We start from the raw sequence: 72089 nt of genomic DNA, 5'->3' as shown, positions 1-72089 counted from the left end.
GCTGACCTTTATGAGCAGAGCAGTGTCTTAGTTCCAGTTTCCAGCCCCAACTATGGAGGAATGACCAAGGCAAGAATTCCAGGCCAAGGGGGAATCTACAGTTCCATCCCCCTGAACCAGCAGAGCTTTCTAGTTGGCTGATAAGGGCTGTATCCAGTAGTGTCTACATGGGACCAAATCCCATGTCAGGAGACTGTAGAGTCCAAACCAAGGAGGCAACAATCAGACATTACTCTGGATCATACCCCTTTGGGAGCACTAAAAGCTTGCAGGCCCCCAGCCTTTCCCTGAGATCCAGAATAACACAACACTTGATATTCCAAGGAAGCAGCACCAGGACCAGCCTAGAACTTCCTTCCAGAAGTGAGGCAGAGCCCAGGCTTAACACGAAGGCCTAAGTCAGGAAGTAAGCTAGAAGAATGGGCAAACAAAAATAGAATCCCCCCAGAGAGAGCTATTACAGTAGCAGAGAAGCTCAAGACACCAACCCAGGAGAAGAAAATGACTCTAAAGCAATCATAGATATTGCCTCAAAGAAAAACAGAGCTTGGGCACAAACTCAACTAGAATTCCTTGAAAAGCAAGAGTTAAAAATGTTTTTTATCAATAAAATAAAAGCACTTGAGGAAATGATGGGAAAAGAAATGAGAGCTAGAGAAGACAGAATTAGAAAGTGAATTAACCATTTGACACAAGAGGTCCAAAACCTTCCCCAAGCAACAAATTCCCTGAAAATTAGAATGGACCAAATAGAAGCCAAGACAACAAAAATATTAACAAATTCAAAAGACTGAAAATATAGAATAGAAGAAAATGTAAGTTATCTTACATTTCAAAAAAATTGAGCAGAAAAAAAATCAAGAATTAAAATTTAAAAAATTAAGAGCTATCTGAACACCATGAACCCCCCTGCCAAAATAAGCCTAAATGTTATATTTCAAGAACTCTTAAAAGAAAACTGCCCAGATCTCTTAGAATCAGAGAACAAGGTGGAAATTATATAAATCCACCAGCCACCTCCTGAAAGAAACCTCCAAACAAAAACTCCTAGGGATATCCTAACCAAAATCCAGAGTTTCTAGTTCAAAGAAAAAAACATTGCAAGTAGCCAGAAAGATAGAAAAACGATCACCTGGAATACTGAATGGAGGGTATACTAGAGTAGGGAGAGACATGTCAAAAAAACAAAAAAACAAAAAACGATCAACTGTAACAGTTAGGAACAAGGAAATGAGGGCTTGTACCAGGGCAGTGGCTGTGTTTGTTCAGAGATGGGAACATATATGAGAGGTGTTGTAAAGCTTGAGATGAAAAGAATTGGCACTAGATTGACTGTGAGGGAAATGTGTGAATGAGGAGCCAAGAATTGTACCGAAGGTGGGATCCTGGGTGGCTTAGAGGATGGGGGCACTTTTGAGAGTGATAGGGAGCTTCAGAAGCTGGGAGGGCTTGGACGGGGGAATAGGGGTTCTGTTCAACCAAAAAAGTGATTGTAGGGTACGCACTCTCTTCCAGCCATTTCCCTACTGATTAGTGCCCCAGCAAAGAGACCCAGAGGATATCCACACCCACATTAGTAAAATTTCTTCTCTGGAAAAACCAGACCATGCAGTAGCTGTTCTCACGCCTTGGGGGATGTCCCTTGGGCTGGTTTTTACTCCAAAAAAGAATTCAAACCACAAAAAGGCAGCTCACTATTCTACTCTGCGCTTTGCCTCTCCCAAACCTTTTCATCCCCCCTCAATTCTCCCACAGAGACTCCTTACTCCTACATTACCTGTAACTGAAGAGGACAACACTATCCTCCCTGCCTCTCAGGCTCACAACCTAGAAGTCATCCTGGTGTCCCCACTGTCTCTCACCGACCCCCCCAACACCCCAATATCCAAGCTATTATCAAGCCTGTCAATCTCATCTTTGCAACATCTCTCTAAAATAAACCCCCTTGTCTCCTCTGACCCTGCCACTCACTACTCTGGTTCACCCCATGCCTGGACCATTATAATAGCCTGCTATGGGTCTGCCTGCCTCAAGTTTCTCTCTACCCCAGTCCATCCTCCATTTGGCCACTTAAGTGATTTTCCTAAAGCACAGGTCTGAGCATAAAGTCAATGAAATTCAGTGGCTTCCTACTATCTCTAGGGAACAAATACAAAGTGCTCTGTTTGGCATTCAAAGCCCTTCATAACCCAACCCCCTTCTACCTTTCCAGTCTTCTTTTACCCTACCCCCCTCCACATACTCTTTAATCCAGTGACACTAGCTTCTTTACTGTTCTACTTATTTCCATTTTCAAAACTCATTTTATAGAGTTTAAAAGTATTCCACCAAGTAGAAGACAGTAAATCTATCACCTTCCCCAATTCAACAAACATCTATCAAGTGCCTATTATTAGCTAGATATTACAGATATGAAGGAAAAAGTGAAGCAGGTCCCAGTCTACTACAGTGGATTGGGGGAGACTTACATACATTGCTTATTAATTTGCAGGGAGGTGGTTGTGAACCATATCTAGAAAGACAGTACCCTCACCAGTGAAATCACAAGTCCTTGAAATGGTATGTTATTAATAAGAGAACATTTACATATAAATATTATGTTATATATTATACATAATAATGATGCTGCTGATGAAAATGATGATGATGATGATGATGATGATGATGATGATGATGATGATGATGAAGTTTAGGTCCTGGGATGTTGCATTTGCTTTGTTCTAGAAAGTCTTCATGTCATGGGTCTCTGGGCCTCTCCCTGACAGTCTGCCAGATCCTACGGCAAGGAAAGTCAAAGGTAGAGCAAAACCAGTGAATCAAATGGTGGAAATCTAAGGGCTCATCATAATAGAATCCCAAAGAGGGGATCAAGGACCAGGAGTCAAATGAGATCAGTCATATAAGGGTTGATGACTTCTCTGGGCCCTTTATCTCCCTCTCAAACTGTCCAATCTCAGAGCTTAGGATAGGGCCAAAGTAGGAGACTGCAAAAACAAGCACCTCCAGCGCTAAGCAGAGCTAAGGGCAAGAAACCACATCAGGCCCACATCTGGATAATATCTTCAGCGTCAGTTCCCTTTTCCGTTGCCATTATCAACACAGTAGTAGAGGTGCTCATTACCACTGGACTAGATTAGTATGACAGTGTCCTTATAGGCCTTCTCACACCCATCCTTTCCCTGCCCCAATACTTTGTCCATACCAATGGCAGAATAATCTTCTTTATACATAAAGACAGTCATTTCATTCCTCTACTCAAAAACGAAAGGTGCTAAATTGTTGGCTACAGCATATTCAAATGCAATGTACTCAAAATGCAGCATGTCTGGAGCAATGCCAGTGTGCTTACTGCTTACTAAATACTGCTTTAAAGAGATGATGCATTGGAATCAATTGATTTTTTTTATTTTAATTTTCTCTGGGTTCCTAATGGACATAGCATTTCCTAGGCATTCCATTCAAAAGGCCATCATAGTCTATCTAGGTCTTTGGTTTCATTGTCTATTTTTTATGACAGTAACTTTAATGATAGCTAGGCCACTGAAAGTCTTTAACTCTGCAGGACCAAGGTCATCTTCAAGAAGATAGAGCTCTGAGCCTATAGATTTTAGAATTCTTTTCTGTCAGTTTTTTTCTCCCTCTTCTTCCTCCCCCTGCACTGTCCTTTAGATTTAGGGTACTTCTTATTTGGAATGCTGCTTCATCTGGAACAATTAAACAGTGATGATCTGGTAACAATAATTTTATTTTATTTTTTCATTGTTATCGATTCCTTCCAAGAAGCTGTAGAATGCACAGCAGCAACACCCTGGTAAAAACCCTCTCCGCCAAGGGGCTAAACTAGGCTGAGGGCAACCAACAGGCCTCAAACTTGTGGGTGAGGCCAACAACTTTGTGCAACTCTGCCTCACTTAAATCCAACTCATATGCAAGTCAAGACAAGCACGTAAAGACTTCTGGTGGGATGGGTAGATGAGAACAATTTGTTCCAAAAATCTCGAGGGCAGCTGAAGCAAATGCTGTGGAGCACTTAGAGCTTGGTCAGATATCGAAGATGCCGAGGTCTAAGTGCTTCACAGCATTTACACTGGCAGTTTGGGTCCCCAAAGGGGCAATTGCCACATCAGGTTTTAGGGGTAACCCAATGGGTTACTGCTTTAACACAGTAGCTCTCACATCCCCACCAGTGTGTTTTCCATTAATAATCAGCTAGTAGACTAAATTTTCTCTTAGAAAAGACATTTATTCAAATGACATAGCAATAATATTAACTAACAAAACATTCCCCCCCCAAAAAAAAAAACCCCAGCTCTGGGACACATTCTCCTAAAAATACACACTGTTTGGGGTGGAGTCATGGAAACAAACTTAAAGTACAATGGTAGACAACATGTGTGACCAAAGCAACTCACAACTCAGAAACAGCCATTTATCAATGACCTTTCTCCTTCTGGAAAGCGCTAATGAAGTTACTGCAGCAAGGAAATCAGTGTTGATGGTAAACAAGCTGTTCAGCCTAGCATCTCTATTAGATGGATCAATTTGCTGCCAGACTGGGCCAGAAGGTTGTGAGGCTTCTGTGCTGGCACCTTACAGGGCATGTTTTCTCTACTAGACATGTTGGACTGGGCAGGCAGCTAGATTGCTGGACAAGACCCTCTCAAGGTTTACCTTCTGTCTTTTGTTTGACTATACCTATTTGTTACAAAGAAGGGCTTTTATTTCTAGTGGCAGGGAAGGTAAAGTGAAAGTTGTGATGGTTACATAAAAGAAAGTATATCAGGGCATCTAGGTGGCAGAGTGCATAGAGCACTGGCCCTGAAGTCAGGAGTACCTGAGTTCAAATCTGTCCTCACACCAAACACTGGACACTTACTAACTGTGTGACCCTGGGCAAGTCACTTAACCCCAATTGCCAAAAAAAAAAAAAAGAATGTCAATGAAACATTTCAATATATGCAAAGAGAGTCAAAGGAAGTTCAGAAGGGCACACAGACAATGAGGGTAATGTAAGTACCTACAGGGTTAAATTTAATATATACTTTAAAAATAATCTATAATATTGATTTCTGGTTTTATAGGCAATCCTTTTTTTTCTGTTCTTTGTCTATGAAAGTGTTCAACATTTGTTGATATTTGTCAAGTTTATAATAAAATAATTTGTGGGGGAAAGGAGACATACTGCACTTGAACTGTCCATCTGTTATCCTTCTTTCACACCCACATCATTAACCCATCTCCTTTTCTAATCATGTTTTTTCCTGGATGGTTTTTGTTTGCTTGTTTGTTTGTTTTGCTATTTCTTGCATGCAGGACATCATTAATCATGGAGGCAACTACAAGGTAGTCCAGTGGATAGAATGCTGGACCAAGAGTCAAGAACATCTGGGTTCAAATCTAGACTTAAATTACTTAGCTAGCAATGTGGCCCTCAGCTAGTCATTTAACCTTTGTTTCAGTTTCCTCATCTGTAAAATGGGGACAATAGTAGCACCTACCACCCAGAGTTGTTATGAGGATCAAATATATGTAAATCACTTTGCGAATCTTAAAATCCCTATGTAAATACTAGTAATTATTATGTAGAGCCTACTTACACCCACCATATTTCACTCCATTGTCTTTTGGGAGAATTTTGAGTCTTTGGTAATATAATGATTAGATAATTTTCAGTCATAGATCGTCACAGGAAAATAGGCTTTTGTTTCAGGGAGAAGCTTAGAGTAATTGAAAGCAATGGACAATTTCCCAAATGCAATCCAGCACACTTTTCCCTCCTATCCAGTTGTCCCAGGTTATTGTTCATTTCTAATTCCTGCTCAGGATATGTGTGTTGATTAACTAACTAATTGGGCTTCCCATCCAACTATATATTATAGTCTAGGCAATAGAATTCTTCATCTACTTTTTTGTTCTCTATGAATTGTTTGGATGTTACGACGAATTCTTTTGAGTTGCCATGCATCTCACTTCGGAGGCACTATGTATAAGGGACAAGGTATCATGCTCCCACAATTTAAGATAATCTTTGACATCTTACAACATCAGCAAAGACTTTAGTAAACACAAGTTCTTTTGAAATGGACTCCAAAGTTCCTACAGGGCAGAACGGGGATTTTAACCAGCTGTAAGTAGGACAAATGGCAGGGGCTTTTGGAAAAACTGCATACATGATTAATTAGCTGATATAATATTAACTGACACACCTGGCATAGAATTAGAGCCTCATTAACTGATCATGCCTCGTATGATGAGGGAGGACCAGGAAGATTGTAACCTGGAAACAAACAGACCAATCCAGATCTGGAAGGGAGGAGTCACAGAGTTCTAACACTATAAAGCTTTCCCTCACTTCTGTATTCGGCACACTCTCTTCCAGGAGTTGTGCCTGCTTCTTGCGAGAACCATAATAAACGATTCTTCATTCACTCCGAGCTTAGTTTCGTCTGTGACTAAAAGGCTTGATTTCCCAGAGTCATACAACAGAGGGGCAATTGGCTGCAGCAGAGCTCGCCAGGGCTTAAGCCTCCACTCTGCTCTGGGAGTCTCTAAGGCCTCATAATCCTCATAGGTGAGTAACTGTTTGTGCCCCCTATAAAGAAGATCATCTGGATAGCCTCACCATTTGGAAAAGGGGAGCCTTCTTCTACTTGGATTCTGTGATGGACATACTCTGTGTTCAGAGAAGCAAGTAGAGTTATTAGAAGCTGTTTTGTGGGAAAAGAATTAAAAACAAATTTATATTAAAACCTAAGTTTAAAGATGCATCTTGAGCGAATGGACTCTCACTATGGTTTAAAATATCACCTATTCACCACTATCTCTAAGATGGCAAAACATTATAAGAATTTTCCTGGCCCTAGGCAATGTTGGAATGAGAATTCTGATAACTGCTATGAGTACACAGTGCTCTATCAGGTTCCACTATTGCCCTTCCACAGACGGAAAACAGATACCATTCTGGAAAAGCAAATATCTGTGCTAGGATATGTAGTGATTTCATGGGCAAAAGAATCCTATTGCTAGTGGAAACAAATTTCACTTTTTCAAGGATCTATCTTATACTTTGTTATAACAACTTCCAAACGCAAAAAGAAAAAAAAAATTAACCCCAGCAAATCACCAAAAGAAACCTTTCCTTCTGCACTGGTGTTCATATTTATTTATAAACTTTCTTCAATAAGTTATAGATCCCTGAGTTTCATTTTCTTTTATAATTACACCATGAATTCTTAATCTTTGTTGTGTCATGGACCCCTTTGGTAGTTTAATGAAGCCAAGCATCCCTTCTCAGTATAACATTTTTAAATGCATATAATACAATACACAGAAATACAAAATAAATCAATTATAGTAAAATACAGTTCTCAAAAATTTTTTAAAAACAAGTTCAAAAACCCCAGATTAAGAATCCCTACATTTTACCAAGTTTGGAAGATTTCCACCCATTCAGGGGCCAAATTTACTCCTTTTTTAGATATTTTTCCATTTTCTCATAGAGAAAAACTTTAATTCAATATTAATCAAGGTTTAATGATATAATCCCCATATATTTCCCAGTTACTTTCCCTTCCACAATGGCAGCTAGGTGGTGCAGTGGATAAAGTGACAGGCCTGGAGTCAGGAAGACTCATCTTTATGAGTTCAAATCTGACCTCAGGATTTGACACTGGAAAAGTCATTTTACCCTGTTTGACTCAGTTTCCTTATCTGCAAAATGATCTGGAGAAGGAAATGACAAACTACTCCAGTTATCTTTGCCAAGAAAACCCCAAATGAGGTCACAAAAACGAGTGAACAACAAATTCCTGCCACAAAAGAGTAGAGATTAAATTTGTTGCATCATCTTAATTTCTAAAGCATAGAGAAGGAAATAACAGCAAGAATCTCTAAAATGATCATGTGGAAAGTCTTACAGGCAGTGTTTTCCCCTCTACAATGATGTCTTATCTTTGGTCCCCTGCCTTACTTAATTTCATTTTCTAATGTAAATTACTCTCTAGTTCTTCCCGAATATTGTTTGGCAGCTGTTGTACTTTTTATTTCCTATAAGATAATACAGCCTCTCCATCATGAAGCTGGAAAATTTCCCACTGAATATTGTCTCGTAGTTTCTTTATGCCATTAAATCCTGCTTTCTAGTCTTTCATGTGTCATTCACAAGCTTGTAGGTTCATAGATTTAGAACAGGAAAGGGCCTGAAAGGTCATCTAATCCAACCCCCTCATTTGACAGATAAGGCAATTGAGGCCCGAGGTGGTAAAGCGGCTTGCTTGATGTTTCACAGGTAGTTTCACAGGTGGAGTCAGGATTTGAATCCAGGTCCTCCGTCTCTAAATCCAACAACCTTCTTTCCCCTGCTTTCCCTTTCTAAGGCTCCTTCCTGACTCAGTAGTAATCTTCATTGTTGTTGTTGTTTTATGAAAAGGCATTTATTGGATACTTAGGTGCCAAGCAAAATGCTAAGCACTAAGCATAGAAATAGAGAAAGTAAAACAGCTCCTGTTCAAGCTCACACTCTGTAGACAGTTCAGTTTTAGGGCAGAGAGAGAGCTCAAAAGTCCTAGGAGTGTATCAGAAAGGCCAATGGCAAGGCCCGGGCACCCCAGGAACTGCAGGGCATAGAGGCAGGGCAGGTGGGAAGGGCTGGCTGGCCCTCCACGTCTAACTAGAACTAGAATTTGGTGACTCATTAACCTAAGCACATGAGCAGCCTGGCGGGGCTGTGAGTATCAAGAGGAAGAGAGCAGCAGTCAGAGTTTAGTTGGACTTGACAGACATGGGTGAGATGATATTTAATAATAATAATAGCTAACATTTATATAGTACTTACTATGTGCTAAGCAATGGGATACAAATACAAGAAAGAACAGCCCCTGCCCTCAAGGAGCTTGCAATCTAATGGGGGAAGAAAACACATAAAAAGGGGCTAAAAGGCTTAGGGGAAGGAGGTGGTATGGTGGTAAAGTCAAAAGCACAGGTGGATGGAGAATAAAGCTTGGGCCTCTGGAGGCCCCTAGAAGGGATTCACCAGTGGGAGAAGGGAGCCGCCACGCACATGGCAGAGAGTTCCTGGGAGAGAAGGTTCCAGGGACCAAGAAAAGTCCTTGGATGATAAGAAAACTGATTCAAAGTGTCTAAGTTCAGAGAGGACTGATAAAAAACATAATAATAATAATAGCATTCAAAAAGCACTTCAAGTTTTACAATGCACTTTACAAATATCTAATTTGACCCTCACAACAACCCTGGGAGGTTAGGTGCTATTATTATCCCCATTTTACTGATGAGGAAATTGAGGCACACAGAAGTTAAGTGATTTGCCCAGGGTCACACAGCTCGCAAGAGTCTGAGGTCAGAGATGAATGCAGTTCTTGAGTCCAGGCCCATTGCTCCACCCACTGAGCCATCCAGTTGCCTCTTTAAGACCACAGTAGCACTATTCCTTGCAGGGGCTGCTGAATTATAAGATCACAGGATCCCAGATTTAGAAGGAACCTGATAGGTCACCTAGAGTCTGAAGAATCCAATCATAAACCCCTCCATTTTTGTAAACTGTCTTCCATCAGGCCTGAAGCAAGAGAGCCCAAACCTCTCTGTTCTTCCACACCTCATCTTCTGCCAATTCTCTGGTCTCATGTGATTCCCACTGTATGCCATGTACCTTTTTTACTCCCACCTTTTGGGGAGGCCCCAGACAAGAGCCTTAATAGATAAAATCTTCCCAGGGATTCACTGGGTATGGGACTTAATGAACCAATGAGTTTGCAAAGAGGTACTCACTAGGAACGCTCTGATCTCACTTATGATAGTTACTCATTCTTTTCATATCATTATGAATTTGGGGGCCTTTTCCACGTACCATCATCCTCCCTTCCCCCACCTTTCCATGGAGCATGCTTAGTTTCCATTTCTGGCTCCAGTGATCATGGGGGTGCTTTAGGATGCCATTTCTTAGGCTTAGGGTGGTCATCGGGTTACTTAGGGCTCAAAGGACTCTGAGTTTTACTATGAGATGATAAACCCTGAGGAATTCCCTTGGTTGTCTCTCCACCTCATGACAGAGGCAGGTGTCAGGGGCTGAGTGGGTCAGCTAAAAGAAGACTTTTGTAGATCCACACTCTTATTTAATGACTTTCTGTTTTACATGTAGGATACTCTTTCCTTTGATTCTTCCATGCAGGAGGGATGGGGGCATCAGTGACACTTGGTAGTGGGACAGAATACTCATGGAACTTGGGAGACATGAGTTAAACTCCCATAACACCATCTGAGGCTGTCATGTGAAAGGAAGCTATGAGGCTGACCTCAGGGAGTTTGTTAATTTTGCCCCCAGGTGGGTTGATCTGGCATCCAACTGAGGGCCCTTTGGCCAAGAAGAATATTAAAGTGGTTTTTGAGAACTTTGGCTGGGAGCTGCTGAGGCTTGAAGGAACCTCCAGGCCAACTGCTTTTAATCTACTTGCTGGTGGCTTTTATCTGCTTTTATCTTCCTGAACTGCTTTTACTCTGGGGGATTTGAGAGAGTTTTTGTTAAAAGGATTGTTTGTTTGAGCCTTGGGACTGTAAGTAAGCCATCACACCAAGTGCAGAATACTGATTTGGATATACTCTTCCTCCCTCCTCGTTCCCTCCACTCCTGCCTCTACTAGTGGAGCAGGTTTTTCCCAATTCCAGGTCCAGGGCTCTATCCACTTTGCCACCCAACTACTACCAAAAAAAGAGATTAAACGAATAAGGAAAAAGTTGCCAAAGAGATGAGCCGTGTCCCCTTTCCTTTCCAAGCTTCTTCTCCATATCTGTCTTCCAACTTTTGACACCACCTGTCCCCCACATCTCAGGCACCCAGTATCTTTATATTGCCCATCTTGACACCAAACCAACCCCCCTCCATGCCTAAAGTAACCTAGCTTCAGAAATCATCCTCCCTCTGGTCATCCAAGCCAATGTTCACTCCCTCAGGCCAGAGCCTTGCAATTGGCAGGAGGGTATTTCAGTGCTCTTCTGGTAAATTATTACCATGATGTCTGAGAAATGTAACTCTTCCTCTCAATATTTGCATTTCAAAAGAGGAGATTTGGTTAGCCTAGATTAAGCTAAAAATATTTTAAGCGAGGCAGAGCAGAAGAAAAAGAAATCAGCCACTTGCCCCCTCATGAACTAACCCTGCCCCCTGGTTACCCTATACAGAGAAAGCAAAGGTCAGCACTATGACACCTTATTTTTGACAGAATACTTTGTTGCTTGGGAGTTTGCCAATTTTTCTTCATAGAGGCAACACTGGATTGATTCCTGCCCAGAGAGCTTTGACATAAGAATGCTATCCTTTCTCATCTCCACCTTCTGACCTTCCCAGCTTCCTTCAAGTCCCAGCTAAAGTCCTACCTCTACAGAAAACCTTTCCCAATCCCTCTTAATTCTAATGCCTTCCTTCTGTTGATTACTTGCAATTAATCCTCTATATAGCTTCTTTGTACGTAGTTGTTTGCATTTTGGATTTCCCGCAAGCAAGCAAAAGAGATACAGTCATCATATACCTAGACAAACACAATTTTTTCATAGAAAGGAGAACATATAAACAGATACCATGATTTATACATAACCCACGGGAAATGGGAAATGGGAAATGGGGGGCAGCTATGTGACACCATGGATAGAGTCTGGAGGCAGGAAGACTCCTCTTCCTGAGTTCAAATCTGGTCTCAGATGCTTACTAGTGAGGTGAGCCTGGGCAAGTCACTTAACACCACCATTCCTTTCAGTTTCCTCATCTACAAAGGAAATGGCAAATCAATCTGGTATCTTTGCCAAGAAAACCCCAAAAGGGATCATGAAGAGTCAAGCACAACTGAGCAACACCAAAGACATGGGGAAGGACTTCAACGCCCAACTCTCTCCAGGACAGAAGCTGGAACAGTCTTATTTACCTCCCTCCAATCCTCATTGACAAATTGGGGCAGTTGCCTAGAGAGGGCCATGCTGCTACACCACACTCCCACGGTCCTAGGGGCAACCATGGTATATGGGAGGAGACACCCATCTAATACTCACTGATACAATTTCTGAGCCCCAGCTGGTATGCTTCCTATTTAAATCAATCAATAAAAATGATCCCCTTAACTCTTAATTATGAAACATTTACCAAATATAATACAAAACAATAATAATTGCAATATAAGTCTACCCCATAAATATGACTTATATTCTCCCACAATGCACACAATGTCTGTGGGGAAAAGTGGGCACAAACTTATAGAAAACTAGTTGTGAGGCACAAGTTTGTATTTCGAGTTCCTTACTGGACTAGATCATTCCTTCTTGATAGATGAAATTATTTTTCTGCAATTTTTATGCTGTTAATGCAACATTAAACTCTTTTTAGCAAATAGCAGCCTTAAGCTCCTGATCCTCAGAGCTTTGCAGGTCTGTTTCCTTGCCTGGACACCCAGGCAGCTTTACACTTTTCAATGCAAATCAGTTCCTTTAAACCTGGGATATTTTGTAAAGCTGTTCAACTCTGTTTTCAGACTTTGAGGGTATTCTCCCTCTCTAACCTTTCTCAAGCAACATATGAGTCGTGAGAGCAAAGAGGCCTTTCCCCAGTCAGCTCTTCAAAAAAGCAGGGTATTCTACTTTCTCCAGTAAGCTTCCAGCATCAGAGCTTTCCTTCAATCAGATCAGCTCTCCATGTCAGTTATAATACCTGTCTGTCTCTGGTGAGCTAGGCTCAGTTGGGCTATGGTTCTGTCAGTGTCTCAGGTCCTATCAGTTTCTGTGTTCTGTGTTTGGTTGTCTGATGTCTTAGCTTTTGTAAACAGTTTCTCTGGTTGGCTTCCACCTCCTAATTCCCTGGCTTAGCATCTGGCTTCACAGTAGCTCTCCAGCCTCAAATTAAGGCCTCCTTGTATATAATGATCCACTTCTGACTTAGATTAAGCAACCAAAATCTATACATCTGCCAGAAATGACACAAATGCTCAACGTGCAATTTTCCCATAGTCCCTAAACAGTTTCTTTGACTTATAGTTTCCCAGCAATAAAATTTACCACTCCTAAAGACAGTTATATGTCAGTTAGCTTCTGGAAAACAGCAGACATCATTCAGGACATTTTTTTTAATCTCAGAAAGAGACTGTTTCCACTCAGGTCCTCTCAGAACTATCTGCATATCTCCACAAGCTGCTTTTCTCTGTATCTTTGCTGTCCTTTTCAGTAACACACACACACACACACACACACACACACACAAGTTCACATAACAAAGGAGAAGGTGGGCAGGTAGTACCATACAGGTATGTGTGTCTATGTGTATATGTATACTTGCATATATACATACATGCAAATGTGCATATACCTATGTGAACATAATGTAAATCAATGATAATCATTCTGTGTGTATGTATTTGTTCAGTTGTGTTTGATGCTTTGTGACCCTATTTTGGGGGGTTTTCTTGACAAAGATACTGGTGTGGTTTGCCATTTCCTTCTCATTTTACAGGTGAGGAACTGAGGCAGGCAGACTTAAGTGACTTGCCAGGGTCACATGGCTAGCAAGCGTCTGAGGGCCAGATTTGAACTCAGGAAGATGAGTCTTCCTGATTCCAAGACCAGTGCTTTATCTACTGTGCCACCACATACACACATAGAAAAATAGATACAGATATAGACATATACATACAAGAATTCCAAGAACCATATCTATTACAAATAGGGTTGTTGCCTATTAAAAGAACATTGTGGAGGGCTCATACTTCATACTCCCCACTACATGTTCTCTTTGTATAACATGTTCATTCTTAAGAGTCAATCCTCCCTTATTATGAAGATTCATGTTTCATGATTTTTTGAAATGTTATTTGTTCATTTCTTGTGATCGGGATGTTTTTAATGATTTTTTGAATGTTAAACTGATTCCTGGATTAGCTTCTGTTGTTGTGGCTGAAAGAAATTTTCTCATCTATTTTTCTTGTACTTTTGTATCTGAACTGTTCAGTTTTAAGTGTCGATGTTTGTTCAGTGATTTTTTTCCAGTGTTATATTTTACATTCTGTTTTAATTCTTGCCTGTATTTTTCTTTTCTTTTCTTTTTCCTTCCATAGAATTTCTACCCTACTTCTACTTTGGAAATTTTATTTGATTTTGTCTTTTCGTTTCTCTATTGTTAGCAAGCTATTACTCCAGCTCTTTTTGAAGAAGTAGTTTCCCCTTTTTTTGGATGCATATTTTATTCTATACATTCGATTACTGATTGTTACTGATTCTATTATTATTGATATGTTATTACTGATAATTACTGATTATACACTGCCATTTTTTACAGTTTTTATTCTAGGAAAGTCCTATTTCCAACTTTATTTTTCACTTTGGTTGAGAAAATTCTCAAATTCAAAGGGACAACCCTTTCTCCCAGAATCAATCTATTATTTAGATGGAAGTACTATGATGCACAATGTATTGATGCTATTAATTGATGCATTATGTTGATGTGGCTATGACCTTGAGCGTGCGTTTTTGACTGGTTGCATGCTGTTTGCTTTGTTACTTGCTACATCTTGGTATATGGGAAAAAAATGATTGATACTATTTTTCATTATCTTGAGTTTATTTCTATCGCATTGATATAAATTTTTACGTCTGTCTATTGCTTATGTGCCATATGTTAATTGCATATAGCCTTGCTTATTATGTTACATCTTTGTATAGTTACTGCTTAAATTAGCACTATTGGTTTTTCTGAATATTTTGAAATCACAGCAGTCTCTTAAAATAAGGGGTACTGAAGTGGTCAAAATGCATTATTGTGTAATAAACACTGAAATTTATAGAGGCTTCCTAATATTAGGAATAGATGCAGAATATAAGACTAAAGGAATTAGAAAATACTAGAAAGGAATATAAAAACAACAGCTGTGTGCTAAGCATTTTATAATTATCTCATTCGAGCATCACAATAACCTTGGGAGGTGGGTGCTATTATAGTGTCCATTTTATGGATGTGGAAACTGAGGCAAATAGCAGTTAAGTGACTTTTTTAAAAATAACATGTTAGGGGCAGCTAGGTGGCACAGTGGATAGAGCACCGGCCCTGAAGTCAGGAGGAGCTGAGTTCAAATCCAGCCTCAGACACACAACACTCACTAGCTGTGTGACTCTAGGCAAGTCACTTAACCCCAATTGCCTCACTAAAAAAAATAACATTTTAATTTATTGGAACTCTTGCTTACACACAAAGTCATGGGAAATATCACTTAAATAGTAATTCCACCAAGCTTATGTTATGAAATGACTGAACAACAACAGACTCTGGGCCTGCTGCCCTAATCACTGTGCAACCTAGCTATTTTAGCTACTGTCTGGGTCTGCTGCCCCAACCACTACCTACTAGCTACTGTCCTGCTGCTACTTTAAAAATTAGAAGCCCTTCTAAGCTAAGGAGGCATCCCCACAAGGAAATTTAGATTCCCATTCAAATCTGGAAATGACATTTTTTGCCTATAAGGATGACCAAAGCCAGACTTCTTGTGCCAGAGATACTATTGGCCCTAATTAGAGATCTTTTCGGGGCAGAAGCCATGCCCCTCAAGAGAAACGTTCAATAAACTGATAAGGAGTCTCAAAGGAATGGTTCTTGCCTTGGTGAAGGGAAGCCTGGAATCACATGACAAGTATGTTTGTAAAACCTCGAGACCCAATATAGTGTTGGTGAGACTACTCTTCACTGAAAAGGAGAAAAGCCTTCTGATTTCATAGATTCGTGAATGCACAGATTAATCAGAAAGGCTCAATGGCCCCAGAGAAAGTGGTTCAAGTCAAATGCCAGCAAAATGCAGAACTCTGATGTACAAACCTGAACTGTACCTGTGCATCATTAATCTTAAATCCCAGCTCCTGTCCCCGTGATTAACAAAGGTGAGGCAAATACTGACCGAAATGGAGGACTGCAGTATCTTTGTAAAGAAAGGCTCAACCGAAACTCACTTAGCAACATCTTCTTGGGTGTGGGCCATAAAAGCAAAGCAGGAGAATCATGAAAATATGGATTGGAAGTCAGATACCCACAAAGGAGATGAGAAATAGAAGAGTACACATAGCTGTTCTCTGTGGAAAGGTTAAAAAAAAAGGCATCAGAAAATCAGCATCAAGAAAAGGAAATGGGGCCAGGAGAGGTCACTTGAGACTCCAAGAACAGTGAAAAGTCTATTACATATGGACTCATGGGACCCTGCTCAAAGGTGGCAGGGAAGACTGAGGATTGGTTTCACCACTGCCCTTGACAGCAGATCTCAAGTGATTGTTTTATCCCAATCATTTCATCAGAGGCATCAAAGGGAAAGAGCATTACTGACTGTGAAGAGGCAGAGATTTGATGATTCACAATATGTGAACTGAGAGTTACCAGAAGAGCAGGCTGATTTTTGAAGAACTAGAGACCAAATTGCCAACATTCACCAGATTATGGAGAAAACGAGGGAGTTCCAGAAAAAAACATCTATTTCTGTTTAATCGACTACACTAAACCCTTTGGCTATGTGGATCACAACAAAATGTGGCAAGTCCTCAAAGAGATGGGAGTATGTGTCCTTGAGGACCCTGTATGCAGGCCAAGAAGCAACAGTTAGAACCAAACATGGAACAACTGATTGGTTTAAGATTGGGAAAGGAGTATGACAAGGCTGTATATTGTCACCTTATTTACTTAACTTATATGTAGAGTACATCATGCAATGCCAGGCTGGATGAATCAAGAGCCAGAATTAAAGTTGTTAGGAGAAATATCAACAATTTCAGATATGCAGACAATGCCACTCTGAAAGTGAAGAATTAAGAAGCCTCTTGATGAGAATGAGAGAGGAGAATGCAGAAGCTGGCCAGGGTGGAGGTTCAGGAAAATGCAAAGTTTGCTCTGCCTTGGGCAGCCACGTGGCAGCAACATGGCTGTGCTACAGCGGTGTCTGGCCAGAAAGCTAAGGAACAGAGGGAACTGGGGCATGACTCCAAGGAGAGAGAAAATGGATGAAAAGAGAATATAATGGGGAAGGGGGAAAGAGAGAAATGACCAAAGATCTCAGGAGGAAGAAAAATCAGTTAAAAATCTTGAGCGTGCACAATGAAGAGAGAAGATAAGCATAATAGAAGGAATATGGCCTCTAGATCAGCTAAACTAGTTGAAACATCTCTGAACAAATATTGCAAGACAAAGGACAACAAATCAATGTCTGATAAGGCAGAGAACCCTGTGGATTGCCTAGAGAGCATGGAACCATAGTATTTCCAAATGGTTCAAGAGAGACATGAGACTCATGAATAAATTTATTGAAGCCTACAAAACAGAAATAAATCACTGGCAAAATAGAAAAACTTGAATACATTTTGGTAAACCTTACCAAAGAAACAAAATAGAGAACAATTTATTGAAAATGCAAACACACAGACATGAATGACAATCTTGAAGAAGAAAAACAAAAAGCAATGAGATTAAAAGAAAACATAATCTTCCACAAGCAATGCATATTGCTCTTGAAGACAAGTTCTATAGAGACAATTTAAGGATTATAAGTCTCCTAGAAGAAGATAAATAATTTTTTTTAAAAAAACCTGAACATTATAGTACAAGAAAACTACCCAGAACTTCTGAACACAGAAAAAAAAAAGTTAATCAAAACAATCCACAGACAGCCTCCAGAAAAACTCCAAGCTGCAGACTCCAAGACACATAGTGCTCAAGTTGAACAATTTCAATGACAAATAACGATTTCTGCAAGTGACCAGGAGAAAGTCTTTGAAATGTGAAGGAAAGGAAAATCGAACAACAGAAGATTATTCTGCACCTAAAACTGCAGAAAGGAATGGAATACTATGTTCCAAAGAGCTCAAGATGCAACTCAAGGTGACAGACCTACCCTGTAAAACTGAGCCTAATTATCTATGAAAAAAAGATGGATATCCAATAAAAGAAAGGCATTTGAAGCATTCCTACAAAGAAGGCCAGATGTGAGCAGATCACTTGTTTTGCAAACACCCATGACAACAGAAATATAAGAAAGGTAAGTAAATGTAGCAAATATAGCAACCAAGGAAGGCAGCATGAGTAATGAAATAAATTATCCCAGAAAAAGGAGGAAGGAAAAAAGCTATGAAGAGAAAGACACCAACGACAGCAATGAAATAACAATAGAAGGACCTTTAAGGAATTTCTTTCTAAAAGGACACAAGGAGACAAGAGTGAAAGCAGATCTTGAATAGAAGAAGTAATGGTGGAAGAACAGGCCTGAATCCACATGGACTAAAGCTTACAACATCCCCCTTTACAGGTGAATCAATATTTTATATAGAAGTAAACAGCAGACTAGGAAGGTGCACAAAAGGGAAGAAAAAAACCTAGAGGGGAATGTATGATATATCCTAATCACATCAACGATAAACAATGCAGGGAAAATAACTCCTATCCTCAAGAAGACAAGGTCTGATAGGAGAATATATGATGTGGCAAAAGAAAAAGGTGCAAAGAAACAGGGAAATCTCAATTTAGTGGTGAGAGCAGGTCCCTCTGAAGTATGCTCCCATAAGGAGAGACAGATATGCTACAATGAGATATGAGGATTTTATAATGGATATAATCTGTAGGGATTTGGTACTTAGAGAGATCACTACTTCTAAGAGATGTTTTGCCTCCACGAACAGCATCCCACATCAGAAGAAGAGGAAGAAATTAATATTGAGAAGGATAAAATGATGTGGAATCAGAGAGATTTCATGGCAAATGGAAAAAAAAAAATTACCATGGGGAGGAAAGGGAATAGTAATGAACTGCACAATCAGGGACATAACAAAATTTCTACCATGGGGTAATATATCTGGCTTCTCTATTTCTTCCAGCAAGTGATATCTATAAGAGAGAGACACAAAAGGGGAAAAAAAGGAGTAGGAGGAAAGATTTACAAAACGATAACATAGACAATATTTAGAAGAGGGAACTCAAAATAGGTACCTTGGAAATTTAATTCCATGAGGAACAAGAAGACTAAAGGAGGAATGAATAAATATAAAGGCCACAAATCAAAGAACAAAATTCTTGAATAGAAAGGGAAGATAATTAATGAGTAAACAAGGAAAATATTTTTTTTTTGCTTTTTTGGTGAGACAGTTGGGGTTAAGTGACTTGTCTAGGGTCACACAGCTAAAAAGATATTTTTAGAAAAAGGTACAGCAAATGAAAAAACCTACAAACAAAACAAACTGAAGGTCATGAGAGAAAGAGGGATTTTACTTGACTACTTAATTGGGAGGGAAAAAAGAGGGGAAGAATTGGATAGCTAGACAAAAAGAAGAAAGAAAAGAGAATCAATGGGTTAGGCAAAACTTCAAAACCAGGGAAAGGAGTGACAAACAGGAAAGTGAAAGGCTTGATGATGAAGGGAAGAGATCCTATGGAAATAAGGTTTCCTTAAAGTTTGAGTGGAAATAACTGGAGACAGAGTTCTGTCTTTACAGAAGAAGGGGGGAATCTTAATTTGGGGAGGGGGGAATAAGGCAAATGGAGGAAAATATAAATGTAGCTCTCATAAATTCAAATGTAAATAGGTTAAACAATTTAATAAAATGAAAAAGAATCACCGATTGGAGAAGATAACCAAACTCCATAAGCAAAGGCATCCAGGGATGGGGAAGCTGCAGCCTCCAGGACACAGATGGCCCTCTAGGTCCTCAGATGGGGCCCTTTGACTGAATCCAAATTTCACAGAACAAATCCCCTTAATAAAAGGATTTGTTGTGTACAAGTTGGACTCGGGCAAAAGGCCTCACCTAAGGACCTAGAGAAGGCCACATGCACAGGTTCCCCACCCCTGCCTCAGCCTCAGACAAAATAAAAGAGGGGCTTGAATAAAATTTACTGTGCATTAGGTTATTCCAAAAAAGCAGGTGTTGCAATCATGCTAGAAGACAAAGCATAAGCAAAAATCCAAAACACAAAAATAAATAAACAAGGAAACCACATTATGTTTAAAGGTACCATAAATAACAAGCTAATATAATATTAAACTTACTTGCTCCAAATGTTTTAGTATTTAAAATCATACAGGAAAATGTAATTGAATTACAAGAAGACACAAATAGTAATACAATAATAGTAGGAAACTTTAATGTCCCTCTCTCAGGTTTATACAAATCTAACAGAATGCTAAATAGTCTAAAATGTTGTAGGAGAAATGGTTCTATTCTCAGTGTATGCCTTCCCTTCCAAGATCTGATCTGACAAAGGCAGAGTGCAAGCTACTCAATGAAATTCTGGTTTTCTCAGGTATCAAGAAGTCTAGTACTACCGTGACCCAGGACAACTCTGAAGGACTTATGATGAAAAATGCCATCCATCCCCAGAGAAAGAACTAAATGGTGTCTGATTACAGATTGACACACACTTTTTAAAAAACTTTTTATTTTTCTTGAGGTTTTTTTGTCTATGTTTTCTTTTGCAACATTACTATTATGGATATGTTTTACATGACTACACGTGTATAAATTATATCAAATCTCTTGCCTTCTTTGGGGGGGGGAGAAAAGGAAGGGGGCAAGAAAAAAATATGGAACTTAAAGTTTTAAAAAACAGATGTTAAAAATTGTTTTTACATGTAACTGGGGGAAAATAAAATACTAAACAAAAAATTAAAAACAAAAAATGAAGTCTAGTACAAGACCTTGCTATCCATAAGGAGACCCACAGTCTGAGCATTTCAACCACATATGCTGTTGAACACGTTAGGAACTCTGAGACCAGAACAAAAATCTCAGTGGACTCAATTGGTGATATTTCTACTACACTGGTATAACTCTACCTGGTCTGATGCCATGGGCTTTGCATCATACTTGCTTGTGTTTGGGTGAGAACTGTTTGTATCTCTTGACTTGTGCTTCAGTTTCAGAGGATGAAGATGACACATGTACTCACAAACAATACATCTTGAAACTGAGAGAAAATCTGAAAGAAGCCTATCAATTAGCCATCACTTTGACTCAGAAGAGCTCAGACAGAAACAAATGATTATATGGGGCCCAAGTGTGTTGTCAAGACCTTCAATAGGGAAACAAAGTTCTGGTGGGAAAGCTAGGAATTCAAGGGACACAAAAGTTAGAAGATCAGTGAAAAATTAACCCACACGAAGCTGTTGAAAAACTAGGCAACTTGCCTGTTCTCAGAAAGTGGAAAGGGCCCTAGAAAGACAATTCACTACAACCATTTATTTCCCATAGGAGAGTTAGCTGGACTTTGTGATAGCAAGAGACACTACCACCAATTATACAAAGGCTTTCTGAATAAGACATTGGCTCAGAAAGTTATGTTTCCAATAAAGGAGATATTATGTACTATTACCTAGAACCTTGGTGGTAGAGACTAGTAGGGCACAGAAACAACCCAGAGAACATGGAGGGGAAGGGGAAAAAAGCAACAAGATTCATTAAATCTCAGACCTGAAAGTCACCTTTGTGCTCAGCCAATTCTATCAAACAGGGAATGAAAAAGTAATAGCCATTCACATTTAATACTATGCTTTAAGGTTCACAAAGAACTTTCTTCACAACACCCCGCTAAGGTTAATTATGCAAAGTTTTTAACACCATTTTCTAGATAGGGCAGTTAGAGGATTTAGTCATGGACACAAAATTAGTAAGTGTCTGAGGGGGGATTCAAATCCCTTGCCTTCCAAGTCCAATACGCTTCCCACTATACTACACTGACTTTCTGGGAAGAGAAAAGTGGTGGGGGGGAAGGAACTTAAAGAAAAAATGAGAAGAGAATGGTATACATGGGGAGACGCAATAGGGTTTTACCAAAAATTGATTGAGGAGCCCTTCAGAGAGCTGGCAGCAATAGGGATGTTTGCTCCTTGAAGGCAGAGAGGGTTTTATTTTTGTTTTTCCATTTCTGGTGCCTTGCACATGGCAGTTTGTTGAATTGAATGGAATGGAATTGGTACTCAAGCCCATCATAGACAGGGTGAGTCAGAGTAGTCTATATATTTCCATGCTCTTTGGATGCCATCAGCTGGTCAGACTTGGAGACACAGTTAAGTTTGCCTCCAATCCCAGCTTTGCAAGCGTCTAAGGTTTTTAAGTCTAAGGTTCGTTAGAATGGTTCTGTGGGGAGAAAGCTGGTTTTTTGCAAAGACTTGAGTTTCACATCCTACCTCTGCCACTAGTTGGGTGATCTTAGATATCTTACTTTACTTTTCTGGTCCTCGGTTCCTATAAAATGAGGGGATTGAGACTGGCAAAGTGGATACAGTGTTGGGCTTAGCACCAGAAGACCTTAGTTCAAATGCTGCCTCTGAAACTTAGTAGCAAGGTGACCCTGGGCAAGTCACTTCTTATCCTCAGTTTCCTCACCTGAAAAATGAAGGAATTTGATTAGATGGCCCTTAAATTCTTTTCCAGCTCTTGATCTATGTTCCTGTGTTCTCTTGGCTTCTTTTTATCTATCATACTCAGCTCTAATGAGGAAACTGAGGTCTGAAGAGATTAAGTTACTTGCCTGGCACATCACACGGCTACTAAGCATTATAGTCAAGATTCAAACACGGATTTCTTTTGACTTCAACATGCTGCTTGAAGGGGGGGGGGGGGCAGATCTGCCAGGCAGCAGCCAGAAGAAATGAGAAAAAGTCAGGAGGAAAGTAAGGGAAAGACAAATTAAATACCCACCAAGGGGCGAGATGAGGAAGCATGTACTAGTGAGGCAAACAGTCTAAAACTTAACAAAAGAATTTGGGGGAGGGAGTGAGCAGAGGAGAAATACCAAAGTACTAGAGAAAGGGATTGTTGAAGGGGTGGGGCAGCTGTAGTTGTAGCTAGATGAGTCTATTATTTAGGCTTGGCATTTTAAGATCCAAAATGGAAGAGAGAGGAAATGTAAGTCAGAGACCTGAAACAGTTGCAGCTTGATTAACTGAATATATTGGTTTGGGAATGACATCTGGGATAAATTCAATTGGCACTGCCTCAGGAAATGAGAACTGGGGAAAGTCATGGTTTAGCCAAAGAGTCTAGTTAGTAGAATGTGAGGCTCATGGACAAACTTTGGGCAGGTCATTTGACTTTCCTGGACCTCACTTTCTTCATCTGTTAAATGATTGACTTGGACTAGATATTCAATGGGGTCCCTTCCAGTTAGATCCTATGAAAGAAAGAGAATGAATTAATGGAAAGCATTTAAGTTCCTGCTATGGACCAAGCTGTGTGCTAAGCACGAGGGCTACCAATACAAAAATGATATGATCTTTGCCCTCAAGGAATTTCCCTTCTAATATGGGGAGACAACATGTGTAGGGGGTGCAGGGTTTGGGAGTGGAGCCATCAAACAACCAATCGTTTTTCCTTTCCACAGAATCACAGAATTCGAGGGTTGGAAGGGACCTTAGCAGTCATCTAATCCAATCCATATACTTGATAAGTGATCCCTCAATTTCTGCTTGAATACCTCCAATGAGGAAGAGCCCTTTCACCCCCAAACACCTCTCAAGGAAGATCATTACAGCTAATAGTCACAAAGTGTTTCCTAAAATCAAGCCCAAATTTGACTTTTTGCAAATTCCATCCGTTACTGCTGGTTCAGCTCCCTAATCCCTTTTGCATGTGACAGCTCATATTTGAATACTTAAATACTTAAAGAGAGCTGTTGTGTGCACCCACCCCCATCCCAGTCTTCTCTTCTCCATACTAAATACATATGCCCATTTCCTTCAGCTGATTCTCATATGTCATAGGACTAAAGTATTTCATCATGCTGTCTGACTTCCTCTGGTCACTGTCCAGTTCATCAATGACCTTAAACAGTGGTGCCCAGAACTGAACAAAATACTTCAGTTAAGTTCTAATAAGGCCAGAGCACAATGGAACCATTGCCTACTTCCCTATGCTGGAAGCTTTGATCTTCGTAATGCACCCAAGATGACACTCGCTTTTTTTGGCTCTCATTATCACATTGCTGATTCAAATGAGCTTGCAGTCCACTGAAACCACCAGATCTTTTTCAGACAAGCTGCTATTTAACCATGATTTCCCCATATTATACCTATGAAATTGATTTTTTTCACCCAAATACATCACTTTACATTTATTCCTATTGGATTTCATCCTATTAGACTCAGTCTAATGCCCTAGACTGTCAAAATCCTTTCTGATCTTGACTATCATCCAGTGTGTTAACTATCTTTCCTAGTTTTATATTATCTGAAAAGTTGATAAATACAGCTTATAAGCTTTTATCCAAGTCACTGATAATGACGTTAAGCAGTGTGAGGCCCAGCGCAGATCCTTGGGTACTCCACTAGAGACTTGTTGCCATATTGACATTGAACCATTAAAAACTACTTGAGTCCAGTCATCCAACCAATTATGAATCTGATTGTATTACCACCTAGTATATTTCTTTCCATCTTTTCTTTGAGAATAGTATGAGAAGCTTTATAAAACTGCTAAAATCTAGACAAGCAATATATCTATCAGGCCCCTCATCTACCAGTTTTGCACCCTATCAAAAAAAAAAAGGAAATAAAGTTAGTTCGACATGGACTCATTCATGATGAAACCATGGTGGTTCTTTCTAATCATCACTGACCTTTCTAGTTGTTTGGCAACCATCTCTTTACTGGTCCTCTCCAGAATTTTCCAAGGAATCCACTATTAAGGTATTGATGTTGATTATTGTTCCTAGCAAGAAGTGGAAACAGGAATGATGGAGTACATTGCAAGGCATTAGGACAGATGGCAAGATGCCCAGGCAGTTCTAGGTTTTCTGGAGATTGACTGGATAGATTGTGATGCAGTAAAATAGATAAATTGATACTCATTCATGTATAGCCAAGACTGCTCAGATCCAGGGTTCAGGAAACAGTGATTTCCAAAGTGGGACTATGCTCTGAGGGCAGCCACAAATAACATTTTTTCTTGCAAGGTTACCCACAGTTTCTTTTGAGATGTAAACAAATCTTACTAGAGCCTTAGTGGACCCAATTGGCCACTGTTTAATATCAATCGTCATACTTGGGGTGGATTTTTAATTCCCTAGGGAAAATAATCAGTGAGAAATTTAGAAATTAAAAAAAAGTCAAAAGCACTTCACTTGCCCCAAGAATAGGGAAATACAGACAGTTGAAGCTGGGCTGACTCCCAAGAAGAAGCAAGAAATGAGTCAGTGAAGGCGGATAAGAGTGAAGAAATATTAGGCTTAGCTCCATTCACATTCAGTTGAGACCAACCCTATTCATTTGTAGATATTCTGATACATATATAATCTCATTAACCTGGATAATTCCTTGGTAGGTAGTTTTCCCACACCTTCTCATCCTGTATATTTCTTGCCCATGACCAATTGCTAGAGGCAATTCCTCTGCTTTGAAAAATTCAAATACAAAACAGTCTGATTGGCATTCAAAGGCCTTCATAACCTGGCCCTGTCTTAACTTTCCAGTCCTCTTGCACCTTATTCCCTGCCTCGCATTCTTCAGTTCAAGGACACAGGCCTTCTTTGCTCTTCCACAAACAAGACATTTTTGCTGAATGTTCCCTGGAACACTCTTCCTCTTCTACCTACTGACTTCCCTGGCTTCCTCTAAATGCCAACTAAAATCCCATTTTTTTTTACTGTAAACCTTTTCCAACCCCTCCTAATTACAATGCTTTCTCTCTGCTAATTATTTCCTATTTATCTTGTGTGTAGCTGGCTTTGTATATTTTTGTTTGCTTGTTGTCTCCCCCATTAGATTGTAAGCTCCTTGACAGCAGGCACCTTGAGGGCCTCTTTTTGTATCCTTAAAGCTTAGCACAGTGCCTGGAAGATAATAGGAGTTTAATAAATGTTTATTGATTGATTGATTCAGGGATACAAGTACAAGTATCTGTTACTTCCTATTCTTACGATAGGACTGGCCCACTTCCATCGTTGACCATATATGCTTGATAATGTCTTGGGTTAAATTCTCCCACTTGTCATGAAGGGGTTAGGTAGACTTTGCATACCTCTGATTTATCTGGCCTACTGCCCTCCAGCCAGGTGGAACCTAGGAATATCAGTATATGACATCCTTTAAGTGTGGCCCCTGGCTCCCTTAATAACACAAGGCATTGGACCTTAAAATAGTTTTATTTAGCAAAATGAAATGCAGGCCTGAAGACTGGCTTTTAAAATATAGAGTTTCAGGGGCAGTTCAGTGGCACAGTAGATAGAGCTCCAGCACTGCAGCCAGGAGGCCCTGAGTTCAAATCTGGCCTCAGACACTTGAAACTTACTAGCTGTGTGACCCTGGGCAAGTCACTTAACCCTGATTGCCTCACCAAAAAAAATAAAATGAAATAAAATATAGAGTTTCATCATCAAAAGGTCCATCAGGGAGCTGTAGAATCCCCAATTTATAGTGCTATTCTGTGTGAGGCCACAACAAGGGAGGACTCAGGATTTGCTCTTCCATGCTGACACCCTGCTCTGCATCACTCTTCATTAATATCTCTCCTCTAATGCTGCCGCTCCCTGTCAGTGCTGCATACCCCATTATTCCCTTTAGGGCAGCTCCCCTTTGATCAGTGCATTGCCACTTGTGCTTAAGCCATTCCCCATTTCTGATGGCGGATGTGGGCTCCTCTCATTTTGCTCTCACTGTCTTCCTCTGCTCTGCTTTGCGCTCCCTCCTGTCCAGATCCCCTTCAGGGGTTGGTGCCAGACCTGGAGCAGTTGGACTATTGAAGAATTATAATGAAACCTCAGTTGATCATGCAACAGCTCTTCAAATATCAGAAATCAAGTGCCTCCAGCCCATTATTTCACACTCTGTTTCCATAGCCCCATTCTCTAAACAAGGAGTCTCCTTACATGGCTGTGGGATTACTGCCTCCCACTACACACCAACAAAACAAGCCCACAACGTTTTCCTCCTCTTTCTCCCACTGTTTAGGTGGTATGCCCTTCATCCATGTCAACCCAGTCTTAGAAATTCAAAGGAATGCTACCCCTTCCCACACATCCTCTCTGTCTCTGTCTTTCTCTGTCTTTGTCTCCTCCTCTCCCTCTCTGTCTCTGTCTCTGTCTCTCCATATCTCTGTCTCTGTCCCTCTGCCTCTATCTCTTTATGTCTCTCTCTCATTGTCTTTCTGCATCCTATATTCCTACAGAATAAGGCCATGTAAATTACCTCAAGACTATGTCACAAAGAAGCCACCTGCTCCAAACACCCTATAAGTAACAAGGAGGAAGCAACCCCTCTTCACATCTTTTGTGCTATTTCCAAAGAGCAAGTCATTACATTGTTGGAAAATTAGTGGGTTTATTTTTTGTTTCATTGCTATCTTTTACTTTTGTATCACTTTCATTTTCAAATTTCCTTCCTTTCTCAAGGAGTCATTCTTTGTAACCAAAAAAGAAAATTAAAAAAAAACAACAATTCAATAATGCATCAACTGAGGCAAATGGTATATGCATCGTCATAGACTCTCACTTATGCAAAGCAGGAGGAACATGCATTTCGCCCCCTCTTCTCTAGGGCCGAGCTTTGTCATTACAGTTACACAGTGTTCAGGGTTAGTTTCTTTGGGGTAGAAGGTGTTGTTGCTGTTCTTTGCATTTATAGTTTTTCTCATTCTGATTACTTTATTCTGAATCAGTGCATGCAAGTTTTCCCAAACTTCTCTGTATTCTCCACATTCATCATTTCTAAAGGCACAATAATATTCCACTACATTCATATCTCACAATTGGTTTAGCCATTCCCTGATCAAAGATAATCAACTTTGTCTATAATTCTTTGCTACTACAAAAAGTGGTGCTATGTATATTTTGATTCCTATGGTACCATTCTTTCTTTGCCTACTTCAAGGAATATATCTAGCCATGTGTCAAAGTATTTTGGTCACTTTCTTCACGTAATTCCAAATTACTTTCCAGAATGGTTGTACCAATTAGTCTAATTCTACCCATAGTTCATTAGTATACCTAACTTTCTGCAACCCCACCAACATTGACTATTCCCATCTTTTTTTGTCTTTGTCAGTTTTCTGGGTATGAGGTAAAGCTATAGGGTTGTTTTGCTTTGTATTTCTCTTGTATTATTAGTGATTTGGGACAATCTTTCATAAGACTGTTGATAATTTGCAATTCTTCTTAGAACTGTTTATCTCCTTTCACCACTTGCAATGCGGAAATGGCTCTTGGTCAATGTGTTAATTACACACACAAACACATACTCATATGTATAAATGTATATGTATATGTATATATGTATATGTGTGTATAGGATATTAGATACCTATCAGAGATGCTTGGTGCAAAGAATTTTTCCCCAGTTTATTACTTCCCTTTTGATCCTTGTAACCCTAATTTTTTCTCATATTTTCTAGTTTCATATAATTGAAATTGTTGTTAATCTTTTGTGATCTCTATTCCATGTTTGTTTAAAAATTTTTCCCTGACCTTCTACCCCGGCCACAGTCATAAAAGGTACCAGATCTCATTTTCTTCTCATTTTTAAATGGTGTGACCTTTAATGTTCAGGTCATGTTTGCAATAACATCGCAAAAATGAATAACTTTGAAAGACTTGAGAACTCTGATCAACACAATGACCAACTATGATTCCAGAGTACCAGTGATGAAGAATACTACCCATCTGCTGAGAGAGGCAATATGCTAAATGTGCAGAATGAGAAAAACATTTTTAGATAGCTGATATGGCTATTTGTTTTGTTTTACTATGTCTTTTGTTAAAAGAATTTTGTTTTCTCTTTCTTTCCTTTTTTTCAGCGACGGGATATGAAAGGGAGAAAAAATAAGTGGTTTTTAATTTTTAAAAGTTTAATAAAAAATTCAGATCACACATCCACTATGAACTTACTGTAGTATATATTGTAGGATGTTTGTGTAAACCTAATTTCGGCCAAACTGCTTTCTAGTGTTCCCAGTTTTTCTAGTTTACTTGTCAAATGGTAAGTTCTTCCTAATGTAATTTATACTCTTGAATTTACTGAACACTGAATTATTGAGTTCAATTATTTCTAATTCTTCCTTATCTCATTGTTTCCATGGATTTATTCTTTTTTTTAACTCATACCAAATAGTTTTGGTGATTGCTGCTTTATAAGATCTGGAAGTATCACTGGGGATAGAAGTCTTAGAAAACCTATGATAATCATTGTCAATCAGAGGAGATGACAATAATTATTAGGTGTTTAAGATTTCTTTTTTCTTTGGGGGGGTTCAGAGGTGGGGTGAGATATTTTAAGCCCCTGTTTCCTTGTAGTTACATAGCAGCCAGAACATTTAGAAAACCTTGAAAATAGTTATGTGGTTGTTTTACAGGTAGCAGGAAAGAGAAAAAGTGGGAAATTGATTCACATCCCACAGTTAGCTTAAGAGGAGGGGAGCCCAGGTCAAAAAGCTGGACCAGACAACCATGCAGACAGGTAAATCAAGCCATGGGGCTCACAAGAGAGAATAAAGTGGAGCATGGGCAACTGACCTGGAATGGAGGAGTAATTATAAGGTTTTCATTCTGGCAACATCATAGAAGGATCAGATTTAAAGTTGGGAGCAATCTTGGAAATCTTCAAAGAGGCAGCTAGGTGGTACAATGGATAGAGAGAGTTGGCCATGGAGTCAGGAAGATCTGAGGTCAAATCTGACCCCAGAGAATATCTCAGTAGTTCAGATCAGGTCTCACCAGCTGTGTGATATAGTACCTGAGCAAGGCATTGATGCTCCATCTGTCTCATCTGAAAAATGGGAATAGTAGTAGCATCTAACACAGCTGTTGTTAGAATTAAATGAAATCACATTTGTAAAGCATTTTGCAAATCCTGAAAGTGCTTTGTAAATGCTATTTTTAAAAATAATTTTATAGATGAAGGAAGGAAGACCCAGAGATGAGAAGTTATTTGTTCCATGTCATGTAGGTTTGCAATTGTTCAGTTGTGTTTGACTCCTGGTGACCCCATGTGGGGTTTTCTTGGCAAAGATACTGGAGTGGTTTATCATTTCCTTCTCCAGCTCATTTTGCAGTTGAGGAAATTAAGGCAAATAAGGTTAAGTGACTTGCCCAGGGTCTGGGATTCAAACCCAAGTCTTTTGATGGCAATGTTAGTGCTGCCTGCTGTGCCCCAAACCAGACCACTGGGAAGTTTCCAGGGACAGTAGGCTCTCCTGACCCTCCCAAAGTGGTTAAAGAACTAACTGGTGACCACATAGACTGCCTGGTAAATATCCAATGGCCCTTTATAAGTGGCCCTAAGTCCTAACACAACCTGGTCATTCAACAGCAATTTTAAAATAATAACCTGCTTGAGGAATTAATGGGGAAAGTATTTTCTTTTAACTATTCTTATTCTTACTTCCATGAAGGAGATTGAAATATGAGATGCATTTTTCTCTTGACACATGCTAAAGTTCATACAAATCTCATAGTCTTCAAAGAGGAAGTAATGAGAATGTCCATCTGGAGTCTGGACAAATAGGGAACCACCTAGAGACTTCCGGATTGGTACTACTAGGAAGTGAATAATAGCATACCATATTTGGAGATGAGTATCAGTGCCACCTCCTTCTCCTGCTATATAGTTGTTGAGTTGCAACTGATAATGAACCAGTTCTGTGGGGAGAATTTTACTTCTTCTGGCTCCCAAGGCAACCTGTTACAACAACAAATAAAAGGTAAGTGGTAACAAACCTAGAGATTGGCAACAGGACTACCTGGTATCCCAAAAGGCTAAGGCAATCTCAGGCTCTGTTGCCAGATGGAGGGATGGTATCCAGAATGAAGATCATAGTTGCACTGTTTTCTGTTCTGGTCAAACCATAGTCAGAAGATTATATGTAGCTCTGGCAATGTTTGAGTAAGGGTATTAACAAATTGAAATATAGGTAAAGCTGTTTGAGGAGGAATTTGAGGTGACATAAAACTACGTTATTCAAAAATCCTTTGAAGAAGTAGGGATGTTTAGTGTAAAAGGAGAAGGTTCTAGAGAGACAGGCTAGCCATCATCAACCATTTCTAGGGCTGTGATATGGAAAAATAAATCAGTTTGTTTTGCTTGGCCCCAAAGGGAAGGGCAAGCAACAAGGTAGAAGTTTGCTGATTTTGGTTCTATATGTAGAAAAATTTCCTAACTTGTCCTAAAGCACTCTGGATTGCCTTGGAAGGTAAAGAATTCCCTTTCTCTGGAGATCTTTAAGGAGAGGTTAGATGATCTCCCATCAGGGATCTCAGAGAAAGGATTCCTGTGCAGGGATGGGTTGGACTAGAGGGTTGCTGAGGTTCCTATAAGCTCTGAGGTTCTATCAATCTATCCTATATGCTCCAGAGGCTTATTGCTTGTTTCAAATGGATTCTCTCCCTTTGGAGAAAACCACAGAGTGCTTCAGTTTCAGTTCTTACTACCCATAACTGACAACTAGGTTGGTGAGAGCCTTTTGTTCTCTTCTGAAAAAGTGCAATAATCCTCTGGGAAGTGGATCTGTATTTGTGTTTTCAGCTATTGGGGGAAAAAATGGTCCTTTGGCTGTTTTTCTTTTTTTTTTTCCCCAAGTCCTTGTACTTGAAAAAGGCTTACTTTTAAATTCTCCTGGAAGTTTTTTATGCAAATGGTTGTATAATGGGTCAATTATCTCATTATTAATATTTATCCTGCCGAGTGGGTGCAGAATCATTATGTGGGGTGTGACCGCCTATTTCATCTTTTCTGAGGTACATGAAAGTAATTTTCATGTCTTGGTCTATAGACATCCAGTCAGTTTTCACCTTGATTAGAGGTTTGAAGCCCCTTGGTAAATACTTCAAGAGAACTGACATTTATGTGTATTCTCATGAGTCAAACGGATTGGAATGGAAATGAATGCAATGAACCAAGGCAAAACCAAGGCGGGGAGGCTGAATGCTGTTGATAAACTCTAGCTTCTCCCTCCATTAGTAAACACAGGGAAGAACTTAGAGAGAAAACACTTTCTCAAATGTCTACTGACTTATCTGAGGTCAATCCTCACTAGCCATCATTAACCCTGGGTACATCAACTAGATATCTCCAGTCCAACACAGATAAATCAAGCCCAACTTTGGAGTTCTGTGATGCAGTTTGCTAAATATCAGCCATGTTTCCATTTTGCCAGAATACAAAATACTGGCCCAGGAAGAAACACACAGGCATTCCACAAAAGGAAGAATCACCAAACACAGTAGCGGACTTCCACCCTCCAGGACCTCAGCATTTTATAAGAAACATGACTCTGCTATAACCTTATGTTCAATGGATTGTGGTCCTGGTTTCTAATAAGTAGCACGAAAATCTTGTATGTTCTTAATGAAGGGAAGGTAGGTAGCTCTGTGGACAGGACACTGGGCTTGGAATCAGGATGATATGTTCGTGAGTTCAAATCTGTTACCCTTGGCAAGTCACTTAACCCTGTTTAGCTCCATTTTCTCATCTATAAAATGAGCTGGAGAAGAAAATGGCAAACTACTGCAGTATCTTTGCTAAGAAAATCCAGATGGACTGAAACAACTGAACAACATATTCTTTAATGGTGGCTATAGCTGGCTAAAAATAAAGCTAGAGGTATGGGGGGAAATGGCCCATTCACGAGGTGGCAGCTGAATTCTGATGCTCTGTAGCTATTCTCAGGAAGGATTTACCTTCTCCTTGCCCACACATATCAGTGGTATCCATTTTAAGAAGGACATTGACAAGTTGGGACTCAACAAGAGGAATGAGAACAAGATGGTAGAAAGAATGTAGTCCATGCCATGAGGAAATCAGTTGAAAGAAAAGAGGATAATAGCATGGCAAAGAGAAGACTTAGGGGGCAGGAGAGATCATAAGAGCTGTGTACAAATATTCAAAGATTATTATGTGGAAGAGAGAAGTAATGAGTAGAAGTTGCAGAGAGAGATTTCAGCTCAATTAAATTAAACAATTACTCAATATGTGCCATGTATAAGGCTAGATGTTAGGAACACAAGACAAAAATGAAACAGTCCTTGCCCTCAAGGAGCTTAAATTCTATTTTCTAGTAAGTAAGGCTATCTGAAAGTGGAAGGAGCCATAGTGAGAGACAGTTAATTCCCCTGCTAATGGATGTCTTTTTTTCCTGGGTATTTAATAATCAATTTATTAATTATGGCTAGCAAATAATCAGTAAATTGAGATCAGCGGTTCTCTCAGAAACTGAAGACCACACTCCACACAGAACATTGAATGCTTAAAAGCCTCTTGGAAAAGGGGGTTTCCCTGAGGGTAGAAATCAACTCTAATTGGTTAATAATCAATGAGGGGGTGGACGTAATAATGAGGAGGTGGGCAAAAAGTCTTCAATTTCTAATGGAGGTTTTTACCCAGAATCTGGAGGCCCCCTTGCTGGAGATCATAGTATCATACAGATAGAGCTCAAAAAGACCTCAGGGGTCATCTAGTTCAAACCTCTCATTTTACAGATGAGGAAATTCAGGCCTAGGGAGGTTAAGTGACTTGCCTGAGGTCATACATGTCAAGGTACATGTCAGAGGCAGGATTTGAACCCCACATTCTTTGACTCCAAGGTCAGTCTCTTTCCACTGTATTACCCTATTGTATTGTAGACAGGTTTCCTGTTCAGATGAAGCTTAGACTAAATGACTTCTAAGGTCCCTTTCAACTCTGAGATTCTGTGATTCTAAGTATTCCTTAAAATTAGTCCACTGGTGTTTCCTTCTCAATGTTCACATGTGCTTACTTTATTTTTTATCTTGAGAACCAGCTGCACATTTTGCCATAGAACTTAGGCTGCAAAGTGATTCCAGTGGATAGCGTATGTTGGTATTTATTCCCTATTTATTCAAAAAATAGAAGTGGGCCATCCTATGGAATAACCTGCCTGGGGTATGTATTACCTCCCCTAAAGTCCTCTTTCAATGCCTGACAGTGATGCAGAGATGACCCTTGTGTTCTTGAGGGCTATGCCAGTGGAGGACATATTCCGGCAGGTCCTAATAACCTGGGAATTATTGGTATTACTGCAGAAGGCAAAACGACCCTTCCAGTCCCTCAGGCTCACAACCTAAGAGTCATCCTGGACTCCTCATCATCTCTCACCCCCCACATCCAAGCTGTTACCAAGCCTGGTGATTTCACCTTTGCAACATCTCTCCAATAAGCCCCCTTCTCTCCTCTGACCCTGTCACCACTCCGGTGCAGGCCTTCACTACCTCATACCTGGACTATTGCAATAACTGGCTGGGTCTGCCTGCCTCAAGTCTCCCACTGCTTCAATCCGTCCTCCATTCAGCCACTTGAGTGATTTTCCTAATGTGCAGGTCCAACCACGTCAACTCCCAACCTCAGTCACTCACACATTCAGTAAACTCGAGTGGCTTCCTGTTGTCTCTAGGATTAAATACAACAATCCATGAGCAGTAGGAGCTGTTCCACTGGGGACCCAACTGTCTAGTTCTAGTTGGGCAATGCAGCTCCTTCCTTCCTTCCTTCCTTCACTCCTTCCCTTCTCTCCCTCCCTGCTTTCTTCTCTCCCTCTGTCCACATAGGGTAGCATACACTTACCTGCAAGTGCTCTGCTCAAAGAAATATAAATTTTGAGTGAAGAAACCTTGCAAGATATCTTGGAGTTTAGGGGCTAGATTTCTTTTTTTAAGGACCGTGACTTAAACCTAAATCACTCTAACTCTCACTGATGGGCCAACAATAGGTCCCAGCCCAAGCCTACCTTGCTTAGAGTTTGGGTTCTGATGGCTCAGAGTGAATGTAAATAGCAGTTGTTTCTGTTTTGGCCAGAAACCCTAAGGGTCTTCCTCTCCTAGATTGATTTTTTTTTTTGACTAGGTAAAAGAGGCCATTTTTTGCCTCTTTTCTTACCAAGACTTAATCACTGAATGGGTGTTGCCTCAGACAAACTGAGATCTGGGAAAGACCTTATCTTAAAAAGGCCAAGGTCTCTGCTGCATCAAGGCATCTCCAGTCATCCTGGCCACTGGACCCAGATGGCTCTGGAGGAGAAAGTGATTCTGGTGACTTTGCACAGCCCTGCCTCACTTAAATCCGATTCACTGGCATCACCTCCCTGATGTCATGGGGTCCTCCTTGAGAACGAAGGACAAACAATAACCACCCTAGTTGCTATTCCATAGTTACACAATGTTTCAGAATAGCATTTTTATCTACCTTTGTCTTCCACTCAGGCCATGAAGAATGCCCTTTAGAAAGAGGAAAACAGCGGCCAAGCTTCAGCAGAGCCTCCGCCTAACTCATTTCTCACTCCATCCACATTAGCCAGCACAGACAGGATCGTTCACATTTTGAGATCAGTTTAAGCCCGCCAAAGCTCTCCTCTCACAACAACCAGGCAAGGCAGGTGTTCTACTCCCCATTTTACAAATGAGGAAGTTGATGCTCTGGTTTGAAGTGATTTGCCCGTGATCGCATTCAGTTCTAGTCAACAAATGTTTATTAAGCACCTACTATGTGCAAGGCCCTGCATACAACTCTAGGGACACAAAGTCAAAAATGAAAAAGAAGCTGCCCTTAAGGAGTTTATATCATACTGGTGATAGCGGGGTAGCCCAACCTGGAGTCAGGAAGACCTGAGTTCAAATCCAGCCTCTGTGTGAGTCACCTGGACAAGTCATGTCACTTCTGTCAGCCTTTGTTACTTCTGCCAGCCTTTGTTTCCTCATCTGTAAAATGGACATAATAATAGTACCTAGGTCAAAAGATTGTTGTGAGGATCAAAGGAGATAATAATTATAAAGCACTTAGCACAGTGCCTGGCACACAGCAATCACTATACAAATGACAGCTATTATTATTTGCACAAATAAGTTCAATACAGTATAGGAATTCAAGTAGGCAAGGGGAGAGATCAGAGGTGGCTAGAAGCAGCAGAGCCCATACTTGAATCTAAGTCTTTTTTTTTTTCCCGAGGCAACCCAGGTTGAGGGACTTGCCCAGGGTCACACAAGTAGTAAGCATTTGAGACTGGACTGGAACTCAGGTCTTCCTGACTCCAGGTATGGCTCTTCATCCGCTGTGCCACCCAGAAGTTCCACCTAAGTCTTTTAACTCTGTGAGGGATGAGCGAAGTCTACTCAAGGGTTAAGGAAGAGGGGGGACAAACGACTTGAAATCTACATTAACATTTGCTTGTTGAGCAAAAGTTTTTGCCTTTGCCCCCGGTGGCATCCCAGCACATCCTGCTATCTAAGTTGCAGGCATCCTTCTCTGCTTGACCTTTTTCCCCTTTAGCACCCTGACTTTGTAAGTGGTTGTTAAAAGAATGTTGTAAAACTCTGTATCTGGATAAAGCAGGCAGAATTCTGTTGCTCCTAGACAGATCCTTTAGAATAGATTGTGCACCCTACTTACTGACCAATCAGGAGTAGGGGAAGTGTAGGTAAGGGAAGAGGTGCAGGGTCTCAAAACTGTATATAGTCTTTGTTCTTGTCCACCCTCCTCCACTTGCTATTCTGAGTGACGTGGAGGCTGAGTCCTTTCTCGCGAGAAAGCAAATAAAACTTTTCTCTGCTTTTCTAAAACAGTCTCCGATCTCAACTACAGTGGTGTTGCACATGACTCCAAGTTTTGGAAACTTTCCATTAAATCATACTCATTATAGTACAATCAATTAATATTTTAATAACATAAAAATATTTATTAAGTGCCTACATCCAGGGCCCTATGCTATGTTCTGAAATTACTAATCTAGCTCTTTCCACTGCTGGGAGGGAATATCTCATAGTTTACAAGATTAAGGAAAATTAACTATGACTTTTTTGTACTTTCAGGTTTTTATACAATGAGGAGACCTCTGGGGAGTTGGTGGACAGCCATTTTCTTTGCCTTACTCATTAGTGATCTCTCCTTGGTCAAGGCCAAAGGTACAAGGCAGAGGAACAAGTCAAATAGAAAAAGCCTGCAAACCAATCGGGCTAACCCAACCACAGCCCAGCCACCCAAGAGACTTCAGGGGGCTTTCATCAGGCAAGGCAGAAAGCTTTCCATTGACTTTGGGGAGGAGGGCAATAGCTACTATGAGGCCCATTACCAACTGTTCCCTGACGAAATCCATTATGTCGGGTGTGCTGAGTCCAATGTAACAAAGGCTATCTTCATCAGCAACTGTGTGAATGCCACCCACACAGCCAACAAGCTGGAGCCTCTAGAGGAAAAAGACGCAACTGATATTCACTTGAGGGTGATGGAGCAATTAATAATGGAATTATGTGCCCTCAAGCATTGTGAATTTGGGACAGAGACAGGAGCTGGCCTTAAGGTCTCTTTAGACCAATCTGTTATGATCTACCTGGTGATTCTGGCTTGCTTTATAGTGAAATAAGCAAGCTCAAAGCCTGACAAGGAAAGATAATAAGCAAGGCAGCCACAAAGACCAAGTTATCCTGGACCCCCTTCCTGCTCTCACAAACCTATCCCTCCCTTAAAAAAACAAAACAAAACAAAAACAAAACAACCAAAAAAAACAAAAACAAAAACAAAAAATAAAAAACTACCAAAATAGTAGTGAGTGTTGGCATGTCATAGGCAATATTCATTCCATCCTTAACATATTCCATCCTCTCCACTCTAATGTCCTTCAGGATGCTTTCCTACTACAGAGGTGATTCTGGGTCCTCAAAGGCTAGGCCAGCAGAATCCAAGATCCGTCAGGTTTTACCAAGATGAAAAGAATTCAAGCATTGACTCAGTAACAGGTTGTGTCCATATCCAAGGACCAGCCTGGCTTAGTCTAAAGAGTCTCATTGCCAGAAGGCTGGCCACCACATGATAACTCCTTTTGGTCACAGAAACTATTGAAGGCTGCCAGCATGGTCTCGAGGTGCTGCAGTCTGCCTCAGAAGGAGATTCAATAAAAGCGTAGGTCTATTGTAATATCAAATATACGCCTAACTCCAAAATGATGGCTTGGGAGCCCTTTTAGAGAGACTTTGTTCTATCTGCCCTGGACCAATCCCATTTACCACTGGAGAAGGATGTTCGTGAGAATGACTGGGAAGAAACCGCAGTGCTTTTAAAGAGACACTAATAAGTACTACTTTTATTTAATCTGGAATAAGATCATAGACAGTGCCATAGTTTAAAAATGTCAGTACCACAAGAGACTACCCCACGGACTCTTAGTGGTTCACAAACCACATATTGAGGAAATCCAAAATATCAATTGTGCTTTAAAGTAAGTCTATTATAAAGAGCATGCATAGGTACACAGCCATGGTTATTTTTCTGGTATGATTTGCCCACTGTTTGCAGTGTTCTTACCAGGGACAAACCGGAGAAGCACTTAACGGTGGTGGCAGCTCACTCTTCCATACCCCTCACTCTTTCTCATGTTTTTATAGCATCTAGAGTGACATCTGACTAAGAGGATATGAGGACAGGTAGCCACACAAAAAGACAATCTCCAGTCTCCTGTATGCTTGGTGCACTGACGAAAGTGATTGTGTTCACTATTAACAGCCTAATCACACAGTTCATCACCAGAAACAGATTGCATAGTCACTACATTCTGCGTCCAATGCTTCTGTCTAATCCAAGGGTGCAGCTGACCGCTAAGTCTGATGGCAAAAGAGCCTCCGTGCACCGACAGCCACTAGCAGACAGCATCTAAGTTCTCTTGACTCATTTTGGTGCTCCAATTTATCATTATATTTCTGACAAAGAAATGAGCATTCATGGTCTGTGGCTGGGATTTCGAGTTCTGGATGTCTCAGTCTAGTGCTCACCACTGGGAGAACTGGTCTTTGGAGAAGAAATAATGACTTTTAAAAAAATTATCTCTAAGTGGTTGTGACAGTGAATAGTTTCAAGAACCCTTGTACAGTATATTTTCTGAACTTGCTGCCTACTCTCATTCTAAAAACAGTAGCTTAGAAACCAGACCTTAGAAGGGCAACAGATTTAACTTGCATATCATGCATTTTATGGCAGAAGATAGTTATTTCTTCAACTTTGGGCCAGTTGTTTACAATGGTTTCTCCACATGTTCTATGTACTTCACATTCTATGAAGATTAGATTCCAATAAAGATCTCAAGACTCTTTCCTGTAGAGTTCCTGGAGTCATTCTTTGTGGATTTATTGTTGAAAGTGACTAACTTCAGCTTTCCTGGCCTTCTTGTCTCCTTGTTGTGTTGACTGTTTACACAACCCTCCATCAAAGTCCTCCTCTGATGCCTCCCTCTTCCTGAGGCAGAGGTGACCCTGGATTCTCAAAGGCTCTTTCAGTGGAATCTAAATTCAGCAGATCCCCTGAAGCTAGAAACTCTTCCAGTACAGGCCGGGTGGCAGACTGTGTCTGTCATGAGAGGCCCAGTGTAGCTGAGTTCAGGGAAGTTCACTGGAAAGGGCTGACCATTAACTGGTGAAATGTGATGAGTTTTGTACCTGTGGGGGTAGTGAGATCACTTGGTAAAACTTGAAGGGCTATCAAAATGAGAATTATTGTTTTCAGGAATAGCCCTGAAGGGGGAAAGGATGGGAGAAGATGTTAAAATATGTCAAGTACAGTTGAAGGAATGATACTTTATGGGTGAAGGGAAGGGCAATCCCACTACTTTTGCCTTATTAAGGTGTGTGGAAAGTTATGGGTTGGTTGTGTGTATGAGAGTCTCAGTTCTTCTCCTCCTTCTCCTTCTCTTTCTTCTTCCCAGCTGGGAAAGTCACCTTGTTTCTCTGACCCACTAACCAGATACAACTTCCTTGGAAGAGTGTGGGAATGGGAGTGGAAGCCAATCTCTTTGATTCAATGTGCCTTTAAGATAACCCTGAACACTGTATGATAATAAATTTCAAGCTGGAAAAAACCTTAAACATCACTGACACCTTTATTTTATAGATGAGGAAACAGACCCAGGTTCAATAAGTAACTTACTTAGGGTCACATAGGGACTTAAATACTAGGATATGAACCCAAACATCTTCTACTCTACAATCCCTCCTTGCCACTCTACTACATCTTGGACTCTCATTTTCAATTAAATACAGAAGTCAGCGTTACTATACCCATAGCCCAGCTTTTGATCATTGTTTTTCTCAAATCCTGTAGTGGAAAGAGGACTACACTTGGAGTAGAAGACTGGATTCATACCCTTGCTTTCTCACTTACTGTGTGACCAGGGCCAAATACATCACTTCCTTTAGTCTCAGACTCCACATCTGTGAAATGGGGGCATGAATATTTGGCTATCTTGCAGAATAATTGTGAATAAAGTACTTGTAAACTATAAAGTACCCTAGAAGTGTAAACCATTGTTTGCAACATATCCGAGATACAGGTAAGGCCCTGTAATAATTACAAAGTGTTTATCTTGACTCTGTTACCATTACCACCACCTCCATACCTGTAAGCAGACAGTGGTTAACTCTGTTCATTCCTTTCAGCCCCTGAACTTTTATGGTTGACTTAAATACTTAAATGGATCCATAATGCTATTGATTTGGAAGTTCCTTCCAAAGATGCAGACCATAACCATGACATAAGACTCTTGTCAACTCTGTTTACACTCTTGCCTATAAATCAACTGTAAGCTGGCTAATGAATATAATCACAGAATGCTCTCAGAAGTTTGTTATCATTACTCTGCCATCTGCCCACATGCAGGCCTCTCAGGAGAGGCTGGACGCATCTCCCTCTTTTCACAGATTGACCAGACTCCGCAATCTCTACCCATGGTATTAGCGTTGATGAAGAAACAAGGGTTTGTGGCCACTGATTTCTTTTAAATAAAAGGAAACAGATAACCCATTAACAGGAGGGAAAGCAAAAGGGCAAATGGGCACAGTTTGTTGGCTACAACAGTGGCCAGTGCCAAGTGCTTTTGACTACAGAAGCAGAAAATTACTTTTTCTGCTTGGATTCCTTCTCTCTTGTGGGAAGAATGGAGAGATAAGCCTCAGAGGAATTGCTCCCTTAAAAGCACAGCATCTTTCCTCACCTCAGATGAAGAGGAGGAGGGTAATGTCTCTGAGGGGTGCTTGGATTATTTCACCAACCATTGTCCTTAATCAATGCAACAAACACCTTCATCGGCCTCAGCCCCTGCAGTTCAGCTGTTTGTTATCATCTTTCTAAAGGGAAAAGCTACATCTGAGCATTTGCCGTCTCCTTACATGGTGCCAAGGTGGAGAACACCATATAATCATCTTTACTTCTCTCTTTCCAGTCTTTCTCCCAGAATTCTCCAAGCAAACTCTCTCAGTCTCCCAGTTCTACATCAGTGATGATGCATTCTGGGAAAGTATCACATACCTCCTTGGCAATTCCAATGCAAATTTATACATGTTACATATTAACATTTGTATTACTACAGGAATGGCTTAGAGATGTCTATGGTGAACATTACGAATGGGGAATACAATTTTCCAAACTTGACTTGTTCCAGTGTTGCTCAAAGCCAAATATTGTCGAGTCTTGCCTCACAGTCCCATGTAAATAGGAGTTTCCCAGTGGGCAGTTTATGTGCTCAATTTTTATAGGCAATTAATGCCAAGAACCACAGTTCATTTAACAACATGTTCTGTAAGATTCAGAAACGTGCTTTCAATTAATGGAGAACTGACTTGTGGTCTCTTCCCCTACATTAGCTTGCACATGCACATCCAGGGAGAACATTCTCATGGGTGCTTCTCCTTTCCTTCAGGGTGAGAGCCAGTGGAAATGCTACCCAAGGTATGCCTGCATACCTGCCCAAACATGTGTATCTGTGGTCCCCTAAAACCTTGCCCAAATAAAAGGCCTAATTTACTCCTCACCCCACTGGGAATGAGGCCATAAATGTTGAATTCCCTCCTAACCACCAACAAGTTTTCCCTTCAGATGGCTAAACCTCAGTAAAGATGGAAGCTCCCAGTTAGGAGGGGGAAAAAACCCACAAGGCTTTCTAGTCCTTATCTGGTTGTTTGGGGCTTTAGGACTTTTCTGCCATGCCCCAGAAAGCTCATTATTGGGAAAACTTCATCATCCTGCAAGATTCCATCACCACTGGTACTCCATCTTATCAATACCCCTCTGATTGGAGGTTGGGGCTATAAACTCCAAACCTTCCATTTAAAAAAGGAATTGAGCTCAGATCTCATTTCTTACCTGACCGCACTACTTTGGGACTTCTCTACTATGCTCCCACTTCCCTTTCCAACTTTCTTTTCTGCGTTGTCTTCCCCAATTTGATTGTAAGCTCCCTGAGGGCAGGGACTGGTTTTTATTTCTAAATTTCTATCCCCAGCACTTAGTGCAGGACTTAATAAATATTTATTGATGGAGTGAATGAATTCATCTTCAAAATATAAAGTCCATCTATCTCTCCCTGAATTGCTACCCTTTTTGTTCCCCTGAAGCAGAAAGGACTTTTGATATCACCTAGTCCTATCTCCTTATTCCACAGATGAGGCCCCAAAAGGCAACATGCCCTGCCCAAAGTCACAATAGTAGTCAGTAGCAGAGTCACAGATTCAAACCTAGGTATCTATACTCCACATTCAATATGCATTCTACTGCACCACGTGAAAGCAGTCTCAGGCCTCCAGGAGCATTACCTGACATAAGCTCAGCAGTGTGTTTCCTAAATAAAGCTATCAGAGTAGGAGGTTGTGAGCTTGAGGCTGATGCCATGAATCCACTTAAAATTCCAGCTCTGTAGTATCTTTACTGTGCAGCAGGACCCATAGAAGCATAGCCCTTGATATCTCTCTATTCAATAGACCAAAAAAACCTGAGTTATAGATTCAGAGCTATAGCTAGGAATTCTATACACCCAAGGTCTTAGAAATAGTGAGGGAGCGATGTTCAACTGAAGCTCCAAATAGAGTGCAGATGCCCCAAATTGAGCAAAGATCGTAAACACCTGAGTGATAAAACCCTGCTGTAGTGTGCTCATAAATGTTTAACAACTGGCTCTCTGGCGGAAAAAAAGTATCCACAATATACTTTTAAGTTTAATTTGCATTATTAACATTTTCTCCAGTACTTTCTTAAGTCTAGACAATCAACAAAACAATAATAAAGCAAGCCCTGGTTTGTTGTCTTTGCCAATTTCCGGGGCAATTCCTAGTATGCTCATACAGATAATCTAACAATTAGCTCTCAAGAGCTGGTTCCAGCGTAGCTCTGGCCCTGTCCAAATGGAAACATACCCATAAGCTGGAGACCAACAGAAGAGTCTAGATTCCTATCCTCCTGCCCTAACAGTCCACACCAATGATGTTTTCAATGAACCTTCTAGTTGCAACTTTAGCATTTAAAGAAAATATCACTACTAATAGGGCATTTCCAAATGGCAACCTAAGATTCAAAGAAACATAGAAGCTCTAAGTGTGAAGGAACCTCAGTGTCATCCATGCCCTCATACTCGCTCACACTCTGGCTTTGGGTTCACACCTTATACCCCACACTCCAGGTGCTCTCTTTTCCCAGCCTTGAATACTGAGGGCTCAAAACTGTGTCATTCACTTATATCATCAGGGCTTTGTTGTTGCTGATCTGAGATACTGGAATATCCCATGAGGAGGTCACTGAATCTAACCAGCAAGAGGAAGAGAGAACTAGGATTAAAGGCTGTAAGATCCTATTGTGTCTTGTACAATAACAGCCGAATCATGAGCTTCTGAGCTCCTCCCTGTTTCTATTTCACAGGGAAAGGGAGCGCTAGGGTAATGTGAATTATTCATGGGCCATCGGGACAGTTATCCTCCTCTAAGTACACTCCAGTTCATCACTGGAGTTCCCTAACTGAATAGGATATTCTCGATGTAGGTTGACCAGCCATGCGATCCATCCCTCTCTCATTCTTCCTCTTAATTCTTCCTCTCTTAATTCAGCCCAGGTTTTTTTCATATGAACTTTAGACACAACATCTGGGAAAGTTCCCCTCAAACAAAATCATGTGAAATAAATATATTCTTGCCATCAGTTTACTTCCCATTGATACAACATAATAACTCCTTACGTTTCTCTTATTTTTCATAATTTACAAAGCAAGTTCATGTACATTGTTTCACTGAATGCTCGTAACAACCTTAGGAAGCATTTCTAAATTTATTTTATTTCAACCTTAAGAAATAAAGCAAATATTTCCATAACATAGTAGAATAGAAAAAAAAATGATTGTACATGAAATTGCAACTTTATTCCATACAACTTGCTATTCCTTTTAAATATATAATAAAGTTATCATGTAACTTTCTTCTTTTTCCTTTTTTTTATCCCTCTCCTCCCCTTGCCCTACAGATGGCTACCATTAGACACAAATATATATACATTTACATATATATGATATACATACATGATTTTACATATATATGTAAAATCATTCTACACATACTGCTATTTGTCTGTTCTTTGGATGCAGATAGCATCTTCCTTCATATGTCCTTTGTAGTTAATTTGGATATTTCTAATAGCCAAAATGACTTAGTTGGTAGGATGGGAATTTTTAGTCATTTCATAGTTGAGGAAACTGAGGCTCCAAGATAGTAGTTGACTCACTAAAGATGCCACAGAGAGCAATAGCAGAGCCAGAACTAGAACTCAGGTCTTCTGTTTGAAGTTTGGTGTTCCTTCCACTGAACATTGAACTCTGTGGCCTCTCGCCTTATGCGGCCACTTCTAGAAAGCTCCTGAATGCCCCTGACGCCACACTCCCTCACGTCATTACCCTTTGACTTTGCTGAAGTAGACCCCTGTTTCCCATGTCGGGACAGCTGCCCTCCCTGGCTTCAGACCTCTTGCCTATGCTTTGACCTTCCTTGATGCTATTGTCTGCTTTGAGGTGGTGCTCCCTTCTCCACCTCAGCAGGATTCCCATTGTTCTGTGCACTGTCTCTGGGCTGTCTCTAGTTTCTCCTCTAGCCCAGCTCACAATGGGCTAGTCCAGCCTTAGGTGAGGACACCTCCCTGACCTTCTTGCCTAGAGTTCTGCTAAGCCTCACTGCTCCAGGCTCCCCTTGGGTTAGAATAAATCAAGTGGAACTGAATTGTACAGGGGGCACCTAGGTGGTACAATGGATAGAGTGCCTGGCCTGGAGTCAGGAAGATCTGAGTTCAAATCTGGCCTCAGATACTTACTAGCTGTGTGACCCTGGGCAAGTCACTTAAGCATGTTTACCTCAGTTCCCTCATCTGTACGATGAACTGAAGGAAACAGCAAACCACTCCAACATCTTTGCCAAGAAAACCCCCAGTGGGGTGACAGAGTTGGCTAAAGCAACTGAACAACAACAGATTGTCCAGACTTAATAGCCAAGAGGGTAGTTTTACATCAAAGCAGGAAATGTCAATATCCACATTAATAAGCATTTGGTCTTGAAATGCCCATGGTGATGGCCCAGGCCAAGCACTGTAACTGTCTCATCTGACAATTCTTTACAGTGCCGGCGCAGAGTAGACACTTAATGAACACTTGCTGATTGGCTCATCAAATGCTTAAATACTACAAGGCCATGTGATTTCATCAATGTAAGCACTCTCCACCAATGCAGATTCAAAACCCCTCCATATCTCAGTAAATGGTCATCATCAGTTACTGTGGCTACAAAAATCCATCCCCTGGAGGCCAAATGTTTGGTAATAGACCTCTCCATTAAAAGAAAAATGTGACGGAGCTCAAATAACAGATGCATAGTTCATCATTGGTTCTGTACGTGAATCCTTTCCACCTAGGTAGGATGACTTGCCTCTTTGTGCTTGGCCAACATAGACCTTGAGAACCCGGAGTCACTTCTACATCACACGAGGCATCAGGGAAAGACGTTAGGAAAGGGTAATCAAATATGGGCACCAATATTCAACAAGCAGGATGGCCAACACCCTGAGGTACCAGATGAAAAAAAGCAGTTCTCCTCATCCCTACCTCCACCCACCCACCCACCATCCATACAAAAGGATTATCTACCAAGTAGCCTGGAAGATTAAAGTAACAGGAGATTGGGGAGAATGCTGCTTCGTTAGTATTTGGATAATGCCATGTGGAATCCACAGTTCCAAGAGGCTGAAAGTTCTTCCCAAAGGGGACTTCACTACTCCTAACGCCATTTTTGCAAAGAGATGAAAAGTGATATCTTGAATATTGCTAGCAGGTCCCCCTAACATCATGGAGTAAGTGACCAATGCCAATGTTATTAATCCTTTGTTCTGGATAATCATTATCATATTATTTATGAAAAACTCTTTTTCCAAGATTGAAACTATCCATTCTTACCACATGTCCTAATGGTGGGAGTTGGAAGCAGAGAAAGAATGAGGAAGTGAAGACATTGAGTCATTTGAGGGTGAACTGAACCTGACTGAGATCTTCCCATGCAGTTCTACCCATCTATTAAATACTGTATCTTCATCCCACCCACCTACACCAAGACTGAACCAGCCAGTGAAGCTCTGAACACTGAAGAACTACATGAATAAAAAGTGATGGGAGTGGCAAGAGTCTAGGAAGGTTTCGTGTAGAGCAACTGGGGGCACCTCAAAATCCAAGTCTGGTTGAAACCAAGAAACATAAGAAGTGTCTCAAAAGCTGAATTTGTTTGCTTGTTCCATTACTTAGCTCTTTCACAGATCAGTGATTTTGTCAATGTGGTTACACCTTCTATGGACACAGTTCATACCCCCTCTGTGCCTTGGTAGATGACTTTTGATCATTGCTGTGGTCAACCCTCTAGTGATGAACCCCTTCACATTTAGATAGGTTGGTCATTGGACAACAGATCAAATACTCCATCTTTCTCCTAAATACTAAGCACATTCCCATTGCTGTGGCTGAAAAGAAAAAAAAATCTGTCTCCTGATAACCAATCATTTGGGGATGAGTCTGTCTCTGAGCCTAAATTGGGATTTTAGTCAATACATATGCAGTGGCTGTCACTGGGCCTAAAAAAAAAAGGCCTAGAAGCCTTTTCATTTTGGTAAGATCTTCTAGAGGTTGGGCTCCAGTGATTCAGCCATAGAGACCCCAAGGTCATCCCCACACCGCAATGAAGAACTTCATTACTTTCTATAACACAGATTTATTTTGATATCTCATCAGGGACCAGCCAGAATTGTTTTAAACCATACAACTGGGCTTGCAGGTTGAAATGAGAGGCTGCAATTCCACCAAAGCATTTCATATCTAAGCAAAGGATCAAATAAAAAGAGTGAGAGGAACAAAAGTAACTAGTTTCTAATTATATACTGTCTTTCATTAAGGAGATGAAAGGGTTTGAAGGGTACTATTTAATTCACCTGTATCATATCACAGTATCACAGAGACATGACTATTACCTCCAAGGCCCAGACTAAAAAAATTCACCCAAAGTCATAAAGCATGCCCACACCATGGCTGGGAATAGGGTGCAGGCCTGGATCTCTAGGGATAAGACAAGTGGGGCTCACCATTGCTTCCCTATGTTGTATGGGTAATGCTGAGTCACTTACCCACATATATATTATGTATTTGTATTGTTACAATGCCTTCACTAAAGTCCTTCGGTGCCTCATCATGTCATGGAGAAAGTGACTCTGGGGTCTGGAAGTCTACATAAGAGAAGCAGGAGCTCTGCTGAAAAGGCTTCCAGTCCAGGCTGGGTGATAGGCAGTGCATATGAATCAACAAAGGCCCCAACGGGAATAGAGAGACAGACATCCCCCAAAGGTCAGCCTCTCCCTGATGATTTTTTTCCAGCCACAACAACTATGAAAGTGATTCACCTGGTCTTGGAGGGTTGGAAGAGAATGTCCTGGTTTTCAGGTGTTTGTAATTATGGCTTTTTTCATGAGCATAGGTACACTATAGGGCCTCTGTGTTTCAGCTGTCCTCATGCTCTTGGCTTCTCTCTCTTTGCTCATGCCATCCCCATCTCACCTCTCATGCTCAGGTCCTCCTCCACCCCTTCATGGAATGGCTCCAGGTTCCTCTGGACCAGCCTGGGCCCATCCCTTCCTTCAGGACCTGGCTCGGGACATGCCTTGGCTAACAAAAGGAGTATTCCCTTCCTCTGCACTTGGGCAAAAATTGTTCCATATATCATCTTCACTTGATCAAGTTCCTAAATTATTTCTTAAATGTCTGTCATCCCTCCCAAAATGAGTACAAATTCTCTGATGGCAGAGGACAAAAAAATAATAATAATAAAAGCCAAGTAGTATAGTGGAAAAGGCTCTAGGTTTGGAGCCAGATCTAGGGTTTAAGACTCAGTTCTGTTGCTTACTACCTGTGCCATCTTGGGCCACTCATTCTTCTCTTAGGTGGGCCTCTTCCTTATCTACAAAATGAGGAATTTGGACTAGACAATCTCTAGGGTTCTTTCCTGGCCCCCTCCTACCTCTCTAGTCTTCTTACACCTTACCTAGTCCCACCCTATCCTCCATACTCTATGATCTAATAACATTGATCTGTTTGCTGTTCGCCAAACATCTCCAGACTCCAGACACCTGCACTGGAATTCTCCGCCTCCTCATCTCCACCTCCTGGCTTCCCTGACGTCCTTCAAGCACCAGCTAAAATCCCACCTCCTACAGAAAGCCTTCCCCTATCCCTCTTAATTCTAGTGCCTTCTTTTTGTTCATTATCTCCAATTTATCCTATATTTATCTTGTATGTACTCGGTTGTTGCATGTCACCTCCCCCACCAGACTCTTGTTCCTCGGGAGCAGGGACTGTTTTGGGCCTTTCTTCATATCCCCAGTGCTTAGACCAGTGCCTCGCACATAGTGCAACGTGACCTTTCCTTCTTCCGCTGCCCCCAAATTCTGTAGACATCAGCATTTCAGAAACATGCCCTTTAAACCTGAGCCAGAACCACTGAGGCATGATACAACTAGATTCAAGGCAATCTGGCTCCGCTTCTTTGGTCTCCCAACCACATGAAAAGCATTCTGAGATACAGTCAAACCCCAGCTTTGGCTGAGACATGCTTCCAGGGCCAAAATATAAGCTACAATGGGTATTTACAGGTCCCTCCCTTGACTGTGTCAGAATCAACCAAAGGGAATTTGGACAATGTCAAAACCCGAAGGCCTCATGGAAGTCAAACAGCATGTTTCTGTAGCATTTCCAGGTCACAGAGCTCTTCTACCACAGTGGACAAGTAGTGTGACTCCCACCATATGGGGAAGGGGACAAGCACTGCTATGCTTACACATAGTAGCTTTACACTGTGCTGAGGGCTTTACAGATATCTCATTTGATCATCACAACAGCCCTTAGAGGCAGGGTTATTATTGTTGTCATTTTATAGTTGAGAAAACAGAGACAGACAGAGGCTCGGGAGCACACAGCTAGCAAGCATCTGAGACTAGATTTGAACCCAGCTCTGCCAGACTCCAGGATCACTCTGCCACACGGATGTCCTTGTAAGAAAACGAGTTCAGAGAGGTTGTGACTCGCCAATAATAATCACACAGCTAATAAATTCTGGAGCTGAGGTTGGACTGAGGAGGTTCCCTGATATCAAATCCAATGATGTTTACACCGTATTGTTCCTCCTATCTAAGGACAACAGCGGTTAAGTGCAGGGGCGGCAAAATGGCCCAGCAGGTAGAGTGTTGGACCTTGAGTCAGGAAGTCCAGAGTTCACATCTGGCCTCAGACACTTGCGAGTTGTGAGACCCTGTTCAAGTCATTTCACCTGTCTGACTCAGTTTCCACCTCTGTAAAATGGGCATAGAAATAGCACCTGCCTTTCAGGGTTGTCGTGAAGATAAAATGAGATAACAGTTTTTCTTTTTCTTTCTTTCTTTCTCTTAAACTTAAATATTAAAACTTAAATACACAATAAGAAAAGAAAAAAAGCATTAGCATTGCCACGTGCATAGCAGAACGTAAGAAAGGATTCAAATTATACAACAATAAATTTCCATTTCAAGAAAGCCTATATAATAAATACTATGCCTTGTGTTAAGAGCTGTCCATTTTTGCTTCTGAGATCACACTTTTAAAGTGCTTTGCAATCAGTAAACAGCATATAAGTGTTAGGCATTATTGTTGTTATTACTATGATTATCTCTTATTCAGTTGGTTTCAGCTCAAAAGACTTTGATTCTAGGATTCTGAACGTGTTCCGCATGTGCAAGGTAGATAAGTTTCTCTGACTCCTTAGAACCTACGACCAAGTCTAATAACACAGATCAACCAGTGTTCAGGACTGAGGTGGTCCAGAAACCTGGGATGGAATAATAATGCATCAACTGCTTTGCACGCTCCCTGTTCCATTCTGCATCCTGTAGCTTGATGTGGCCTACCCCTTGAATTTCTCATTACCCAAATCTGTGTAATCACAAATCCAAAATAAAGCAGATAAAGCAGAAAAGAAAAACTGCCCCCTTTTAGATAGATAAAGCATGTAAGGTTTTACTGCATGCCAGCCACTATGCTAAGTCCAGAGAAACAAATACAAGTAAACAAGAAAGTCCTCTATTCTAATAAAAGAAGACAATACATAAAGGGGAACTGGAGGAGGGGAAGAGGAGATGGCCCCCCAAAAGGGATGGGGCATGCTGAGGGGACTGTTGAAAGTCATGTAGAGGCAACCAGACAAGAAGAGGTGAAAGGTCTATTTATCAGAGAGATACGGTAGAAAATGGAGGGCAAGTTTCTAACAGGATGGAAATGGTTGGAAAATATAACCATGGCAAGGACACTGAAGGAAGTCTTTTATTCCTGTTTCTTCCAGTTCCTCTACTTCTTAAAGTTCTGGACTCTCCAAGTTGGATGGGAACTCAGAGACCATTTAGTCCAACTCAAACCTCAACAGGAATTCTTTTTATCCCTTCTCCAATACGTGGTCATCTAGCTTCTGCTCAAAGATCTCCAGTGAAGGAAAACTCACTATTTCTCGAGACAACCCATCCCACGTTAGAATGTAAGCTCCCTGAAAGCAGGAGCCATCCTATTCTTCTATTTATATCTGCAGCACTTATCACAGCGCTTTGTACACAGCGAGCTCTTAACTTCCGTAAGTGGGCACAAAGCTTTTCTCTCTTCCCTTTGAACCCTGGTTCCTAGTTCTGTCTTCTAGAAGTCTGGTCTTGGGGCAGCTAGGTGGCACAGTGGATAGATAACTGGCCCTGAAGTCAAGAGGACCTGAGTTCAAATCCGGCCTCAGACCAAACACTTCACACTTACTAGCTGTGTGACCCTGGACAAGTCACTTAACCCCAATTGCCAAAAAACAAACAAACAAACAAAAACCTTACTAGAAGTCTGGTCTTCTAGTCTGTCTTTGAATCCCCATACAGTTGCATGAGGGCTAATACATAGTAGTAGGTATTAAATAAATGCTTCTTGATTCATTGATTGATTGATGACAATTCTTCCAAAACTTGAGGATGCTATCATACACTCCCTTAGTTAAAGGGCAGGACTAAATTAGGACAGACTGTGAAGGAGGTGCAGCAATGAAAATGTCTGTCAATTCAGGGACATGGAGTGGTGGACAGAGAGCCCATCTTGGAACCAGGAAGGCCTGGGTTCTATTTCTGTCTCTGACCTCTGCTGATTGTGTGACCCCAGATGACTCACCAAATGTCTCAGTTCCCCAGATGGGTCCACCCAGATGCAGAGCAGGAGCCAGGCTATATTGGTAGAGGGAATTTTCTCATGGGAAATTTCCTAAATTGATAAAATCAAAGATCACGTTTTAAAAAAAAGATCTCATGGATTCTGGAGCTAGCTCTGACTGATTTGGGACTAGGATTAAATTTTCTGTTAAATTTTCCAGCATGATCCTTGACACCTCAGAAATATGTAAAAGCTACACAAATCAGGGCTCAATTTATTGTTTTCCAAATTGCCTAGATTTAAGTGAAGGAGAAAATGTTAATAATACAGATTAAATTTAGAAGTGTGTCTTGTATACATTAAAAGACAATTCCCATTTACCAGCACACTCCTAACGATAACTACTCACCCAACACCCATTCCACATGCTCTTTCTTAAAAAATTATTTTAATAATATTTTATTTTTCCCCAATTGCATGTTAAAGCAATTTTAATTTCTCTTAAAAGTTTTGAGTCCCAAATTCTATCCCTCTCCTCATCCCTGAGACAGTAAGCAATCTGATATAGATTATACATGTATAATCTTGTGAAACATTTCTTTTAAAGATAAAGTCAGATGGCTTCAAAAATCTGCAGAACTGTCATATGAAAGAGATTAGCTGTGTTCTGTTTGGCCCCAAAGGGCAGAATCGGGCTCTCTGGGTAGAAATTGCAGGTAGACTTTGGTTCTAATGCAAGGAAAATATTCCTAACAATTAGAGCTATCTGCAAATGGAATAGGCTACTTTAAGAAACTGTCCATGACAGCCTTAGAGTGGACACTGGCTAGCCCCTGGTGGTAGAGGGGATTACTGCCAGGGAAGGAATTAGCCTGGTTGGGCCACTTCCCGACCTCAGATTCGTGATTTTGTGACATGTTTATAGTTCCCTCTGCTGGAAAAAGCGACAAATGGCCTCCTAGCTCCTAAATTCGTCTCCTGAATTAGAAGTCACTTGAAGTCACAGACCATATCTGGAGTAGTGCTCTATGTAATACCTCGAACTTTTTTGGGCACAGATTTCTGATTTCATTGGTGTAGGGAATTTTCAGTGTGGAAACTTCCTGCACTAATGCAAATCAGCAGCTTCCGTGTACCTTATTGTTTCAGAGAATTGCCTGGGATGCTGAAAGGTTGAACGACTTGCCTGTGGTCATACGACTAGTGAGTTAGAGCAACGGTCCTTTTGGGGTCTGTGGGAATCTTTCAGAAAGTGCATGAGCTCAAAATTGTTTTCATAATAACACTGAGACTATTTGCCTCTTTTGTTTCCATTCTCTCATGAGTGTATAATGCAGTTTTCCAGAGGCTACATGAACTGTGAATGAAAGATTTAGCTGTAAACGGGAAGACGGCATGAATAGCTCATCTGCAGAACTGTACTTTTGCCTTACAAATGGGTGAACCTATAGGCGTGGCTGGACTTGTAGCTTTGCTCATCTTCATCTGGTATCAGCACTAACTAATCATTAAAGGAGATCTTTGATGTGAATGCTTGGCTACAGACACAGGAGGTGTGGAAAGACTCAAAGTGTTGAATAACTGTTTGGAATCTCATGGCTTATCCTGGAGCAACTGCTTTGACGTTTGCACTGATGGTGTAAAAGCAATGGGGGGGGGGAGGTTAGGGGGGTCATAAAACTGCTGACACCTAAGCAGGAATCAAAGCAGTGACATCGAACCATACTAGTCATCACTGTATCGTTCACTGCTGCGGTCTTGCAGCAGCAGATGGGGCAGGGGGACAGAGAGAGAGAGAGAGAGAGAGAGAAGAGGAGAGAGAGAGAGAGAGGAGGGAGAGGGGGAGACAGAGACAGACAGAGAGAGAGAGAGAGAGAGAGAGAGAGAGAGAGAGAGGAGAGAGGAGAGAGAGGGGGGAGACAGAGACAGAGAGACAGAGAGACAGAGAGACAGAGAGAGAGAGAGAGAGAGAGAGGAGAGAGAGGGGGGGAGACAGAGACAGAGAGAGAGAGAGAGAGAGAGAGAGAGAGAGAGGGGGGAGACAGAGACAGAGAGACAGAGAGAGAGGGGGGGAGACAGAGACAGAGAGAGAGAGAGAGAGAGAGAGAGAGAGAGAGAGAGAGAGAGAGAGGAGAGAGGAGGGGGGGAGACAGAGACAGAAAGAGAGAGAGAGAGAGAGAGAGAGAGAGAGAGATCAAGAAATGAATGAATAAATAAAAATGGATAAATAAATGAATGAATGATACACTTTTAAAAGTCAGTTTCACTTAAGGTTGTTCTGGATGAAGCAATAAATATGATTAATTTATTAAGTCTTGACCCTTAAGTACATCTGCTGTGTGATAAAATGAGAAGTCTACACAAAGCATATGTTGCCGAATCATTTTCAGTCACATTCAACTCTCCATGATGCCATTTGGGGTTTTCTTGGCAAGGATACCGGAGTAGTTTGCTATTTCTTTCTCTAGTGGATTAAGGTAAACAGAGGTTAAGCGGCTTGCCTAGGGTCACACAGCTAGTAAGTGTCTGAGACAAGATTTGAACTCAGGTCTTCCTGACTTCAAGGCAGGCGCTCTATCCACTGTGTCACCTAGCTGCCCCTGTATAGTACATAGTAAGTGCTTAAAGCTAGTTGATTGATTGATGATACCTGTTCTACAAACCTCACAAAGCTGTTTAGAGGAAATACCTTTTAAACCTTAAAGTTTTATATGCATAGGGCTGGGGCTAGACCTGCTAGGGAAATCCCAAAGAGGAAACTCCTTCTTCCTACACAGGTCAGCACCACTTCTGCAAGTCTTACAGGGCTGCCTAGAGCACTGAAAGGGAGGCTGCTGGGCGGCTCAGTGGATGGAGAACTGAGCCTGAAGCCAGGAAGACCCAAGTTAAAATCCAGCCTCAGACACCCACTAGCTGTGTGACCTTGGGCGAGTCACTTAACCTCCATTTGCCTTAATCCCACTGGAGAAGGAAATGGCAAACACTCCAGTATCCTTGCCAAGAAAACCCCATGGACAGTATTGGTGTGCTGTGGTCCATGGGGCCATGAAGAGTCGGACACGACTGAATGACTGAACAAGAGCACTGAAAGGATAAGTGACTTACCCAGGGCCTCACAACTGATATGTGTCAGAGGTGTGACTTGAATCCAAGTCTTCTTAGTTCTGAGGCCAGTTCTCTCTCCACTGCGCCACATTGCCTCTCATTAATGTAGGCTCTAATTATCATCATCATCATCATCATCATTGTCACTTAGAAAGAAAGGAAGGGAGGAAGGATAAATGGAGGGAAGGGAGGAAGGAAAGGGGAAGGGAAAGGAAAGGGAAGGAAAAGGGAAGGGAGGGAAGGGAAAGGAAAGGAAGGGAAGGGAAGGAAGGGAGGGAAGGAAGGGAAGGGAAGGGAAGGGAAGGGAAAGGAAAGGGAAGGGAAGGAAGGAAAGAAAGGGAAAGGGAAAGGAAAGGGAAAGGGAAGGGAAGGGAAGGGGAAGGGGGAAGGGAAGGAAGGGAAAGGGAAGAAAGGGGAAGGAAGGGAAGGGGAAGGGAAGGGAAGGAAGGGAAGGGGAAGGGAAGAAGGGAAGGGGAAAGGGAAGGGAAAAGGAAAGAAGGAAGGGAAGGAAGGAAGGAAGGGAAGGGAAGAAGGAAGGGAAGGGAAGGGAAGGGAAGGAAGGGAAGGAAGGGAAGGGAAGGAAGGGAAGGGAAGGAAGGGAAGGAAGGAAGGGAAGGAAGGAAGGGAAGGGGAAAGGGAAAGGAGAAGCAAAAGGAGAAGAGAGGGGAGGGGAGGGGAGGAGAGGATAGGAGAGGGAGGGGAAGGGAGGAGAGGAGCTGTCACTTAACCTTTGTCTCCCTCAGTTTCTTCATCTGCATTGTGCCAGGCTCTGTGCTAAGTAATGAAAATTTAAGGAAGACAAAATCCAGCCCCTGCTCTCAAGGAGATCACAGTCTAATGAGGGTGACAACATGTGAACAACCAAGCTATGTACAGGATGAAATGGATGTAATAAATCTCCAACTGATTGGATCAATCCAGTCAGCAAAGACTTCCTGTAGAAGGTGGGCTTTTGCTGGACTTGGAGGAAGCTAGAATGGAGGAAAGAGGAGGGAGAGCGTTCCAGGCATAGAGGGCAGCCAGAGAAAAGGCCTCCCCCCATCCCACTTGCATGATCCTTGGACAGCTTTGCCAGGTGTGTGAAGAAAGTAGCTAGCTTCTTCTCCAGGTGCTGCTGCTTAGAGATGGTGGCACAGCGTTTGGATTCAAATTTATCTCTACAACTTACAGCCTGTAGGACTGCCTCAGACTTCCTCTCTCTGGCTCCCCGCTTCCTCCTTCAAAATAAGGGGGTCTGATCAGATGATCTATAGATTCCCATCAGTTCTAAATCCCGTGGTCCATCCTTGATTCTACAGTGAAATCGTCACACACTAGAATTTTCTACAGGCACTTGCAATATGCTGTCATCACCACTAGGTGGTGCTTGTATCTTTGGTAGCTGTTGGGGGTTCGGGTCCGGCGGAACAGCCCTTTGGCTCTTTTAGAGACATCTTTGCAAGAGAAGCTCTGAAACTCATCTTCCCAATTGAAACTGTGGAAATTACGGAATTCTTCCTCAGTTCTTCAAGGATCCCTGTGGCAAGGTGCTCCTACTGTTGAATTCATCGTGGGTATCACTAGTGGATTCAATGCCCAAGTCATAACCTAGCAGGTAGCTGGTAAATGCTCAATTGATCTGGGAAATAGAGGGTTTGAAGAAATGAAAAGAGCACAGACTGGGAAAGCTGGCTTACCTAATGGTCTCAGAGCCTGCTGAGAAAGAAGAGAGGGATAAAAACCAGAAGCAGAGGCTCAATTAGTCATTTCTGCACCTGGGCTAAGGGGAGGTAGGTCATAATGCAGCTTCTCCTGCTGCTGAAGACAGCAACATTGACTTGCCCAGAGTCTCGGTTAGAAAGTAGCAGGGGTAGAATTAAAAATTATGCATGTCAGAATTTAAAAACCTGAGTCATCTTCATTGTGTCATTCTTACAGGGCTCACAGGATCTTTAAATCTCAGATGTGGAGAGGACCTAAAAGGTCATGGAACCTTAGATTTAGAACTATAAGAGACCTTGGAGGAAATCAAATCTAAGTCTCTCGTTTTAGAGTTGAAGAAACTGAGGCACGGACAGTTTAAGTGACTTCATCATTGTCACACAGTTAATGTCTGTCTCCAAGCCCAGTGTTCTCTCATCTACACTATGCTGCCTTTCTAGTTCATCTGCCTCCTCATCAGAGGGAGCCGGGTAGTACAGTAGATAGAACACCAAGCCTGGAGTCAGGAAAATCTGAGTTCAAATTTGGCTTCAGACCCTTACTAGCTGTGTGACCCTGGGCAAATCGCTTAACCTCTATTTGTTCCAGTTTCTCCAACAGTAAAATGGGGATAGCAATAGTAGCTACCTCCCAGGATTATTGTGCCAATCAAATGGGATAGTATTTGCTTGTTTCCTCCCTGTGCCAGATGCATGAAGTTCCTCTGTAACATCCCAGCAAATGATAATTATTATCCAGCTTTCCCTTAAACAGCACCAGTAATGGGAAACTTGCATCTCCTAACATAAGATCCTTTACAAATCTAGCTCCTACAGTTCTGGGAACTTCAACCAATCCTGGTATGGCTTGGTTTTAAGTGTTATCCTAGTCCCCTGGCCACTTTCCAGTACACTCACTCTATCTTATCAATATCCCTTCTAAAATACAGCACTAAGCCATGAACACAGCTTCAGATGTGGTTTCTGTCTTATTCTGGGCCCTGCCTTTCTTAATGCTCTCTAAGATATTGTTAGCTTTTTGCTACCGAGTCATACCATTGTCTCATGCTGAGCTTGTCATCCCGTGGAACCCTCAGGTCTTTCTCCTTTGAACTGCTACCAAGCCAGAGCTAGTAGACTTGATTTTATGACCCTGAGCATATGACTTTACAATTAGCCCCATTAAATGTCATCTTATTACTTTCCACCCATCCTTTCATTGTGCTGATTCTGTCATCAACATATTAGCTATCCCAGCTTTGGGTGATGCACAGTTCTGGAATTCCCTGTCTCTGGGCCTCAATTTTCCCATCTTATAAAAGAGGGGCTGGACTCAATAGTACTTTCAACACCCCTTACATCTCTAAGATACTATGGACCTAAGTGTGGCCTATAATATTAGATGGTTAATATATATATATATATATATGTAAAATCTCATCTCATTTGAACCACAATTCTGTGAGGATAGGTACTGCAAGTGTTATTATTCCCATTTTATAGAGGAAGAAACTGAGACCCAAAAAGCTAAGTGACTTACTTAAGGATATGCAGCTACTGTCAGAAATGGGATTAGGACTAAGGTCTTCCTAATTCCAAATTCAGCATTCTATCTATTATTAAGCCTCTTATTTGCTACTATACTAAAACTATTTACATTCCCACAATATATTTTCACCTTCATCTCACTTGCTGATAAAAACATTGATCAGAACAAGGCCAAGGGACGGGTCACTATAGACTTCCCTCCAGACTGACATCCATCCAGCGATGTGCTGGTAGATGTTCAACAGCTCCCCCCCCCCGAAAAAAAAAAGTGCTCATAATACACTTTAAAATTTAATCTAACATTTTCTCTATCACTTTCTTAACAAAATCAACAAAATAAAAAATCAAGCCCCAATGTGTAGTGTTTGCTGATTTCCACAATGTAAATGCTCACATTAAAATTTTAACAATCAGCTCTAACTCCTGTTCTATTACTTTACTGCATCACCCTGGGCAAGTCATTTAACCTCTGGGCCACAGATTCTTTATTTGCACAATGAGAGGGCTTGATTCTACCCCTTTCAGCTCTAAAATCCAATGATCCTATGAAAAGCCATTCCCAAGTGAACAAATTTTCAAAGTAATTAGGTTTGGTTTGATCTGGGTCAGTAGACAGAAATTCTGCCTCCACTACTAACATATATACACCCCTTTATTATTGTCATCTCTCGGGCCTGTTCTTACAAGCTCGCTCCAATCATTGGCAGATGTTGGATGCTATTTTTGGAAGAAGGCTCTGGCAACTATTTCAAAGAGCTGTACCTTTCCCCTACCCAAGCATCTCTAGGTCCAAAGGGGGTTGGGGTTTGACCCTGTCTCCCTTTAGAAGGTAGAGGTCAAAGGCCTGAAGTCAAAAGCTCCAAGGCCAACTGACACCATCAGCACTTTCTGCCAATAAGGTCACCCTACCAAAAGGTGAGTACCATGGGTGTGGACCAAGAAAATTAAGGGGAAATTTCAGTCTATCCTTCAGGCTCATGAGAACTTAGAAAGCAAGACCCTAGATATGGGCATAGCTTCCTTAATTGCCAAGCCCACCCTCCCTTTGGGCAAGCTCTCGCTCCAGTTGATACACCCATGATCTCCAGAGATAAATCAACCTCTGTATCTGAAATGTTCAACAGTGAAGTATCAACCAAAGGTCCTAGAGACCAGCTCACTGAGTGCTAGGGAGGAGAGGTAGATGATTATCCAGCTGTGTGCTCCACAAAGGGACAGGGTCAACTTACCCATAAAATGTGGGACTTGTGGCTCTTCAGATGAACAGCACAAAACATCTGTTTCAGACACAGCAGAAACCTGCTGTGGTCTGGGCTACTTAAACTCAGCTCTCCAGATTCTGCATGCTTGGTTCCCCAAATGGTTGGATCTCCCCCACATTTCAGCCTGGCTTGTTGAAATCAATATTGTTCACCCCTGTTCTAGACCCATGTCACAGACTGGAATCTATTTCCCCTAATTCTCCTGCTGTAACTATCATCTTGAACTATGTCTCCCAAATATTTCTTGGAGAGGGACTTCAAGTTGGCCACCATTTTGTGTACTAATACAATTTCCATTTTCCCCTACAAGAGAGATTTCTGGGAGGTAGCCAAGGATGTGCTGGTAAATGTTTAACAACCAGCACTGGTGGAGGGGATGGGAAATATATACAGGGCATATGTTTAAGTCAGATTTGCAGTTTCATGTGCAATCATATTTTTTAATTCTACTATGTTATGGCTTGTTCTATTCCATAAAATAAAAATGAAATAAATTTTAAAAAGAAAGAAAAAATAAGTTTGGTGAGCATTATTTACATTCTCTCCACTTTTTTTCAGTTGAAACATTCAACAAAACAATGAACCAAGCCCTGGCTTGTAGTGTTTGCAGATTTCTCAAGTGTAAATGCTTACACTGAAAATTTAACAATATTCTCAGGAGCTAATTTGAGCTGGTTCCAATATAACCCTGAAATGGCAGCCCAATCTAGTTTTAGTGGGCAAGACAATGGGAAAAGTAGCATGAAGAAGACTAGTCAGAGAAAGAAGTATAAAGAATGATCTCTGACCTGAAAGAGGTTATGCTCCATTTGAGGAGATGGGATACAGACAAATAAGGAAATGATGAAATAATAGAAGATGATTAAGAATCAGGAGCTAAATTTTGCAGCTGATAATAAATTATAGAGAAGTCCCAGTTTCATGCTGTCCTGGGGGGATGTTAATGACCCAAATAGCTTATCTAAAGAGGGTTTGAACCTAAGCTCATCTAATCTCATTCTGTGGGAATCCCACAAGGTCACTGTTTAGTTAAGAGGCAGAGCAGTCTGTCTGTTTGATTTATCAAGGATGTTGTAGAGGGATGTAGAACCAAAAACAGAAAGAGAGAGAAAATACGTGAGACTGCAAATCTCCATTATGTACTATTTGCTTCGCCTTTTAAATATGTAATAAATTCAACATGTAACTTTCAGAACAGTCCTTCTTCTCTGTTTCCTCCCTAGCAGGGAACTTAAAGATCATTTAGAGCACTATATTTGGAATCCCAAGACCTGAATTGGAATCCCAGCTCTGTCCTTCACTATTTGAGTTAGAGCAGGGCACTTAACCTGCTTAGACTTCAGTTTCCATAAGTGAGGGAGCTGGCTAGGTTTCCCTTAAACTTTCTTCCAACACTAGTTATATGACTGAATAAGGGCAGCTAGCATGGTGCAGTAGATAGAGTACTGGGCCTAGAGTCAGGAAGACCTCAGTTCAAATCCAGCCTCAGACACTTACACGCTCTGTGAATCTGGGCAAGTCACTTAACCCTGTTTGTCTCAGTTTCCTCCTCTGTAAAAAAAATGAGCTGGAGAAGGAAATGGCAAATCATTCTGGTTTATTGCCAAGAAAACCTCGTGTTGGGGGTCACGGTCAGATGGCTGAACAATATTTACAGGACTATAACACTGTGGTCCTAATTTAACCACCAGGGGGCACTCTTGACCAGTTACTGGAAGCTTTTTTTGTGTTGAGAGCCCAAATCCTGGTAATCTCACATTCTCCTTGGAGGTTGTCAGTTCTACTCAACATGATTGGGGTTTAGGGAGCCCATCAACCCCTCCTATGGTTGTCAGAGTATTGCTACCTTTATTCTAAATCTCATTAGTTTGAGACAGGGGTTTTTAACCTGAAGTCTGGAATTTTTTAAAATGTGTGTATATCTATATCTATCTATCTATAGATCTATATGTACACACACATATATATATATATATACATATATACATATATATATACACACACACACACACCTATATACTATAGTATATACACTATATAGATACATAGACACACACATATATACACGTATACACACATATATGTATGTGTGTGTATATATAGTGTATATATAGATGGATAGAGATAGATATATCTATAGATACTATATTCTAACATAATTTGATTTCTTTATTTTATTTCACTTAAAAACATTATTCTGAAAAGGGGTCTGTAGGCTTCAGCAGATTACCAAAGGGGTCCACGGCACAAAAAAAGTTGAAGAATCCCATGGTCTAGGGGCTGTGGTCAGGGTAAATTTATTCAGTTATAGTTTGGACTTGAGCCCCTACCCAACAGCAAAGTGCAATCTTTCTCCATAGTTGACCACATTTCAATGAACATTAATCACATTAGTACAGCATAAAGGAATGCCAGTCATATACAGTCTTTACTCAGGACATAATCAAAGAAATACAATACAAATATATTAAAACAATTACCACATACTCCCAGCTTCCCCCAGATTGTAGCCACATACACACAGGCAGGCCCCCAAACTAGGAATTCCGGGCATAGTTTTAGATGACTAAAGTCAGTCGTTCTTAGGAGCTGCAAGAATTCCAAATGTTGCGTTTAACAAACATCTCTTTGTTTTCTCATTCATGGGCCCAGTGACTTCTCTACTTAAAGCCTCCTAGATGACTAAGTCAAGGGGGCAGTTAGGTGGCAGCTAGGTGGTGCAGTGGACAGAGCACTGGCCCTGGAGTCAGGAAGACCTGAGTTCAAATCCAGCCTCTGACATATAACACTTACTAGCTGTGTGACTCTGGGCAAGTCACTTAACTCCAATTGCCTAAAAAAAAAAAAAAAAAGGTTGCGATGACCAAGTCAAATGACCAGAGTGGCTTCCAATGCCACGGCTGGTCTGTTCACATATTTATTGGTAGAAACAACCTCTGAACCTGCTGTCCAACTGCTGCTAGGCACGGCTCTTCATCAGCTAAGCTGTATAGCACGCCATGTGGCTTAGTCATCATTCCGGATGTGCAATACAGTTAATTGGTGTTTCAAGGTCAAGAAAAAGTACTGAGATAACCCCTCTTTACCTTCTTCCCTCCTGACCTGGAAACACTGACCTGGACATCCATGCCACCCATACTTCACGTCATTTCCACCCCTGATTCCTCTGATTTTTAGCTATCTTTGGTCTCAGTTTTATAAGCTAGCATGACTAGAGGCCCAGGGTGCACATCTCATTAGAGGGGGTATAGATATAAGGAGAGGTATGCTGGAGCCAGCTCAAACTGGCTCTTGAAAGCTGATGGTTATATGTTCAGTGTAAGCTCATGCACCTTGAAAACTGGAAGATGTTATAAACTAGTGCTTGATTTATGGCTTCATTGATTATCTACACTTAAGAAAGAGAAAATGTGAAGAATAGAGATTAAACTTTAAAATGTTGTCTGGATTTTTTTTTCCTGGAGAGCTGATTGTTAAATATTTACCTGCACACCCCTGGATATAAGCCCTGGGGTATTATGGTCCTACTGCAACACCTTCATTTTGCAGATGAAAAAACTGAGACCCATGGGATGCCCGAAGTCACAGTGTTAGGTGACAGCGCTGGGTGCCGGTCCTTATCTGCAAAGCACTGCTAAGCCAGGGCCTTCAGCCTTCTTCTCCATCCAGATGCCTAGGGCTTTTACTTTTCACCTACTCTGGGAGCCCACCAAGTCTTGAGTGCATCCCTAACAAGCCATAACAATGAAGTCATCTGGAGGGCAATCCCGGCCACCGGGCCTGCTGGGGTTGTGTTGTTTACATCTTCTGAAAGGGTATGTTCTAAGTTATTGGGAAATGAAGAGTGAGAGCAGTTTTACTGCAGAGGTCTTCCCCGGAAGCAAAGCTTCTGTAGCGTGATGAGTGGGGCCTCGGCAAAGAAGCCAGCCCAGCTCCTGCCGCAGTGCCCACTGAGACCCAGACGGCTTCACACCCAACAAAGAGCTGCCATATCCTCCAGGTGGTGCCAAGCTGCCCAGGTGGAATCATCCCCTTGTTGCCAAGCCACGTCGTCTTCCGGCTATCCCCACTCTGAGCCTTGGGGCACTGGTGGTGAAAAAGGCTGCCATCAACATTGCCACATAGCACCAGCTACAGGAGTCCATCTCATTCTCATGAGCCCCTAGGTAAAGTAGAAGACAGGCAAATCAGCCCATTGCCCTGTGCAATATCCGTGTAGACATAAATGGGGAAAATAAACCCAAATTTAGAGAAATAACAAAGAAAGGAGAAACCAGAAACCTGACCACCACAGTCTGGAGGAAAAAAATCACTTGGGATGCAAAGTAAATATGGTCATAAGATCATAGTAACAAGGGATTTGGAGTCAGATGACTTGGAGTCTAGTCCCGGCTTTTCTTACTACCTGGTTGACTTTTGGTATAACACTTAGCATTTCAGGGACTTAAATTCCTCATCTGTGAAATGAAGGGTCTGGATTAAATGATCTATAATGTCCTTTTCCAGCTCTAAAATACTCTGATTCAGAGTTAGATAGAACCCTGGAAATCCCAACTAATTACCAAAGTAAGAAGCATATTCTCGCAACAAGAATTGTGACTAATTGTGAACTAATTGTTCCCTCTGGCTACAGGAATTAGAGAATCACAGAATAGTTAGAACTGAAAAAGACGTTGGAAATGACTTGGATTTTAAGCATGGTTTAGTGCGGAAAAGAATGAGTTTGGAATGAGAGAGTCTGGTTTTGACCCGGCAACATGTTTGCTTTGTGAATCTGGGCAGGCACTTGTTCTGTGAGCCTCAACTTCCTCATCTGTTAAATAAAGGTGGAAAAAAAAATAGAATGAATGAGTTGAACTAGATGATCTCTGAAACCTCTGAGTTACGCTTTTAACTTTAAATGTATTATTATTAATTAATTATTATTCATTTTTATTACTAATTAATTATTAACTTTAAATTTATGATCCTATCAGCTCCCTGGTTTTACAGGTGATGAAACTGAGGCTCAAAAAGACATCTCCAAAGTCACAAAGGTGACATTCAAACCCAGGTCTCCAGTCATTCAGATCCCTTGCAGAGTGTTATGTTCGGTTTGGGGAGCCCTGTTTTAGAGCGATTGGGATGGTGAGCAGGACTTTCGGTGACATCATTTGCAAGCACCCATCAAAATTTTACTCTTACCCATGGGATGTAGGGTCGTTCATATCAAAGGCATTTTACTAAATGACAATCTATTAATAGCAACAACAAAACACTCCCTCCCCAATAAAGCTTGAACTTCTTGTCCCATAAATGTATACATACCTTATGGAAAGGTATGACCTTTGGGTCACTCACACACGAGAAATGTGTTTGTTCAGGCACCTGTGCGAAGGGGTGCTCACACAGGGAACAAACATAAGCAAAGAACTTACATGGAAGTGCCACCCACACCTGTAACCCATAAACATGCTAATATTGTTTGCCAAAGTCATTTCTTGTGCTGCTCTCTCCTGGACCTGCCCAACTCATACTATTGCTTGGCTCCTCCTCATCAGATGTTGAGCCACACCTGTTCCTCACTTGGGCAGTGCACTGTTTCATGATGGGCACCCTCCAGCTGGTCTTCAACTCAGCTTCAGCTACCCAACAACCAATGGGGATACCATGATTACAGCTCTTTTAGCTATCATTGTCACTGTGGTAGGAACAACACCTATTCCACGTAGGCTAAACTAATTTTCCCCTAAAAAGTCAATGAAACTTAATTGATTCAGGAGACTAAGGTTCACACTGTTGACAGCATTTTCCAGTCCCCTAATTATAGAAGCCCAGTACATAAGGGGGCAGGGCTCTTCAGACTTGATGGACTCCTTGTAGCCATACAAGCTATTGCACCCTTCTGACTGGGCATGCCAACATGGTAAACTCAAAGGTGATGGGAGCCAACCAATGCTGTATCCTTGTTGAATATCCTTCCCATGTTCTTGTTAAGAAAACATGCTTTTGTAAAATGTTATGTGAGCTACAAGTGTCACTTTTTATCCTAAGCCTGAACTTAAATCACTGAACTGGCCTGAGTCAAGCCTGGCCCAGAAGAACAATCCACTGAGAAGTGTGATCAGTAACAAGCCTCACCATGAAGAAGAGGGGCTACAGTCTTCTCAGCCTCCTTATGTGTCTCAGCAGAGGTGCTGTCTTCTGGCCCACCTGCAACTTTGTCCTCCATCTACAAGAAGTATTGTGATTAGTAAGCTGTTCTACTGCAAAGACAGCTACCCCTAGCCTCTGCCAGTATTCTCAGTTAATAGCTCTAAAGCTTTCTTCAGGCTTCTCAACCAGTAGTTATGAAATTCTCTTTCCTTCAGGCAGTTTGCACTAGAAGGCCCAGAGGCCTAGGCTGAGATCCAACTTACCCTGTGAGTGCTTCTTAAAATTCTTCTATTTTTCACTCTTCTGTCAACTGCTACATTTTTTCTTCCTTGTCATGTACTGCTTCTCTGACTCTCTCAGTATCTAAGCCAATGGTCTGAAATCCACTTTAGTTTTTAAAATATCTCATCCCCTGGTTGAGTTAAACCTCCCTGGGGCTCTACTTCCTCAAATGGGAAAGGGATCTGACCAGCCCTTGTCTGCTGTTGACCTTTGTCCTGCTTATCTTCAACAGCACATCACATAGCCTTGTCTCTCTCAGGAAGCCCTCCACATGTAATAATTAGATGACCTTTACGGTCTCTTCTAGTTCCAAGTACTATGATCATAAGGAGGCAATTACATGCTTAATAAGAGCATTTGTACAGAGTTCTTTTAATTTACTTTCATTTTAATATACTTAAATTAAGATATGACTTGAACTGGAATTTTCTGAGGATAGCAGCTTAGAGTAATAGAACTTGAAGGAGGGAAAAACCTAGGTGTGAATGGTAACTTTGCCGTTAACTAATTAACTAACTGTGTAACTTTGGGCAAGTCAATTAACTTCTAGGAGCTTCAGTTTTTTCACCTGTAAAATGGGTAGGCATAAAAATACTTGTACTTTCAACCTCATAGGTTTGTTGTCAGGAAAGTGCTTTGTAATCCTTAAATTCTATACTTCACTGGATCTGTGACCCCACTGGGATGTGTGTGTGTGTGTGTGTGTGTGTGTGTGTGTGTGTGTGTGTGTGTGTGTGTGCCTTTACACATAGTAAAATTATGTTACTACTAAGTATGCTACCAGTAAAATGGGAGCTACTGTGATGCTAATGATGGTGTAAGTTGCGTAGAGTAAGACCAAATGTTGTAGATCTATCAAATAACCATAATCATTCTGCTGTTTCCTTCACAAGCATTACTTTATTTATTCTCCCCAAACCTTTGAAAGCCCAACAGTGGGCCAGGCTACGGAGAACAGGAGAGTCTCCAAGAGAGTCAACAGCAGAGCTTGGCTGGATCCCTATTGTTTTTAGGATAAAGTACAAACTCCTTAGCCAGATATTCAAGACTGCTTGCAGATTGGCTCCTTTCCAGCCTTATTTTGCACCAGTCTTCTATTAGAGAGTCTTGACTCAAGCCAACGTGGACTTTCTGGTGATTTCCCAATCTCGTCCCACCCTTTCCCACCTTCATACTTTTTCATAGTCCTTCTCCCGTGCTTTGATGCTCCTCCTTCGCACCTCTACCAGATGCTGTTTCCTCCATGAAGCCTTTGCTCACCTCCCCAACAGAACACGATCTCTCCCTTCTCAAATAGATCTTGTACACTCTTTTTGTATTTCTGAATCTCATCTTCACCTCATCACACACTACTCTGCATCATATTTGTATAATACCTGTTTATGTAAACATGAGTATAATATGTTTCTTGAGATGTTCTATTTTCTGTATTTGTTAATGTGTCCCTATGAATCTCTTGCATCTTATGTAGTTCATATAGTGATGACAGTAATTAGCTGTCCTATACCTGATTGTACCTCAGATTGTATGCTCCGTAGTTTTACACTCATCTTACTATCCCCCAACACAATGCTTAGCACACAGTAAGATGGTAAACAGATGTTTGTTGAGTTGAATTTCTGCTCTTTTTCAAAAACGCAGTTTCTAATCAACACAGTAACCAGCTAAGATTACAGAAAACTGACAAAGCTAGCTATCGAACTCTTGATAGAAAGGGGAGGGACTCATTTGTTATTGAGTCATTTCAGTCACGTCCAACTCTTCATGACTCTATTGGGGTTTGTTATTTTTTTCTTAATAGTATATTACTTTTTCCAATTACATGTAAAGACAAATTTCAACATCATTTTTTATAAATTTCTCTCTACCTACCTACCTCCCTTCCTTACCTCCCCCTTCCTAAGACAGTGAGCAATTTGATATAGGTTATTTATGTGTAATCATGTAAAACATTTATTTCCATATTAGTCATGTTGTGAAAGAAGAAATGAACAGAAAGAAAAAAACATGAAAAAAATAAAGTGAATAATATCTTTTGATCTGCAGTCAGACTCCATTAGTTCTTTCTCTGGATATGACCCCTTTGGGGTTTTCTTGGCAAAGATATATAGTGGTTTGCCATTTCCTTCTCCAGCTTATTTTACAGATGAGTAGACTGAGGCAAACAGAGTTAAGTGAAGTGGCTGGTTCACACAGCTAGTGAGTATCTGAGGCCAGATTTGAATTCATGAAGATGAGTCTTCCTGACTCCAGGCCTGGCATTTTATCCACTACACCACCTAGCCCCCCCATGGACTCATGGTATAGATGTCTGGTTATATGTCCGATGAATTTGTTTTGCTTAGGGCTTCATTTTTCTTTAATGGGGGAAGGATACATGAAAGTAAAAAATAGATTTTTGCTAATTGAAAAAAATTAAACCAATTTTTTTAATCACCGAGGATTACACGTCTACGTCAAGAGGAAGTAATCCAATAACAATTCATAACAGTAAGAGAAGAGTTGTTACAAGGCCATTAAAAAAAGAAAGAAAGAAAAGTATAATTAAAGCTGTGGCTTTTCTGTCTCCATTTTCCATTAAGGTGTGAAGAATTTCACGTCCTTTTTCAGGTATTGCTCTTTCTGAAAAAAAGATCTTGGGGCTCTGCTGGATAACACACAGGCCTGGCAATGGCTGGTAACTTGGTCATGAACTGGAGCATTACCAAAGAATCCATTGCACAACAGTGCCAAGTACCACTGGCCCAAGTATTACAAGTTAACCCTCAGGTGAAAGGGGCTTCAGGTGAATGGTATGAGACAATTAGCCTTTTTTTTTCCCCCTAATAAGAAACATGGAAAAGAGGAAACCTGGGAGTGGAGGGTGGGGGTGGGGACATAGTCTTTAAATAATTGCAGAGCTGTCAAATAGAAAAGTAACTAGAGACTCATTATACTTGCCCAGAGGACAGAACTAAGTATGATGAACAGTTGACTATTGGCTCTTACCTAAGCCCAAGAGGATGGCAGCCCTGGAAAGGTTTGCTATGAAGGAGAGGGAAGCGTGGAACACAAAGTCCTACCCAGGGAAGGCAAGCCTGAGAAATGGAGGCAGGGAGGGGTGGGGATAAAAAAGGATCTAAAGGGGTAGGGGCATTCCAGGCAATCAGAGAGCACCAAATGCCCTAGGGCTGAGGAAGGAAGAGGTAGAGGGCATCCTTTTCCCCTCCTTTTGCAATTCTGAAAAAAGAATATGCCGGGCATCAACCCAAAGAGATACATGTGCCCCATAGGCACAGGTTAGCTAGCCAGGAAAGGAATCCTGAGGAAGCAGACCTAGAACAGGGTTGAATGGAAGGCAGTAGAGTAAGAAGATTGGTGTTTGAATCCCCATTCTATAACTCTGACAAGTCGCTTCATTTTCTGTGTCTCAGTTTCCAAATGCATAAAATAATAGCAAGGATTTGTGTGTACGTTATTTCATTTGATCCTCACAACCACCCTGTGAGGTAGATGCTATTAATATCCCCATTTTTTAAATGAAAGAACTGAGGCTGAAAACTTAAACAACTTGCCCGTGATCACACAGCTAAAAAGTTTCTGTGGGAGGATTTGAATTCAGGTCTTCCTGAATACAAGCCCATTACTCCATCCACAATGCTACATAGTCAGTATAAAATAACAATTTCACCACCTGGACTCTCTAGCTTATTTATTGGAAGGAAAGAACTTGGTGTCCTTTCTTACACTATAGAAATAGTTGGCAATATACCCCATTTCCCAGGGTGCCCCAATGAGGGTTTCAAATTTCTCTTTGTGACTCTATCTCCATCCCATAGTAAAATTCCAGGGGAATCTCTTGACAGATAGGCTCATGTCTAGAGTCTCCTAAAAATGTGAGTATCAGGGTCCTCTCTGGAAAATGTACTTGGCATACAATATGGACATCAGAGATAGGACAGCCACAGAAACCGCATAAGATACAAAAGGTCCACAGGCAAGCATTAACAAATACAGAAGACGTAAGACACCCATTATACCTCTCCCAGGAAGGAAAGACAAGATTATTAATCAGATATTTTGCATTTACACCAGTCCAAGGGAGAGAAAGTTCCAAATAAAGGGTGAATGGTCTGAAAGAGACGAGCAAAGGCGCTTCCACAGCTCTTACAGACTGGGGAAAGGGATGGGTAACTCCTTTAAGAAGAGCCCATCCTCCTGAATCTTAGTCCCCCAGTGCAAAACTCTACTCACCAGGAACCCATCGGAATAGAATCCCTGTGTGATTCTAGCAAGGTGTATGTCTCTCAGCAAAAGGCCAGAGTATGTCCCTATAGCCCCATGAAAATTTACCCAGTCCAGTATATCGAAGGTCCCCCTATCACTCTTGTTAGGATAATATACAAAGCCCTAAAGGGGGAAACCATGGCTTGCAAGTGTATGGGTCATAGAGAGTACCCAACCTGGGGGTAAGGTAAATGGGAGGAAGGTAAAATAGGAAGGAGGAAATGGTCCTAAAGTTCTCCTTTTTCTCCTCCAGTGGCAACTTCTTCCACACCCCCTCGGATACTCAGTCCTCAACTTCTCTCCTCAAAATCTGTTCTCAAGAAAGTTTCTAAAACTGATTCACAGTAACATTTAGAGTCACAAACGATAGATTTAGGGACCTTAGAGAACATTTTGCAGATGAGGAAACTGAGGCCCAGAGACATTAAATGATCTTTCCATGGTCACACAGGTAGCAAATACCAGAGCTGAGATTTGAACCCACAGTCTTCTGACTCCAGAGCAATACTAATTCCATTGCTACATGAGGAGACCTAAGGAGTCCCTTCTATGCCTCCATTTCCTTCTTTAGAAATATAACTGTTGAATTAAATTATCTCTAATGCCCCAACTAAGAGGCACAGTGGATAGAGTGCCAGGCTTGGAGTCAGAAAGACTCATCTTTCTGAGTTCAAATGTGGTCTTAGACACTTACTAGCTATGTGTCCCTGGACAAGTCACTTTACCCTGTTTGCCTCAGTTTCCTCATCTGTAAAAAGAGCTGGAAAAGAAATGGCAAACTGCCCCAGCAGTTTTGCCAAGAAAATCCCAAATGGCATCAGGAAGAGTAGAACATGACTGAAACGACTGAACCACAATGTTCCTTACGGGTCTATCAGCCCAAATGATACATTTTCTTCCCAGAAATAGGACATTGAAAATTATTTACATGCCTGCACCATCCCACCCAGGCTAAGTGCTCTCTCTTTGAGAAACTACACTCTCAAGACTAGAACAGAGATTGCTTCTTCCCCATGGAGGTGGGAAAGCAGGAGAGCACACTTTGGTGTGGCCTCTGTTCCAAATCCCCTCCCCTGTCCCCACTAGCCTAAGCCATCTCTGGGCCCTCCCTGGGCAAGTCTGAGCAAATTCATCTTACTCACTGTACTTGGGACAAGTTGGACAGCAGACACTGTTCTCTCCAGCACACACACGCGCACACACACACACACACACACACACACACACACACACACACACACACACACCACACAGAGTCTGGATGAGGAATTACAGAAGGCTTCAAGGTGGCTGGAAAACAAAGTCATCTCCCCGTTAGAACAGGAGGATTCGAATTTTTTATAATCACTTTGCATACCTATAAGTCCCATGTAGCTGTATGATTCTGTATGGGGCAGATGTATCAGAAGTCTTCTCAAGTTCTGCTGGAATAGAAAGCTGCTAGAAATTTTCTAGGTAAGTGAGGTCTCCCTGCTGTTTTTTTTTCCCCCTTAATTAAAATAACATAAATTTCTCACTGAACCTATCGACAATGCACAAAAACAAAATGGTAGGAGCCGTCTCTGAAATGGCAAGTTTCTTATATCTGCCTCTCTGCAAAACAGTTTCCAAAAGGGGAGCATGGTAACATTGACTCCTTATTGGTATCAAATGGTAAGGTGTTTGGGCTTCATACAGATCATAGGATGCAGCTGAAAGAATGCTGAATTTGAAATCACACAGCCTGAATGCAAATCCCAGTTTTGCTACAGACTAACCTGCGTGGCCTTGAATAAGTAATAATAAAATAATACTAAATAACGATAATAACTAGCACTTACATACACCTGCTGTGTATTGAACACTGTGCTAAGTTCTTTACAAATATCATCTCACTTGATCCACGTAATGGTTACCCCTCTGGACCTCAGTTTTCTCTCATCAATAAAAGGAGGGTATGAGACCAGAGGAATACTAAAGCCCCTTGCAGCTCTAAATCTGTGATCTGTTTTTATGCTGGTAGTTCTTCATAAGCCTAGCTTGGTCCTTCTATGGTATTTCCTTTTGGAATGGTCCCCAGTTTTACTGCCATTCATTTCACGTGAATTCAGTGAGAGATGGGACAATGTTGTTTCTCCTTCTTGGCCAGGAATGTCTGGATCCTAAAAGTCTCCAGCACCAAAAATGGTAAAGAGACCAATGAAAGGGACACATGGCAAACTCCCTCCCAAGTTAATAGGATCATCCACCAAAGCCTAGAGTGTCTGTGTGCTTACTTGGTTGTGTTTCCGCTGGATCTGTGATTTCATCGGCACAGGGAACTCCTGAGGAGCAAGCTTGCTCTGCC

The 72089-nt window shown here is 41.3% G+C and overlaps 1 protein-coding gene and 1 long non-coding RNA gene across 3 annotated transcripts; one reads left to right on the top strand and one right to left on the bottom strand.

The window, feature by feature from the left end:
* Positions 1-30577: 30577 nt before the first annotated feature.
* On the top strand, positions 30578-39179 carry PRND (prion like protein doppel). The gene is made up of 2 exons (XM_020985514.2): positions 30578-30681; positions 36794-39179. Exons 1-2 carry the CDS (start codon positions 30609-30611, stop codon positions 37342-37344), a joined length of 624 nt encoding a protein of 207 aa, XP_020841173.1. The 5' UTR covers positions 30578-30608; the 3' UTR covers positions 37345-39179.
* A 22173-nt stretch (positions 39180-61352) lies between these two features.
* Positions 61353-71114, bottom strand: LOC144455800 (uncharacterized). 2 transcript variants are annotated; one of them, XR_013484578.1, is made up of 2 exons: positions 65201-71114; positions 61353-63893 (listed from the first exon to the last, which is right to left on the bottom strand). It is a non-coding gene; the product is annotated as an uncharacterized LOC144455800 (long non-coding RNA). The 2 variants fall into 2 exon arrangements; XR_013484577.1 differs by having other exon boundaries at positions 61353-63242.
* Between the last annotated feature and the right edge of the window lie 975 nt (positions 71115-72089).

The sequence above is a fragment of the Phascolarctos cinereus genome, unplaced genomic scaffold (assembly GCF_003287225.1).
Source record: "Phascolarctos cinereus isolate Bilbo 61053 unplaced genomic scaffold, phaCin_HiC Scaffold_2;HRSCAF=192, whole genome shotgun sequence".
NCBI classification, from domain to species: domain Eukaryota; kingdom Metazoa; phylum Chordata; class Mammalia; order Diprotodontia; family Phascolarctidae; genus Phascolarctos; species Phascolarctos cinereus.
The sequence above is the reverse complement of the archived record's forward strand: the minus strand, read 5'-3'. Positions and strand labels throughout refer to the sequence as shown.

Bases quoted from the DNA above. Each gene is read 5' to 3' on its own strand.
- PRND (XM_020985514.2), top strand. From the start codon at position 30,609: ATGAACCAGTTCTGTGGGGAGAATTTTACTTCTTCTGGCTCCCAAGGC. The intron at 30,682-36,793 runs GTAAGTGGTAAC...TTGTACTTTCAG, and splicing joins GTTACAACAACAAATAAAAG to GTTTTTATACAATGAGGAGA.